Here is a 72,089-nt window from a genome sequence, read left to right as displayed (position 1 = left end):
TAACATATTGTTCATTTTCCATGTGATGTAGGATTTTTCCTTTCTTCTTTTATCATTGATTTCCAGTTTCATTCCATTATGATCAGATAAAATGCATGGTATTATCTCCACCCCTTTATATTTACTGAGGGTTGCCCTATGGCATAATATATGGTCTATTTTTGAGAAGGATCCATGTGCTGCTGAGAAAAAAGTATATCCACTTGATGATGGTTGATATATTCTATATATGTCAGTTAAGTCTAGGTTATTGATTGTGATATTGAGTTCTATAGTTTCTTTATTCAACTTTTGTTTGGAAGACCTGTCCAATGGTGAGAGAGGTGTGTTGAAGTCACCCATAATTATTGTGTTGTGGTCTATTTGATTCTTGAACTTGAGAAGAATTTGTTTTATGAACGTTGCAGCACCATTATTTGCAGTTTCACAGTTTTCTAAATACCTTCACAAGACTGTATCTTAAATTTGTAGGCTTCTTAATCAAACCCAAATTCCTCCTTCATTCTGGTCCCATCCAACCACCACAAAGCAAAAAAGAAAACAACCTACCAGCAAGCAGAAGAACATCTTCTCTCATTGTTTGCTAAAAGGTACCACCATTTACACTAGCAAGAAGATGGGTTTATTTTTGAAAATTCATTCTCTATTCTGCTTTTCAAACAAAACCTTGCTCTCTTAAATTTAGACCTACAAACAAAATCCTGAATTTTTTAAAGTACTTTAAAAAAAATTTATTCTTTTTAGTTATACATGACAGTATAATATATTTTGACACATTATACATACATGAAGTATAACTTCCCATTGTGGTTGTACATGATGTGGAGTTATACTGGTTGTGTATTCATATATAAATATGGGACAATTTATGTCCATAAAATCCTGAATTCTTCAGGCTGTTAGTTATTTTTCTATCCAACTGTTCAACCTCAAACCCCAGAAATGGGAAAGCCCATTTAGATAAATCTAAAGAGGGAGAAATACCAGCATTTTATGTCTGAACAGGGACTTAAACCCTGGATCCTCAGATTAAAAGTCTGATGCTCTACCAACTGAGCTACCCAGTCTTACCTTACTCCTAGTTCCCTGATAACTTAATAAAGCTGAACACATTTGTTCATTGTCATCTACTCCAAGGCAATATATGTATACTCCCATTCAATCATTTGGCTTCCTTGTTGTTTCTGGAAAGCCACCAATACCAGATGCTACTACATTTCAAACAAAAACTCAACCACACTGATGCCTTCTGAAGAACTTAGATATATGCAGACAACTCACAGACACCTTCAAAAGTTGACAGAGTTTGAGTAAAGAAAAGTGGAACCTTCCCACAGGACAAAACTTTTTTATCTTCTTTCCTTAAAGTTCTTAAAGATCCACATTTCAGCCCTCTTCTTCCCACTTTGCTAACCCCAACCTAGCCTTATCACTCTTACCAAGTGCTCATCACTTCCCTTTCATCTTGGGTTCACTCCACATCCTCTTGAGTAAAATCTTTTCAGTAATTCAACCAATGCCATCCAGGTTCCGGGTGTTTGACTTTATTGGCCGTGTTTCCCATATATGCCAGATTTTGAATCAAGGGAAGATTTTGAAATGATATAAATCACGATTCTTGTATGCAATGTGCTTTCAGTCTTCACTCAAAACTCCGGTAGCGGTTGACTATCACACAAAATAGTGGCAAAAGGAGAAAAGCATGGACCATTTTCACTCAGTGTTAAAGTTTGAGACATTCTCTAGGTATACAAAGTACTGGTTCATTTCATAGACCATCTTTTCCCTTGCCCTCTCCTTATTCCGCAGAGAATTCCATCTAAACGACTATGTATCCAACAGTTAATATTCTCCCTCCTCCCCACTGCCTTCAGGTTTTCAAATCTAAACTTCAGCAATAAACACACACACACACACACACACACACACACACACACACCTAGACTGGCTAAACGTATACTCTCACTTTACATGTTAGGTTTTGTGAATTCTTTCAGTTTCTCTCGCATGGACCTACATTTCCCCAGGCAGCTTTTAACTTGTCTTCTTTATATCTTTCTGTTTTACCTTTGTCATCTTTGGGGAAGGTTTGCAGGAAAAGGAAACTGGGGAAAAGAGGAAATCTGAAGACCCACCTAAGAAAATGCCCCAGTCCAGATAATTTCCTTGGTGATGGAATGAAAATGGGCTGTGGAACAGCCTTGGAGAATGCTGACAGGCCAGGAAGATTCCTAAAACAAAAACAAAGAATCTCAGAGTCCAAAATCAGTTGAAGGGCAAGCTATTATTTTGTTTTTCAGAAATACATATCAGTGACTCCTAATTCACCCAATTCTTGTGGATTCTTTTCAGTCTTTATGCTATTCTCACTTCAGACGCCTTCTCTATAGCCAAAAAAGGAAGTCCACACTGCTCAGAAAACTAAGAGAAAATTTCCATGAGCTATTTCTTTTCCTCTTCCTCTTTTTATATACACTCTTCCATGACATGCTAAATAAAACCCAATTTGAATAGGGTAGTGGTTATTCAGGCTCTTGCTTAAGAAGTCATAGATCCTGGTGGGGATGATTCCTACTTTGTCCTCTACCCTCTTTTGCTGATGCCCTGCCCTAGGATGTGCTAATCCTCAAGGAGTAGAAATGAGAGAGTGCTAAATCTAAACCACTAGACTTCCTTTTCTTGTGACTAAGGGAAATACAGGAAAGGGAATGAGAGAAAGGTGGCTGATAAAAATACTTCTTGGAGGTACCAGGAATTGAACCAGGGACCTTGTACATGCGAAGCACATGCTCTACCACTGAGCTATACCCCCTAACTGATAGGCACTTCCAATCTTTCTTAAAATGTCATTACTATTATATACTGTCCGGTGAGTTCATCAGAAGAATAACTGCCTTGTAGTTTAAATAGCACATTTCTGATTCTAGGACCTTCTCACACCTTAACTTGCTTCTAGGTCCACTTACCAGCAACTATATGAAAGTGCCTTGTCTCTATCAGGCAAAGATCCAGAAAAATCTCAGGTCTCCAACACATGTCATGGCAATACTGGTTCAGAATGAAGTGCTCCTTAGTCCAGAAGTAGCCTCCAACTTTAACCCAGCTGGCAAATTGAGCTTTACACAGCATTGCATCAGATGGAGAGCCAACATTCATTTTCCAGCTGACTCTCACAGCTGATCCAGGAATCTCACATACTAAGATCATCTTCCTTAGTTCTGATTCCACACTCCATCTTTATCTTCATTTGAGGATTATATCCACAAAACATTTTTTAAAAATATTTATTTTTTAGTTGTAGGTGGACATAATACCTTTATTTTATTTTTATAAATAAAATGGTGCTGAGGATTAAACCCAAGTGCCTCATGTGTGCTAGGTGAGCGCTCTACCATTGAGCCACAACCCTAGCTCCAAAGCATTTTTTTAACAACATCAAAACTCCATCAACTTTAAGTAATGTGACAATTCCCCCTCCCCACCTCTTTTATTTTTTTAATTTTTTATTTTTTTTGCCAGAATTAACAAGGCAAGGGCAGATGCAAGGTGGTGAGAAAAGTTGGAGGACCCAGCAAAAGCTGTCAAAATGCCTTCCCTCTGAGAACTCATTGACATAAGGAAAAGTCCTGCTCTACAGATATTTGAAAGAAGGAAGGAGAGGCCTGGAAATTTTCAAATGGTGCCTGCCATCTGTGAATTGGAAAATCCAAAGGTTCCTGAGTACTGCAAAGCAAATAGGATGGGATTGTCTGGGCAATGGCACAGATCATGGCTTTGGATCACTGGCTGCTTTCAGTTTGGCTTATATAATTAATACGGAGATTACTTCTTTCCTGAACCTTTCAAGATCCTTGCATAATTACGACAGAAGTATTTCAGGCAGGTTTTCATCTGAAAACTTAAAATTCTGAACAAAACTATTAATTGGTAAAGCCAAGGAACCTTGAAGGCATGCACTTTCCATGTTCCTGCTCTTAGCCCTCTGGAAGATTTCCTTGAGAAAACAAGTGCAGGCGTATGTTTGTGAATAAGTTATAGCTGCCAGAGGAGATTTTATTGTGTAAATTGTGGGACTTTCTATGTTGAAAAATAAAACCAGATCCCTATCACTCACCCTGCACAAAATTCAAATCAAAATACATTAAAGACTTAGGAATTAGACCAGAAAACTTGCAACTTCTAGAAGAAAATATTTCAACTTTCCATCATATTGATGCTGGCATAGATTTCCTTATTAAGAACCCCAAAGGGAAAGAAATAAAACCAAAAATCAATAAATGAAATGCCATCAAATTAAAAAGCTTCTAGATAGCAAAGGAAACCATTAAAAGCATGAAGAGAGAATAGGGGAATATAGAATGGGAAATAATATTTGCTAGCTACTTCACTGACAGGGGATTAATATCCAAAATATATAAAGAATGCAACAAACTTAACACCCCCTCCAAAATAAAAATAACCCAATCAATAAATGTTCTCAAAAGAAGAAACACAAATATATGAAAAAAATGCTCAACATCTCCAGCAACTGGGAAAATGTAGATAAAACTACACTAAGATTTCATCTCACTCCAGTTAGAATGGCAATTATCAAGAATACAAATAATAATAAATGTTAGCAAGGTTAGGGGTAGGGAAGGTACACTTATACATTGTTGGTGGGACTGCAGACTAGTACAACCACTTTGGAAAGCAGTGTGAAGATTCTTGAAAAAACTAGGAATGGAACCACCTTATGACCCAGCTATTCCACTCGTTGGCATTTTCCCAGAATAACTAAAATCAGCATATTATAGCAATATAGGCACCTTGATGTTGATAGAGGCATAATTCACAATAGCTAAAGTATGGAATCAACCCGATACCCATCAATAGATGAATGGATTAAGAAATTGTGATAGATAGAGTTCTACTTATCCATAAAGAAGAATAAAATTTTGGCATTTGCTGGTAAATGGATGTAAATGGAGAATATTGTACTAAGTGAAATAAACCAGACACAGAAACTTAAAGATCAATGTTTTTTCATATGTGGAAGGTAGACTAAGATAAATGAAAGGAGGAGAAAAGGATAGGATGTCATAAATATATAGGGAAGATCCTCAGTGTAGAAGAAGAAGTAGAATGGAGGGATGGAAAAGGCAAGGCAATGCAGAATTAATTCTTTTTTTAATATTTATTTTTTAGTTGTAGTTGGACACAATACCCTTATTTTATTCATTTATTTTTATGTGGTGCTGAGGATGGAACCCAGGGTCTCGAAGGTGCGAGGCAAGTGCTCTACCACCGAGCCACAACCCAAGCCCCCAGAAGGAGTTCTTAAAAATCATTATGTGCATATATAAATATAAACATGGAATTTAACCTTTATGTATAAATAAAAAGAACTAATCAAATATAAATAAATAGATGAGTGAAAGGAAGTTTAGTAGAGTAGAGAAAGGAGAACGGAAGAGAGAAGAGAGGACAGGAAACAAGAGGGGAATTGTGAACTGAAATCAAATTCCATGTGTGTATGATTTTGTCTGGATGAACCCAACTATGAGGTAAAACTATAATACTCTAATAAAAAATTTGGGCTTTTCAAATTTTGGGGAATTTCAGACTCTTAATCTAGGACTCTCCCAACTGAGTGAAAATATCTACAATTTTATGTTCACTGATGTGTGTGGAAAGCACTTCATTCTTTCAGAGCTCTTTCCCTTTATTCAGAAGTCGGAATAAATATCCTGCCATATTTGGTGATTGATTCAAATTACTGCCATCTGTGTGTGGAAGGAAAGTGAGGGCTTGAAAAATCAGTGGGTAGGTTTTATGCTTCTCAGCTTTCACATAGGCACAACTGGGAATACAAAAGGCTCTATTTACAAAGATCCCCAAGGGCCTCCTCCACTCCCCATACTTCTTTCATTTTTCTGTTCTTCAATTTACAGTGAAATAAACCCAAAGGAGTGTGAACTTACTCCTCAGTAATATACGGTGATGATATATGCAGACCTTGAATAGATTAGAATTCACATATATGATCAAATAATTTTCAACGTGGGGGGGAATAAAATTTTTTTTAATAAATGGTTCTGGGAAAACTGTATATACACATACTGAAGAATGCAGTTGGACCCTTACCTAATACTATACAAAAATATTAACTAAAAATGGATCACAACCTAAATGAAAGGCTTAAATTTATAAAATTCTTAGAAGAAAGCAGGGCAAAATCTTCACAGCAGTGAATTTGGCAATGATTTCTTAAATATGACATCAGATGTAGGCAACAAAGGAAAAAATGGACAGAATGAACTTCATGAAAAAAAATTAAAATTTATGCATTTGACAAAACACTATAAATAAAATGAAAAGGATATTCAAAGAATGGAAGAAAATATTTGCAAATCACATAGCTGATAAGAGTAAATATTCAGAATGTATATAAAGCTCCCCAAACTATCAACAACAAAAACAATTACATTTTTAAAACAAGCAAAGAACCAGAATATATATTTCTCCAAAAATAATAAACAGATGACCAATAAGCACATGAAAAGATACACAGCATTACTAATGATAAGGGAAACGTAAACCACAACTACACTGAGATACTACCTCACATTTATTAGGATAGCAAATAACAAGTGTTGATGAGAATGTGGAGGAATTGGAATCCTTGTACATTGCTGGTGAGAATGTAAAATGGTACAGCCAGTGTGAAAAAGTATGGAATGGTTTTAAAAAACAAAAATAAAACTACCACATGATCCAGCAAATTATGTATATAAAAAAAGGATAAAAAACAGTCTTGACATATATGTACCCCCATGTTCACAGCAGCATTATTCACAATAGCTAAAATATGGAAGTAACCCAACTTTCCATTGACAGATAAATGGATAAGCCAAACTGGTATATACATATAGTGGAATATTTTTCAGCCTTAAAAATGGAAAACAATTCCAGAATGTACTACAACATGGATAAAGCTGGAAGTGATTATGTTAAGTAAAACATTCCAGTCACAAAAAGACAAATATTTGTATGATTTTACTTTGAAAGGCACTTAAGAGTAGTCAAGTTACAAGCAGAAAATAGAATGGTGGATGCTAGTGTCTGGGAAAGGGGACAATGGGTAATTATGTGATGGGTTCAAAGTTCCAGTTTGCAAGTTGAAAAGAGTATTGGAGCTGGATGATTGGTTATGGTTGCACAAAAATATGAAATATACTATGCCACCAAACTATACTTAATGCCATTGAACTTAAAAATAGATGCTAACAAATTTCATGATATGCTTACTTTACCACTAAAAAAAAAAAAAAAAAAAAAAGTGAGGGGGGAAGAATGACCAAATGTGGAGAAGCCAGGAATAACTGAGGGCACTGAATTCTGTTTCTCACTGTGCCTTTCAGAAGTGAATGCAAGAAGGTATCTGTGAATTAATACAAATGACCTGAAAGCCAATAATTCATTTTGATCCAAACCAACAAACTTCCATAGGAAAGACTGGGAGCTAAATAGGCTCTACCAACTGAGGTGGGGATTTTTTTGTTGTTGTTTGTTTGTTTCTTTGTTTTGTTTTGTTTTGATTTAGCACACTGGAACATTTTTACAAATTATTTTCTCATCTGTCCAGTTTTCATGATTTAAGGATCCTTGAGAGTTCTTTCTTGGTATGTCCACCCACTCCCTAGACTAGTAAGAACTAGCGTCATAACTCTCCAGGACATGGATACAAATGACTTTTTACATGCCAGGCATAAATGGATGCATATGGAAGGAGAGTGAAGAGTAGGCAAAAGAGAAGAAAGTGAAGTCCTTGTCCTTCACAGTCTGTGTATTGAAATGGGCATGGGGAGGTAGAGGTACAGGGGTAAATCTAAAACAAATTGCCCAGGACTTACACAGCCTGCTCCCCTTTCTGTTGGTGTTTTTTTTTTTCTTTCTTTCTTTTTTTTTTTTCCTTTTTCTATCACAACTGAGTATTTAGTACTAATTCATTTTCATTCCAAGGGCCTCCATTCCTCCCAATTTGGAAGCTTCAACACAGTAGAAATATGCAGACATACCATCCCAAAGGAAAGAGAGTTAATTTTAATGTAGTTGTACTAAAGTAGGTAGATTGAGAGGAGTCAACTCCACCAGGTTAAAAAGTACCAAGAGTATACATGGAGATGCTAGGGATTGAACCCAGGGCCTGATAAATGCTAAGCATGCACTCTACCACTGAGCCACACCTGCTGTCTACATTCATTTCAACTCTTAAATACCTAGATACTGCAATTGTCTGCCTGTGTTCCCAGACATAAGCTAAAATGGCAGAATCTGTTTTTCAACTCTGCTGTCCCGGAAACCCTTAAATTTCATTCTGGATGGAAAGTTTCCATTAATCCTACTAGGATCTTTCATAACTGTAGAACCAAACCCTGCAAGGACTGTTTCTGGCAGTTACTGAGTGACAGCTTTTTTTCACTACCAAGGAGAGTCCCAGAATGGAATATTCTCTTAAAGCATCAACTTTCTTCTTTTCTATTTAAGAGCTGCCAGGAAAACATAAAAGGTAATGTTGGGGAGTACAAAAACCTGGATGTAGGTCCAGGTGGGGAGATACAAGTGAATTGGAATCAATTCACACTATCAGTGAAATGAAGAGAAAAGAATGTGTCATTCACAACTGTGGTAAACTGATATGTACAGCACTGTTGTCTGGAAAAATGAAAAAGCATTCTGCCCAAGATGCTTGCCCTAAGTTTGAGAGCCCTAGGGACTAAAGACCCCAGTGAAAGGATTAGAAAAGGCACTCTTGTTGATTTAGTGCCTCTTGCAGACAGAATCCTTTCTCCAGTGAAGCAAAAATGAAGGAAACAAGAGAAAGGAATTAGTTCTTTATAAAGCCTTCCTATATCTGGACAGGTCCTCAAACCCTATGTGTTCCTGGGGCACAAATGTAGACATTTCTGCCTTTATTCAAAATGTATAAAACTCTGAGATTCATACTAATTGATCTGAAGTTCTTAGAAAGCTCAAGTAAAACCAATTTCAAGTTACCAGCTTCCAGATGAGGTGATTAATAACTGACTTTTGCCCTCTGTCCACGTGGAGTCTTTACCTTATTCACAGGAATCTCATGGAGTCCTCTTTCATGTAAGGAACTTATTTATTCTTTAATATTTGGCATAACTACTCTCATATATGGCCTCAAATAGTCCTATCAGCAAGATAGAATTTGAGGATAAGAAAGAGGAAGCAATGGGTCTCATTAAGGAAAACATTACACAAATGTCCCACCCAAAGGTATATGGCAGAGATTTGTAAATTTATTCTGTAAAGAGCTAGGGTAACTAAGTTTTCAGGCTTTCAGGACTACAGTATTCCGTTGCAGTGCTCAATTCTGATGTTACAGCTGAAAAGTAGACAAAAGATGAATGAACATAACTGTGTTGTTGGACATTGAAAATTTAAATATCAGAATTTTATCATGTCATGAGATTTTCTTCTTTTGATTTTGTCAACCATCAAAAAAAAAATGCAAAAACCATCCCGAGTTAGTAGGTCTGCAAGAATAGGCAAATGATGGAATTTGGTATGCAAGTTATGGTTTTCCAATCCCTGCTTTAAAAAATCTGTAGGAGGATGGAAAAGTAGCTAAGTGGTAGAGTGCTAGTGCAGGTGGTCCTGGGTTTGATCCTCAGCTTTACAAAATAAAAGAAAAAAAATCTTGAAAGATCTCACCTAAAAACAGTCTTAAAAATTATATAAGAAAAATTTGTTGTTATTTTTAATTCTTAGGAATCTTTAGAACAATTAGACTACTTTGGTTAATTTAGGACTAGAAACCATTTGCTTTTCCCCTAACCATACAATGTGAAATGAGAAATATGACATTTTTTAATGGATATAAGATTTAAAATTTATTTACTCACTAACTCCTAATTTAAATGTTTTAAATTTTAATGGTTTTCAAGTTCACTTCTTTGCGAGGCCCTAGAATATGAGAAATAGAAAGAGGGAGAGGAGACAGAAAAGTCACCAGATTTTGATGTAGATCTGCTTTCTTTGAAGAAGAAAAAGAAGGAAGGGGAATTGGATAAGCAGGATCTCAGACTGCCAGACCAGTGGTAAATCTTCTACCAAAGTCACAGATTGGAGTAGTATGGCAAGAACAGGCCTGCCTTTTGTATTCCTTAACTGAGAACAGTGTGTGCAAAGTGTACTGTGGAACCAAAATGGTGGTAGATTCAGAAATAAATCCAGAGTGCAAGAACTGGGACCACTTGCCAATTAAACTGCTCTCAGTGAGATCTATGACTGGTGCATTTCTACTACACTGTCACCACAGAACAGATAGATATTTCATGGAAAGAAAACCTTATGTTATTAAATTCAGTGTTTAACTAAATTATATTATAATGACAGATGTGTATGAAAGGTTTTACCCTTTTCTTCTATATTCTAGCCTGCACTGTAAATTTTTTTTCTGTCTGGATTTTTAAAAATTTTAAATGTTATCTCTTTATATATTCCAGATAATAGGCCCTTTTGAATATGTGATTTGGAACTATTCTCTCACTCTTTACCTTATATTTTCATCTTATAAGAAAGGTCTTTCACAGAATAATAATTTTTCATTTTGATGTAGTCATATTTTTCCTTCTATGGTTTATATTTTTAGGAAATCTCAAGAGTTTTTGCATACCTCTCTAGATCCTGAAGACATTTTCCTAACTTTCTTCCTCTAAGGGTTTTATACTTTTCTTTATAATTTTTTGTAGTGTTGGGGAGTAAACCCAGGGACTTGTATATGTAAAGCAAGCACTCTACCAACTGAGCTATATCCCCAGCTATATACCCTAAATGATACTGGGAAAACTGGATACCCACCTGAAAAAAAATGAAGGTGGATCCTCACCTAAGGCCTCTGATTCTGTTTTTGACCAGAATGCTGTAGAAGAGTTGTTGTAGAGGAGCACGATTTCAATGTTCCCAGCATGGTGATGTCAGTTTGGTCATTGTGGGTAAAGTATTACCACTTGGGTTTCTTCAAGGTGAGGTTGCCATTTTCATAAGTAATCTGTTGGGAAATAACTTTGAAACTATATAAATGTCTTGTTCCTCATCAGACTTTCACCCATAACTTTAGCATTGCTTAATTAATTAATTTTGCCTGAATCAACCATTGCATTACTGTCATTCCTTCCACACTTATAACTTTGCAACTACTGTTAGAAAACCTTTCTCTTCTGCATGACCAATGTGATTCTGCAACCTGTACACTCAGAAAAATGAGAAATTATACCCCATCTGATTCAAATGTATGATATGTCAAGATCACTGTACTGTCATATGTAACTAATTAAAACAAATTTAAAAAAAAAAAAAGAAGAAAATCTTTCTCTTCTCTCCTTTCATCTTTCTCTTGTTCTTTCTTATCAGTATGAACTCAAGTATTCTTATTTTATTCAACAGATTATATTCCTTTATTGTTCAAAAAAAATTTTTTTTAAATCCTCAGTGTTTTAAAATCTATTAGGTCCTATGTCCTTTAGAGCATCTCATCATCTTTTGAACACCTTCTTACACAATAGCACATAAAGAAGTTCTAGGCCTATCTTGTACTTTCCCTGCTCCAGCCCTTTAAAATCTCATAGAAGCCTTGATTCCTTGTGGTGGAGATCTGTTTTAAGAAATAGAGGTATAAAACTAGTTCTGCTCCTTGCTACTACATGTAATGTTTTTGCACTGTTTTTTGCTTTTCTCTGTCCTAGTTTCCTGTACACCTTTGTCAGTGATTTAAAAACATTCAGAGCATTATTAAAAAACAAACAAACAAACAAAAACATACTTAGTAGAATTTAAGATTTGTTTGTAGTTCTATTCTATCCAGAATGCAGTTCTAAGAAGTCAAAGTACCGTGTAAAACTACACGGTTTTTTTTTTGTTTTGTTTTTTTTTGCTACAACTGGTCTTTATTCATTCACCAGGAGGACTCTTGCCATTTACCTAGACTGACCTAAAACTTGAGATCTTCTTGCTTCAACCACCTAAAAAGTTAGATTACAAGCATGCACAACGGTGTCCAGCGTTTGTTTGTTTCTTTCTTTCTTACTTCCTTTTTTTTTTTTTCCTACTTAGTGTTATCTTATTCTTTTGAGATCATTTTAGGTTTTTTTTTCTATTTGTACTCAAGTTTAAAGTACTTTTTCTTTATATTCTTGAATTGATTTTTAAGTTTGCCTATATAAAACATTAACACGATTCCAAAGAATTTCTACACAGTGTCACTCGAGAATTTTTCAAAATGCAAGAGATTACTGTATCTTGGGACGCCCTCATGTGGAGAAATGTGTTCTTCAGGCATCTTGGAAGCCGACTTTTGAGTAGGCTGACAAGAATGTGTAACTTCTCTGAACAGTGCCTTTCTGTCTAATATTGTTAACTTTTTCTTGATGTAGCTTTGAGACAGAGTGCAACATAGAGGGTTCAGAAGAAACTGAATTAAAAAAAAAAAAATCTTTGTACGTATTAAATTTCAGGCTCCGGTATGCAGGGGGCGGGGGAGTGCACAAGCGGATACATGCCACTAATATGTTTTTGAAGCAAAGTTAAACCAGCGGGGGTGTAGCTCAGTGGTAGAGCGCGTGCTTAGCATGCACGAGGCCCCGGGTTCAATCCCCGGCACCTCCAATTGGAGAACCGTCCCTTTTTGAAAAATTTCTGTCTGCAATTCTTAGTTTTTCTACATGGCAACAACATATTTTCTTAGCAAGTTTCTTAATCATTTTGGGATGCGCAAACTAACTTGTGTTTGTTTATGTTTTTTTTTTCATGAGCTATACATTTTATTTTTTAAAAAAACCATATTATTTAAGTTGACAAAATTGTGTGCACTGTGTACCTGTTCTGAAATAGATGTACATATATTAGAATAGCTAAATAGAGATAATCCATAAATTATATCTATGCCTTACCTCACACAATTTTGTGGTAACAACATTTCTTCCTTCCACCAGTCCTAAACTCAGACTCTCCGAGTAGTTGCGAGAAGGCAAATTCTTGAAAAGTCTGCAAAAATAGAAATGGACTTAGCATATATGGAAGCATCAAAGAAGTGTATCAGTACTCTGTCTATACTGATTTAGGAGAATTGTTTTATACTGGTGGGATGATTCAACTTTCTCTCCACAATAATGAAAGTGCACTTCCAGAACAAATTAAATTTTCTGTCGCAATTACTTGCTCGACAACACGATACACTCGAATATTTTTCACATTTTTATAAGCAATTAAACTTGTTCAAGTAAATTTTTTTCTGTTCTTTTTATAATTTTATCATCCCTAGTTATAATTTGGCTTAGCAATTTCACTTCAGGTTGTAATGAATTATTGCTTTTTCAACTTCTTAGAAAACACTCTCACTGTTGTTGTTCCATGTAGGTAAATGTGTTTATTTCTTCATTTTAAACTATTATTGACTTTTTGAATAAACAACGGATTAATATTGGTAACAGTAGACTCATATAGCACCAATGGAAAACACACAAAGTTATTTGCCTGTATTTTTAACAATTGATGCCACTCCCATTATCTTCAAGTCTTCTATCAACCATTTTCACAAGTTTATTTTCTCATGACAGATTTCTTTGGCTACTAAAATAGAAACACGGCTCATCATGGCAAATATTTCTTTCATGGCCATGCTTGGTTAGAGCCTGGGTTAAGGGATATTCTGAGGAACACAGGGGTTCCAACCATGATCTTCAGCATACCAGAAATATTATTCTGCCACTGTATTATGCCTACCTGTTCTCCCTCATCATTAAAAAAAAAAAAAAAAAGTTTTTATGAAGAAAAGCTGCTATGATGAGAAGTGCCATTTTTAATTTTCTAATTTTTCTTAGAATTATGTTCGTGTAAGTTGGAAGTACTGTGATGAGTGCTTTGTTAACATTCACATATATTCTCTTTGCAAAGTTACAGAATTATCAAGTTCCATTTCTTGATATCTTTAAAGATTATGAAAGACAAAAACAAAGAAAAAAGAAAAAAAATAAGGAACCCAGGAATTTTTTTTTCTTTAATTTCCTTAATTTTCTGAGCTGTGTCTGTGGAAGAGCAGAAAGACCTTTTTATTATTGGTTCATTATAATTATACTTAATGACTGGATTCATTGTGCCATATTTGAACTTGCACATAACAATTTGACCAAGCTCATTCCCCTTTACCTTCATGTTTCCCAATCCTCTTTCTTCCCCCTGGTCTGCTTGCTCTACTCTACTCATAATTATATCTAAAGTACTTCCCCATACCCCGCTCCCTGTCTCTCCCCTTTCTCTACTCTAGTGGTGAGATCTCAGAAAGGCTTTCTTTTAAATCCCTGTCCCCTCTTTTCTGTCTCCCTCCTCCATTTATCCACACCACTGTGCCAGGACTTTGATCCAAGCAGTTTGTGTGGGAGACAAGGATTGGGTCTGATTGAATTTAAGCAGAATCTGAACCAGTCTAAAAATCAAAGTTGAAAACAAAGTATTCGAAGTGAAGTGAAAGAAACCCGGTTTTTTCAAGCAGCCGAGATAGCTCAGTTGGGAGAGCGTTAGACTGAAGATCTAAAGGTCCCTGGTTCAATCCCGGGTCTCGGCAGGTCCATCCTTTTAATCAAACTCAACAAGGATGACTGAATGGTTTCTATATGAGTAAAGAATGTAATGATTCATTAGAGCACAATCTGACTGCCCTTATATTCTAGATACCACATAGTGGTGTTAACTAAGTAAAAGGATTGGTTTTAGTATAACTGAATAATTCTTGATACATTTGAAATTCAGTAAAGAAATGTGCTACAAAGACAACTTTTTTGTTTGACATAATGTGTATGATTAAAAAATTGTCCTGGTAGAGATGTGCATGACACTGAAAAGGTCGTGCAAATGTCACTGAGTCACTATGATTTGAGGGACACACAGTTGCAGTGTGAAGTAAAAGAAAGTCTTAAACTATTGCTACAGTGACAACACACAAATGAATGAGGGGTCTGTGTTGAAATAAAATTGTGTATGTAGCCATGGAAATTTGAAGTTCAGACAGATGTGGTGGGACATACCTGTAATTCCAGAGACTCTGGAGGCTGAAGCTGGAGGATCACAAATTTGAGGTCAGTCTCAGCAATTTAGCCATACCTTGTCTCAAAAAATAAAAAGGAGTGGGGATGTCACTTGGTGTTAAAGTGCCCCTGGGATCAATCCCCAGTACTCCCATCCACACACAAAAAAAGAAAGATATTGGAATTACTTACAAAATTTTGCATGTTAGGCAATACTAGTTATTTTTTTCAGTCTTTTAAAATGTAAAAACCCTTGCTCACTTTGACAGCATACATATTAAAGTTGGAATATACAGAGATTTGCCTGGCCCTGTACAATAATGACACAAAAATCATGAAGCATTCCATATATATTGTTTTTCTTTTAATGTAGAAAAATATTCTTAGATTGCAACCAATCTTTTACTCACCTGGGGCAGAGGACCCCATTGCAAATACCAAGATTAAGAGCAAGCACAATTTTGGTAGCCCTGTATGAGTTAGAACTGATTAGTAACAAAAGCAGAGGGATCTATCCTGTACAGAGAGCCTCAAAGCTTTGTTTCCTAACTTGGTGACTTAAGAGCTTACTAACTAAACTACATGAACTTAAAGACTTGGATGGAGCACATATATTCTCCTAATTCATTTGATAGCCCTTGTCCTAGTCTGTGAATCTCCTTTGTATTGTCTAAAAATTCCATTTTTTTTAAAAGAGACTACTATTGTTAACTCTCAAGAACCCAGTTTCTCTCTCTCCTCTCTTCCATATTTTTAGGGGTTCAATACCAGATCTGTGTTGTGCACTAGAAAAAGTCATTGGGTGGAACCCAGGGCCTAACACTTGCTGTATATGTGTCCTACCACTGAACTACACCCCAAAAAGCCACTGAGGGTATTAGTTTCTCCTTCATTACACATTTGTCTTCCTCTTCAAACTTGTGCAAATCATGTTAGGGAACAGACAAATGGGAGTGGTGGAAACAAGAAGTCAAGAGAATAATTGTTTAAAATGGGCCTATTATGCTGACCCCCATATGCTTTCTTTTCCAAGAATCAATTTACCTGCAAACCTGCCTGGCCTAAGTGGATAGGATATGTCACATTCCTCAGCCAATGATCTGTTAACTGCAGGAGAAATGCAGGCCCAAAATAATGCTAGTAAGAGGAGCCCCTGAAGGCGAAGACTTTTGGGACTAGATCCTGAAACTCTGGGACATCAGGATAGTTTCATAAAATCTGTAAGAATGTATGGTTAAGAATCCAGTTGAAACTGGTCAGCATGGGCCAAGGTGACCTCGAATTGCCAGGCAGTGGAGACTTGAAAGTCTGATGTCACCCAGCTGTCAATCAAAAGTCTGGAAACTTCTCTGGGATTCCCCCAATAAAACTGGAGTGCAGGAGAGGCACATTGTCCTTCTCCTCTTTGAAAAGACCCATTCTCTTCCTTGAGAGTTTCCCTTTTCCCTTTTCCTAGCCCTTCAATAAACTCATTACTATTACTCTGAGTGACATGTCTGAAATCTTTCTGACTTGGTCATAAGAATTGGGGTTTGAAAGGAGGGTCTTTGCACTGCCTCAGTTTCTTGTAAGGCCCCGGCTCTGTAACAATAGGAACTGCCTGAGCTCACTTCTGGAAATTGTAACCTAAAAAGAAAGAATTGGTGGGTCTTAAACCCCTGTCAGAGACTCAACATAAACAGGAAATCAGTTGCCTTATGCCGCAGCCCGGCTGGCTGGGCAAAATAACCGGGGGGTGACGAATAACTTGTGTACGTTGATGCAGCAGGAATAGGAGCCTTTTATTGTAGGATCTGAGAGATATTTATACATTTTACACAGCTTATCTAATTAGCATAAAATAGATACAGCAGTCAACCAATAAGGAATCTCCACACTTAATGGCTTGCTTTTGTTACTTTACAAACCACTCCCTCTGGCATTTGGCCAGGCGCCATCCAGACTTGTTTACAGACTTTAACATTTCTCTGGCAAAATAACAGGTGCCAATCTGACTTGTTTACAGACCTTAACAGCCTTAGACAGCCTGAAATGAAAATACCTGGAGCAAATACTTGATTTCCTTTCACTGCATTAAACCCTTGAGAAAGTTAAAGAAACTTTTCTGATCTCTGCTTTCCATAGAAATAAGAATACTCTCACACTGTGAGTTTCAGTAGTCTGATGGACAACAGATCTAATTACGAATCCAATGGTTAAATGTACAAATTCTTTTAGTATATTTCCCCTTTATCTACTATTTTGAATTTAGTCAAGTGGTAGGAGCTACAATGACTATATTAAAGGGTTGTGGTAAAGATCAAAGGAGATAATATCTGGAAGTGCACTGCCAGTATAAAATCTGTTTCCTAGTACACCAAATTTCAAATAAAGAAGAGATAAGGATCACCTCAATTGTAACCTGGACAAGGGGAGTAGAAATTTTACAGATATTTCAAGGAAGTATCAGAATCACAATGGCAAATACAAGTCACACAGAGTCCAAGAGTTAACAAGCTCATTCTTTTTTGTTGTTGTTGTTGTTGTTGTTGTTGTTTGTTTTTTTAGAGAGAGAATTTTTTAATATTTATTTTATAGTTTTTTTCCCCTCGGCAGATACAACATCTTTATTTTGGTGCTAAGGATGGAATCCAGGGCCACGTGCAGGCCAGGCAAGCGCGCTACCGCTTGAGCCACATCCCCAGCCCTCATTCTTTTGTTTTTAAAAAATACCCATCATGAGCTCTTAGTCTTTCAATTCTGATTGCTCAGTTCTCATTATACTAACATCCAGGGTCCCTTTTCTCCATAGCCATATGAAAAATCAGGTGTCAGATGGTGTAGCATACATTTTAATGAGACTCTCCTTCAGGCATCTTTCACCATATTCTAAACCCAATTCATCTCCTCTATCTAACCCCAGACCAAATTCCCAAATTGCATGCATGTGCCCCAAAACCAAGCAATAAGCAGAAAATTTCACTCTTCCTCGTCCCTTTACTGGTACTCTAAAAGGCACCACCATATCTACAGAAGCCAAATTAACATTATTTGACTGTCTTCCTCTGTGCATTGCTCCTTTTGCTTCCCCAACTCCTCAAGTATCTAATCCTACGCCTTTAAATTTTCTGACTCCATTTAGACTCCTCCTCTTCATCCTTAAAGCTGTTCTTGAATTCACTCATGGAACCACTCTAAGTGCTTCCCCGAGGTTAGTGGTCTCCCTTCTGTTAGGACATAGTAGAGTGATTTTTAGTCAGTGTTTCCACTGATGTGATTTAAAGACCTGACAAGAACAATTTTAAGGAGGATAAATTTATTTGGGGGCTCATGGTTTCAGAGATCTCAGTCCATAGGAGGACAGCTCCATTCCTTGGGGCTTAAGGTGAGACAGAACATCATGGTAAAAGGGTGTGGTGGAGGAAAGCAGCTAGCATGATGATCAGAAAGCAGAGAGAGAGAGACTTCACTCACTGGATACCAAATATATACCCCAAAGGCACGCCTACCTCCTCCTGCCTCGCACTACCTGCCTTTGCAGTTAATCCCCATCAATTCACTGATTGAGTTAAGGCCCTGATAACCCAATCACTTCATCTCTGAATGTTCTTGCATTGTTTCACACATGAGCTTTGGAGGGACACCTAATATCTAAACCATAACAGGTGGCTACATAATTAGTTTTGAATAATTTTTTGACAACTCTGGCTTTCCCCACTCACAATTCTATATTTCAGACTTGCGCTAAGAATAAGACACCTTTGCAATTGCCCAGAACTGCTTACTCAAGAAAACACAGGCTTTTAGTGGATTTCTTTCTAGAAGTTTAAGGTGGTAGTGGAGGGGACATAACCCTGAGCAAATTTGGAAGTTACACCCTCAAATTCAAAATCTGATCCTCTACCACCTGAGGTAAATAGGTACAGGGATTTACTTTTCTAAGAATCTACTCAAGGAAAATACAAACTTTGCTTTGCATTTCAACCAAAAAGCCTTTAAAAATCAACTGCTTTCACCTGTTAGTGATGCCCCAACTCAGAGCTGCTGGTTTATTCTTCTATTTTTTTTTTTTTAAACACACCGAATTTGCTTTCATCATAAGTGCATGATCAGGATAATCCAACTTTCCTGCGGCTCTTTGAGAGCCATCAAACTAATGCCTCCTGTAGGGAAAAACAAAAACAAAAACCTAAATCTCAAGAGCATCCTTAAAATGTTCAGCCTTTCTACTCAAAATAGAATGGTCACAACGATTTCAACTGAAAGGTCTCGGGGGAAAATCAAGCTAGATATGAGAGTAGGAAGAATCCTTTAGCCAACTTCTCTAGAGGTAAGGAGCATCTCTTTGCTTCCCATTTATTTAAAGGAAGGACAGGAACTTGAACATTCTAATACTAGATGTTTTGAAAAACATGCGCAAGTCCTTTTTCCTCAGACTGTTCCTCTTCTGGGTTGTTCTTCTCCCACCCTCAAAGCTTGCTGCCTAACTTCCTCAAGACTCCAGGCATTTTTTTATTCTGCCTGTTCCTCCACTTTCCAACTTCCTCTTCCTGGTGAAGTTTACCAGCATTTTACCTTATTCACGTTTACTCATTGAACTTCATAGGTGGTTCCTAAACCTGGCTGACCGGAATCATCGGAAAGGATTTTAAATGATTAAGATTCTTGCTCTCCCCACTTTATTTTTAATCAACTTAGGAGTTGAGTTCAGGAATCTTTATAATGTTCTCAGCCATTCCCTAGGTTTAGATATTATTGACATTCTTTTAAAACATTATGTGTCCACTACTCTGTGCCAAAAGTAAAGAGAAGTGTATCTTATGGGCTTCATGGCTCAGCTGGTAAAGCACCTGTCTAGTAAACTGGGGGCCCTAGGTTCGGATCTCTGTGGGGCTTTGGAGTTCTAATGTTGGATTTCAGTTCTTTTTCTACCATGGATGGCTCCCTTCCACCTCAGACTTGGGACAAAAGAGGTTCCAAAAGGCCTAGGGGAAAAAATTTGGAAACAATTTTGAAACATTCCCCCAAGGCAGAACTGTATAAAAAAAGAAAAGAGCAGGACAGAGATTAAAGTTTCCTTTCTACCCTATTTTGTTTTCCAAACCGAATCTACCATTGGGTTTTTGCTGTGTAGTATTATTTCAGGAATTCCAAACGAAGAACTAAGAACAACTAATTGGCATATAGACTGTGGATGTGGATTTTAATATGATACCTGCCATCAATCTAGAGATTAAAATTCAATTATATCACACCAAAAACAGATAAGGAGACGACAAGGAAACAAAACTACAGATACAGTTCATCCTTTATGAACTTAGATGCAAAAATCCTTAATTAAATATTAGCAAATCATGTTCAACATATTAAGATTGTACACCACAGGGCTGGGGTCGTGGCTGAGTTGTTAGAGCACTTGCCTATCATGTGTGAGGCACTGGGTTCAATTCTCAGCACTGCATATAAATTAGTGAATTTAAAAAAAGTTCATCAACATCTAAAAAAAAAAAGATAAAAAGATTGTACACCACAATCAAGTTGGTTTTATTTCAGAGATGCAAGGATGGTTTAATATATGCAAATCGATTAATGTAATTCATCACATAAATAGAATTAAGAGCAAAAATCATGTAGTTATCTCAATAGATGCAGAAAAGGCCTTCAAGAAAATCAAGCACCCATTCATGATAAAGACATTGAAGAAACTAGGGATAGGAGGAACCTACCTACCTCAACATCATAAAGGCTATATATGAAAAACCCAAAGCCAAACTCATAGTAAGTGGGGAAAAACTGAAAGCATTTCCTTTAAAATATGGGACAAGACAGGATGTCCATTCTCACCACTCACCAAATCAATTAAATAAAAAAAGGAAATAAAAGGGATAAAAATAGGAAACAAAGAAGTCAAATTACCACTGCTTGCAGGTTATTTGATCCTTTACCTAGAAGATCCAAACAAAACAAACAAACAAAACTCCACCGAACAACTACGAGAGCTAATAAACAAATTTGGCAAAGTAGCAGGTTACAAAAGCAACATACAAAAACCAATAGCTTTCCTACATACCAACAATGAATCTCTGAAAAAGAAATCAGGAAAACAATTCCATTCACAATAGCCTCAAATAAAATACCTAGAAATAAATCTAATCAAGGAAGTGAAAGACCTCTACAATGCAAACTATAAAATATTGAAGAAATAATTGAAATCCTCAGAAGATGGAAAGACCTCCCATGTTCATGGATATGCAGAATTAATCTTGCTAAAATGGTCATACTACCAAAAGTAATATACAGATTCAATGAAATCGTGGTGAAAATATCAATGACATTTTTCACAGAACTAAAAAAAAACTATTCTAAAATTCATTTGGAAGAATAAAAGATCTGGAATAGCAAAGAATTTCTAGACAAAGAAGAAGGAGGAGGAGGAGGAGGAGGAGGAGGAAAAGAAGAAAATAAATGAAAAAAAGCTATGCTGGATGCATCACAGTACCTGACTTCAGAGCTATAGTAACAAAAACTTCATGGTACTGGCATGAAAACAGACCCATAGACCAATCATACAGAATAGAAAACACAGAGACAAACCCACACAAATACAGTCATCTGATCCTTGACAAATGAGCCATAAACATACATTGGAGAAAAGACAGGCTTATAAACAAATGATGCTGAGAAAACTGGTTATCCACAGGTAAAAGAATGAAACTAGACCCTTATCTTTCACCCTGCACAAAAACCAACTCAAAGTGGATCAAACACCTAGAAATTATACTAGAAATTATACAACTATTAGAAGAAAACATAGGGTCAACACTACATAGGCACAGGCAACGCCTTTCACAATAGGACCTTTAAAGTTCAGGTAATAATGCCAAGAGTTAATAAATGGGATGGCATCAAATTAAAAAGCTTCTGCACAGCAAAGGAATGTGAAGAATCAATACGGAATGTGAAGAGAGAACCTATAGAATGGGAGAAAAATCTTTGCTAATTACTCTTCTGACAGATTAATATCTAGAATGTATAAAGAACTCAAAAAAACTTTACCCCAGAAAAATTAAATAACCCAATAAATAAGTGGGCCAATAAATTAAACAGATACTTCTCAAAAAAAGAAATGCAAATAGTCAACAAATATGAAAAAAATGCTCAACATCATTAGCAATTAGGGAAATGGAAATCAAACTGCACTGAGATTTCATCTCATATCAATCAGAATGGCAGTCATCAAGAATACAAATAATAATAAATGCTGGAGAGGATATGGAGAAAAAGGAATATTATTATACTATTGGTGGATTGTAAATTAGTACAACCACTATGGAAATCAGTGTGGAGATTTCTCAAAAGACTAGGCATGGAACCACCAAATGACCTTGGTATTTATCCTGAGGAATTAAAGTCTTCATACCACAGTGATACATGCATACCCATGTTTATAGCAACACAATCACAATATGAAACTATGGAACCAGCCGAGGTATCCATCAACAGATAAATGGATAAAGAATATGTGGTGTTTATATACACAATGGAGTTTTATTCAGCCATTAACAAAATAAAATTCTGTCATTTGCAGAAAAATGAATGGAACTGGAGATCATTGTGTTATGCAAAATAAGTCAAACTCAGAAGGTCAAGGGATGTATGTTTTCTCTCAGGTGTAGAGCTTGGGAGGAAAAAGAAAAGAAAGGTGGGGTTGAACCTCATGGTAATCAAAGGGAGATCTGTAGAGGAAAGGGATCAAGGGATGGAAGGCAGAGAGGGAGAGGGGAAATGCTGGGGAGTGATATTGGCCAAATTATATTGTTATATTGTCTGCATGTATGAATATGTAGCAACAAATCTCATCATTATGTACAACTACAATGCACTAATAAATATGTGAAACAAAAGGAATTAATAATAATTTTAAAAATTCAACTATAGGTGTGAAAAAAAGTTTCAGATGTCTTCAAAAAATTTGTGAAAGCATGCTATGAATGTCAATTTAATACTGATTAGGGCCTCCTACATAATGTACAGGCCCAGTGCAAAATGAAAATATGAGGTTCCCTAAGCAGAAAGCAAGGGAAAGGTGCCATTAAAGGTACTGAAATATACTGGATTTCCATTCTTTATCAGTTTATTTCTCTCTTCCTGGGCCTCTCCTGGTACCTTTAAATTTGCTATGAACTAAAATTGTTAATTCTCAACATATACTTAGGTCATCTTTATTTTGCACTCCAAAAACTTAGTTATTTTTGTTTTGCCACCAAAATTCATGGGATGTCAAGATCTCCCTGTGTGTATGGGAATGTAGACATAAACATCTTCTGTTCATTTCCTTTGTTAAGGTCCCATCACACTATGAAGCACAAATTCAAAGATAAAACTGATGATTAGATTTCAAGATAGTAGACTTGATAGGGTCGCTAGCTTTTCAGACAAAGTAAATGTTGAGACCCAGGATTGAACCTGGGACTTTCAGGTCTCCACTCTTCCACTCTCCCAACAGAGCTATCTCAGCCCCTCCCACTCAGCGGCTTCTTCCATTTCCTTTTCAATATTTTAATAGTTTTCAACTTTAGAAAGTTTCAGATTCTTAAAGGTTGCTTTTTGTCCAATGTACTTACCCATCCAGAAAAATTCGGAAATTTATTGTCTCCCATGCATATTGATAGGATTCAGTTCCTGCCAGCTGTGGGCCAGATCACTAGAAGAGGGAGACAAAATTGTGACACATTCAAAGAAGGCCTTTCTGTTTTTCCACATCCTGTGGTTGACCACACAGCTCAGGAAATTAAGAAAACTAAAGAAAAAAATTGGGAGCTCATTATTTTTTATTGCTCATCTTTTAGTTCTTTTAGTCTTTTATATTGTCAAAGAGCTGAGAAACAGAATCCAAAGTTAATTTCTGTGGGGCCAGAATTCTCTCCTACAGATGATCTTGAGTAAGTTGTTCTTTTATCCTCTTTCATCTACTCTTTACCCTAGTCTTTTGTCCTGGATGGTACAGAAATCTATGGAGCACAACTGAAGCAGCCCTAATGGAAGTCCATTGTATTATATGTTAGTAGAGAAATGTGAGAAAAGGAGATGGTGTTGTTGAATAGCTAAGGAACAGAGAAGGAGGATCAGGAAATGAAATGGAAAACACATACACTTTAAGTACACATTCTATTACCAAACAACACTCTCATAGGTAACTAAACTACATAATAGAGCTTAGAATACTGTAAGTATCTCTAGTTTAGAAAATCTAATAGTTGGTAGGAGAAAATCCACTGAAAAATAAATCTGAAATCACCAAACTGGACCCTGTATAATTGCTACACCAAGAGAGAAATTATTGAATTTCAGACCAATTGACAATGCTTGTGCTCCTAGGTCATTTTTAGTCCAATCTGAAAAGTGTACACCATCACTGAAACATAATTAACTCTAGAAAGTGCAAACTAATCTATAGTGACAGCAATTAGATCACTGGCTGCTTAGGAATGAATAGGCAGGAAGAAAGGGGAAAGGAGTTTAAATTATCAGCATGTTCTCTCTTTCACTCCCCTCTTTCTGGATTTGTCAATGTGAAGACATTTCTCAAGATATGAAATTGAGGGAAACAACTTGATTGGAAATAAGGAGATATGATTTTTGTTATAGAGTACATTTTGTACATAATGTGTCCCAGATTTTTCAGGGAACCAGGATATCTTGTTTTTTTCCTTGTAGATTGCTGGCAAGAAAAGCAATTTGGTCTAGAATTCCCTTACTCTCCAAGTATAACTGCAAAGGGGGAAAAAAAGAGAGAAAGGAAAGGAGGAGGGAAGGAAAGAGAAAGAAAAAGAACCAAAGACTTTATATATATATATATATATATATATATATATATATATATATATATATATATATATATATATATATATTTAGTGGACACAACATCTTTATTTTATTTGTATGTGGTGCTGAGGATAGAACCCAACACTCTGTACATGCCAGGGGAGCGCGCTACGGCTTGAGCCACATCCCCATCCCCCAAAAAACTTTTAAATACAGAAAATGTGCATCTTATTTCCTGATATAGGATTTTAAAAAAGAAAAGGTACTACATGTGTAGGAATGTAGCTCAGTGGTAGAGCTCATGATTTGCATGCATGAGGTCCTGGGTTTGATTCCCAGCATGCCCATAAGTGTGTATGTGGTTTTTTTGTTGTTTTGTTTTTTGTTTTTTAAATTTCTATGTCTTATTACCCAATACTTTTTTTTAAAAAATTGATACTTCTCAATTATACAAAATGATGGTTTTCATTGTGTTGACTTTTGTACAGGGTGATAGATAGAGATCTAGTTTCATTCTTCTAAATAAGAATATCTAGTTTCCCGAACACCATCTGTTGAAGAGTTGCTGGCATATATCAATTTACCATCAATCAGTACAAGTGTGAACCCAAGTGAGGGGAGAGCTATAGGAAGAATTGGAAATGCATGTCTTTAATTTTTCCTATCTTCACCCATCAACACTTATATTCAGTATTTTAAACCATTAAATTAAAACCTTGCTGGAATACTTCCATCAATATCATATCAAAGTTCCTGAAACAGAAGCACCATAAGACCTGGAACTGTTTATGGAGCTCATCTGCCATATACATAAAAGCCAAAAACATCCCCCATAAGAAAATAAGACTTTACTTCTGTTCTTCCCTGGTCATCCAAATCAATCCTTTCTGCTTTGTGTTTTCCAAGACTTTCTTGTGTTTTCCAGGACTTTCTTGCATTTTCGAATTCACTACTGGCAATCTTAGGAGATTTAGTCTTCCAATTATCTACTGTATGTATCCAGTAGGCTGTCTTTACTACTCTGCCTCATGTTTGCTGTTGCCCTGTTCATTTTCCCAGTCTGGAAAATATCAGTTATTCAAAGTTACTCCACCATATGGGAGGTTCACGCTTTGGTCCCCAGCACTGGGAAAAGGAAATTATTGAAATACGTGGGATCTTAGTGGATTCTTTTCTTGAAATCCTTTGTGAACATCCCTATACCTGAAGTGAGGGTTAGAGATAGTAGTGTGGAGCCAGAACTAAGAACAATTCCAGGTCTAGAGCTGTGGCTCAATGGTAGAGCATTTGCCTCCCATGTCTGAGGCCCTGGGTTCAATCCTTAGCACCACATAAAAATAAGTAAGAGGAAAAAAAGAAAAGTTTTTAAATTTTGTAATATGTGAATGAAGATTGAGAGTCAGCTGGAAAGTAGATGCTGGCTCTGCACTCAACTCAATGTGGTATGCAGTTCAACTCTCCAATTCAACTGAAGTGGGCAGTTGCCTCTGAGCTGAGAAACACTTTGTTCGAGTCAGTATTGCTGGAGATTTGTGTTGGACATTTTGTGTTTTTTCCTGGCAGAGGCAAGTAACTTACATGCAGTCAAGTAGACAGTGGAGCAGGCTAACAAATATGACAAAGTCCTAAGGTCAGAAACAATGTTATCCAAACCCAAATCTTACAGTGTTAGTAAAGCTACCAGATAGTACCAGGTTAGTAATTTCATCACCAGTAAAATTTAAGCCAGTGAACGTTTGCCAACAAAAACTGAAGACCACATCAACATTTTATAAATAATTTGCAAAAGAACTTGTGATTATGGGGTGTAGTTCAGTAGTAGAACATATGCTTCTCATGTACACGGTACTGGGTTCAAATTCTGGCTCCTCTACTTGTGGTTTTTCACATGTATCTCCTCATATTACTTTTAATATTTGAGGAGAGACCACAAATGTGGGACTCCACAGGGAAAAAAGAGTAAAGAGAAGAATCTAATCCATCTATCAGAATCTCCTCCCCAGGAGAGATTATCAAGTCTGAAGCCATAAATAGACTTTAGTTTCCTCTTGGCAGTATAACTAAGAAGCCAAGACAAGAAAAGAATGGAAAAAAATTAGCAGTCCCTTAAAATTTTCCTTGAGTCTCATTTTTGGGAGCATGGATCATGTTTGGCAAAGGAACAGAAAGGCTTACCACGAGTTTCCTAACACCTTTCTCCTCCAGGCTCACTCCTCCATCTCCTCAGCCTCAGAGAATTGGACATAAGCAACAGAAGTGCTGAGCATTAGGTCCAAGTTTTTCTGAGTAAGTCAACGCTGGCCAAATGGAAGGTGGCACTTTATTTTCTGTACAAATCATGTATTGAGTGTATGTACTGAACCAGTTCCATTTTTCTTTACCAAAGCCTTTGTTTGCATGCTGCCTTTTGTATTACCATCTTTTTGATTGTGAAGTCATTTTATTTAAAGGAAATTAAATTTCTTTGTTTTGGAGAAGCTAAAAGCATATTTCTTGGACTGGGAATGTGGCTCAAGCAGTAGTGTGCTCACCTGGCATGCACGGGGCGCTGGGTTTGATCCTCAGCACCACATAAAAATAAAATAAAAATGTTGTGTCCATGGAAAACTAAAAAATAAATATTAAAAAAAATTTTCTCTCTTTCTCTCTCTCTCAAAAAAAAAAAAGCATATTCCTTGAGAATCTGAAGAGGGAGCAGGAATCAATTACAAGGTTCCCTCTGGGACTGAAACTCAGAACTAAGCTTTAATCAGCTAAACCATGGAAACTTCTACCATGGCCATTTCTGAGCTATCCCTGTCAGGAATGTTGTGGTTGTGCTGCTGTTTAAATTATCTATGGGTAAAGACTAAGTGAATGAACTTTATTTCTTTTTGATTTTCATTTCTTTGGCTCTGAATAAGGAAGCAAAAAACAACCTGGACCATCTTCTATTTCACCAAGCACAGATGCCAAAGCATCTTTTCCCTCTCATCTTTACAATATCACTAATCCAGTGGAGAATCTCTCAGACAGCTGTCAAAAGCTGTGGAAGGTAAGAAGTTTCCATAAAGCAATAGAGCATTGGCCATTTTAACTCTCAAGGGAATCAATATTCTGAACACCTTTTTTCCCAAGAAAAGTGGAAAACCCTATGCCCTAGGACCTTGAACTCAGCCAGGGACATGCATAGACAATGATAATTCAAGGGGCCTCAGGTTGGAACACCAAATGTGCTTCTCCTTTGCCAGATAGACTCTGAGGTATCATGAATTTCCCATACCATGACCCATACCATTCACAACTTGGCTCTCAGCCCAGTGAGAAATGCTAGGAGGAGGGCAAAACAACAGAACCTGAAAAGTTGCTTTGAAAATTAGGTCTAGTTGGGTAAAGAAACACAGATTCCAAATTTAAAACATAAGTTAAAGCTGTCACAGTCACTCCTCTCAAAAAATTTCTGATGGAGCATCTTGGTCTTGAAACCAGGCAGTGACTTTGACTTGGGTATACTGAAGTTATGTTTTGTAGGTTTTTTATTATTTTTATTTTTTTGAGTGGGGGGGAGGTACCAGGGATTGAACTCAGGGGATCTCAACCACAGAGCCACATCCCCAGCCCAATTCCTCAACCACAGAGCCACATCCCAAGCCCAATTTTGTATTTTATTAGAGACAGGGTCTCACTGAGTTGCTTAGTGCCTCCCTGTTGCTGAAGCTGGCTTTGAACTCCTGATCCTCCTGTTTCAGCTTCTGGAACTGCTGGGATTACAGGCCTGCAACACTGCGCCTGGCTGCAGTTATGTTTCTAAGACTCACAAAGAAACTGAAAGTTTAAGGAATTTTGGAGGGAGAGCAAGAACTGCTAAGCAAAATACACTTTTATAATAACTTTCTCACTTCTACCCCATGGGCAAATTCTCTAACCTCTGCCATCACAGTGGCAAGAAGAGTAGATGCTTCCTCCTGTTGCCAAGATTTAGGGTGTCCAAATAAGTTCATATATGATTGATTGATGGTACTGGGATTGAACCCAGAATGCTTTACAACTGAGCTACATCACCAGCCTTTTTATTTTTTGAGACAGGATCTCCCTAAATTGCTTGAGGCCTCTCACTTATTATCCTTTTGTTTTAGCCTTCCGAGTCACTGGGATTACAGGTTTATGCCACAGGGCCTGGCTCACATGTGAGTTTTAGAGGGTCATTCTAAATCATTGTGTTGTTTCTTTTACTTGAAATATTCATTCTAATGTTTTTCTTACTTGTGCAAAAGTTCTATCTTCCTGAATACCAGAATAAACTAGGTATACATCAATTTTCTATTTCCTACTCAGTTCTAGTTGTCTCCCATTTTCACCCTGGAAAGACTGAGTGAAGCTGAATAGGCACTGGAAAATCGCTAAGAGGGACACTTAGAGGCCAAAGGATGCTTAAAAGTAATGTGGTGAATAAGATAGCCAGAAGCAGTTTTAGGTTGGAGTACATTGGTTCCTGAACCTGAGAACTGGGTTTCCACCTTATGGTTCCTCAGTGAACTGAGAATTACTCCATGGGCTGAAGGATGGGGACCTGTATAGTTGAAAAGTCTTCCCCCATTGTTTATCATCCAGGTTTAAGAAAGCTAGCCTGTGAAGCGGAGCTGCGGGAATTGGAGTGACCTGAGCTGCTGGGGAAATTTTAATTTGGAAGAAGCAGAGAAATGGAGACAAGGGAGTTCGTGAAGAAAACTGGGAAACTGGGGTGGTTGGGGTGGGTAGAAGAAAGCAAGTGATTGCCCAGGAGGAACAACAGGAGCAGGGGCGAAAGAGAGCTTGGTGCTAGGTCTTTTACCGGTAAGTACAATTTTGATGACCCCGAGGGCGCCCGCATTGTCTCATCTCCTTTGTTTGGTCTTCCATGCAGGAAGCCAGAAGGTCCCTTCCTCCTAAGGGAAGTTGACTACAAGCATTTGTCCTACAGGAAGGCGCAACACTTACTGCCCCGCTGGCATGGCTTTGAGACTGACCATCAGCTCTACCTCTGAAAATAATTTCCTCAACTTTGGCGGCCTCGGAGTTTCGCCACACGCGTCATTCCCTTGGACAGCGTCTTAACCAGGACTGGTTATCGGACCAACCTCTTGTCACCCACCAAGAGTCAGTGTGGTGGAAGTGTAGGAACGTTGGCGAAAGGAAAATTTTCCTCAGAGGTTGCCGTCTGTCCACTGACACAGGTCAACTGGGACAGGCAGAGGGAGGGAACTGAAGAAATTTTCCCCAAAGCCTTTTCCCCCTGTCTCTTTCCGTCTTTTTCTGACAGCAAAGGGGAACGAGTCTTCCATGGCTGGCATCCTTGTGGTTTTGCTTTCAGGAAATACTGAGTTAGCAGTTTCTTTTATTTCAGTAAAGGGTTTTATTATGCAAAAGCAGATTAGGAGACCCAAAGACGGTCAAGGTCCATTGAAATGGGTATCAGTTTACCATTGTTGTGAGTAGGAAAAGTACAAGGTTAGAGAAAAAGTTGAAACAAAGTCATCATTCTTTAAGTGCTGGCGTCAGGGGAAAACGTGAAAGAAAACACCTGAAGTGGAAGTGCTGGGGATTGAACCCAGGACCTCGTGCATGCTAAGCACGCGCTCTACCACTGAGCTACACCCCCAACATGCAATAGTCGCACGATTTCATATTATTGATTTATACTCTTATCTAAAGAGGCCATTCTAAGTCCTGGTAAGGTAAAGATTCCTTGATTTCTGTTTCCAAAATCCCTGAATTGGACCTGTTCTGAAAGCTGTCCTAGAAGGAGAAACGCTGGCTTCCTACATCTTGCCCTTACAAAGACTGCTTTTAGCTGTCGTTGTGTAAGTTCCAGTCCCCTTAAGGGGACTGCCTATGAAGATGCCAAAAGGACAAAAAGTACAGCGGGAGAACACAAAATTTTATATATAATTTTATGTAATTTAGATACAACAACAAGAAAAAATAAGAAAACAATATAAATCAGAATGCAGAAACATAGTTGCCTGTAGCTAAGTGTTGAGGGGTAGATCAACTGCCATGAGTGTTCTATTTGTCCTTATTGAAAGGTTTTATTGTAGTTATATGTTTATATGAATTCACTAAAGCTCATCCATTAAAATGTGTGCATTGCAGTATAAATTACACCTCAATAGGTGTATTTGAAAAGCAAGAAAACAAAAATTCTCAGAAAAAGCTGAAAATAATAAAGTAATTAAAAACAAACAAACAAACAACAACATGATCCAGAGTTCTTGCAAAAGGAAGCTGTTTCTCCTTTTCCTCCTTCCCTTGCCCACTGCTTCAATTATCTTGGCTAATGCTAAACCTGACCAAATAGAAATACAAGTAGGAGAGCATCAAAGGTAACCTGTTGGCTGGGTGTGGTTGTGCAGGCCTGTAATTACAGGGTCTTGGGAGGCTGAGACAGGTGGATTGTGAGTTCAAAGCCAACCTCAACATTTGGTGAAGCCCTAAACTCAGTGAGACCCTGTCTCTAAATAAAATGCAAAAAGGGGTTGATGATGTGGTTTAGTGGTTGAGTGCCCCTGGGTTCAATCCCTGATACTAAAAGGCTCCCTATTGGGTCATATTTTTACTTTATATGTGACCAAGAAATGGGGATGGAGCTGAGTCAGAATTCCTGGAGAAGTAGGTTTGAATCAGAAAAAAAGTAAAAACTAAAAATACAGAGAGTTAAAACAAGGGCTTCAAATAAAAAATCCAAACAAATAAGAACAGACCACATTCAAAAGAAAGATTATTGCAAAAGGGTGAATACTCCAATCTTAGAAACCTAAATTATCTCAAAATCAGACAAGACTTTCCTGTTATAGGGAGAGAGTGCTAGGCAAAAAATTTTGCTTTTAGTGTTTGCTTAGGCTTTCAGAAAAGCAGATTTGAAGAGCCTGAAGGCAGAAGAGTAGAAGGGAGGAACTCCAGGGACCTGACTAAAGTTTTGTCACAATAAAGCAAAGTATGAGAATTTAAAGGCGTGGTCACTACAAAGCTACATCTTCTCATTCATCTCTGGGATACCTCTAATTTTCTGAAGCTCTGATTTCTGCACATTTTGTTGGTAGTGTTAGATGTAAAAAAGTGAATCTAAGGGCTGTGGGGTGTGGCTCAGTGATAGAGCATTTGCCTAACATGTGTGAGGTCCTGGGTGCCATAACAGTAATGAAAAGAGACACATATATAAGTGGTGAGTCTATGGTTTCTTTTGTGTAGCAGCTTATAACAAGAGGAAAGTATTAGAAATAAGTATCAAATAATAACTGCATGCAATTTACATTGCAGTTCTAAGCAGCTAAATTGTTAAAGATTTAACCTTCCCTTAAGAGTGGTAAGAATCAAGTCTCCATTTGGGACTTTTCTGATTTTCACCAGATATATCTTACCTAAAATGCAAGGATATTAAAACCAACTTTTCCATGATTAACACACTTTTTTTGCTAACTGAACAGGACCTGGCAGGATTTGTTGATGAAAACTAGCATCAGAATAGAAATGAAATAATTTATTTAGTATTTTGTGATAAATTGTTAAGCAATTCATTTATCATTTTATTCTACTCTAAGCACAGTGGCAGTTTAGAAAGTTTGGTCAATACTACAGAGGATAAATGCTTCAGAAATGAAATACACAACAGTCTGAAGGATTGAAAGAATGAGAGAATTTTAAAAATGAGCCAGAAAGTAAATAAACACACAATTAGGGTAGAAAGCTATGTCTTGGATTATGATTTCTGACTGCCTCATGGCTGCGTTTGCACTGGGAACTTCCTGTGCAAAGATTCAGATCAAGATTGCTCAGTTGTAATGGTAATGCCTGACCTGAGGTGGCTCTGTGCAAGCAGGGAGCTATATCAGTCTGGACCTTGAGCTCACCATCTGCCAGGGGTAGAGAATTCTGGGCATAACAAAATAACCATGATGTCTCACAAGTTTCACTGTGAACTTCCCAAGTCTGTCTGCTTTGCAGAAACTTTCCCACAAATAACCTTTTGATGATAAAACCTATATAATAAATGTGCTAAGTTAGCTCTGAGTCATTGTTCCTCCATCAGAGGAGAATGTTCCACCTGCTCTCAGCTTTTCCTGTCTGTATTTGTCTTTTCTCAATTCTCCATCATCCCTCACCAGCCATGCAGCTCAGGGCAGTTCAGGAAGAAAGAATAAAATTTGGAGAAACATGAAGTATAATGAAGTTATTTAGCCTAAAGAAGAATCTAAAAGGAGATATAGCTCAATCTTCTGGAAGAAAGGGAAATTGAGGGCAGAGAAGATGAGTCTAGTTCTAGATATGTTGAATTTAAGATGTTTATGGAACATCTTACAGATGTCTAACAAAGACATACACACAGAAGTCAGTAGAGTGTGATGGCCAGGAGACTTGAAATAGTGAGTAATCATTAGGCTCATATTAGGAGGGAATGGACTGAGTGAGGAACGGAAGTCAAATTTGGAAATTAGGATCTCTTTAATGACATTTGTGGAAAATAAAGAATTGAGTTCATGGCTAGAGTGTTCTCGAGCCCTGAAGTTTACACTGGCTAGTGTTATGCTTCTTGAAACTTTGATGAAGACAAAGAGAAATTCTATTTAATGGTACCACATTTCTAGTGGTTATTTATCCTTTCTACTTTGCTTTACTCTCACATTCATTTATGGAAAATACCACTGAGCCCATTATTTAACTTATGGAAACAAACTATTCTGACAGAATTTCTCTCAGTTGACTTATACAAATGGGCAAATAGAATAATAGGAAAGAGAAAAGAGATGAGCTTACAGAAGTGGAAATTAGAGAATTGTCATACACAAAGATCAAGTTCTATTGTATGAGTAGAATGTATATGTATGTGGCAAAATGCTGCTGAGGAAGGAAAAGTGTACTTAGATGTTTGATCATATAAAAGTACAACAAGGAAAGTTTCCAGAGTTGCTGAGTGAACATTTCTTGGTGCTGCATCTGAGAGAAACTGGATGTTTCTTAGATTCATGAACATTTGTATTAAAGTGTTGGTTTAGAACTTCTTTCTTTCCTTCTTCTTTTTTCTTTTTTTGCCTGCCTTATACCACAGAATTATTTATTAAATATCTGTCACAATAGGTATAGTATCTAACTATACTAATGTTGAACCATCCATCCTGTTGTGCTGAAGGCATAGGATAGTTTCTTTAATAGAGAATCTTCTAGTGATTTAAAGATTATACTCAGTATATAGAACACATTCGTGTCCTATTATACTCAATTTAAAATAATCTGCAATATATCAGTTGGATGTTTAACATTTCTAGAATCTGAAAAAGATGGTATGTGATTAGATACTGTCTTGGATTTGTCAGAACCAGAATGTTTGGGTCATGTTTTTTCTCTAGGTTTGACAGTAATTAGCTTTTATGTTATTCTTTGCAGTTTCCCAAATGTATTTATGTGTATATCTATCTTTGCAACATACCGTTTTACTTAAACATTGTTGGCCTTTATTTGGAGAAGATAGTTTATTTATGTTTTGGTTGCATTTGGAGAAGATAGTTTATTTATGTTTTAGGAATTTCTCTATTTTCCATTAAGTCAGAAAGTGAGAAGGTTCTGAAATTTTACCCTACTAGAAAGTCATCAAGTTTGCCTGCCTTACTTTTGACAGAAAAATATAAGACTAGTGAACCAGAAACAGACAGTATGTTACAGGAGAAGAAGAAGAGGGGTGGGGGAGGGAAGAAGAAGAAGAGGAGGAGGAAGAGGAGGAGGAGGAGAAAGAGGAAGAGGAGGAGAAGAGAGGGAGGGGGAGAGAGGGATGAAAGGAAGAAAGGAAGAGAGAAGAAAGAAAAAAAGGAAACAACTTCCCAGAGGAATATTTGTGCTGGTTCCTCTTGTCCCAATGTCTGCAGGGCAACATGAATTATCTATATATGTACTTTTGCATTCAGGAGTTTACATAATAGGAGAGGAACCCTTATTTCAGGAGACTGAGGTTTTTTTTATTGTTGTTCTTTTTAGATATACATGACAGTAGAGTGTATTTTGACATATAAACATGAAGTATAACTTATTCTAATTAGGATCTCATTCCCATTCTTGTGGTTACTTGCGATCTTATCAAGAGCAACTACCAAAGAAGAAGATCTAGGAGCAACCAGGAATCTTCATACTACTTTCCAGAGTGGTTGCACCAATTTGCACTCCCACCAGCTATGTACAAGTGAGCCTTTTTCCTCACATCCTTGCCAACATTTATTGTTCCTTGTATTCTTGATCATTGCATTCTGACTGGAGATGGAATCTCAGTGTAGTTTTAATTTGCATTTGTCTAATTACTAGAGATGTTAAACATTTTTTAATATGTTTGTTGTCTGATCATATTTCTTCTTCTGTAAAGTGTCTGTTCAGTTTCTTTGCCCATTTATTGATTGGGTTTGTGTGTGTGTGTGTATGTGTGTTACATTTTTTGAGTTCTTTGTATATCCTGGAGTTTAATTCTCTGAGGTGCAGGTGGCAAAAATTTAGGAAACTGAGTTTTTTAGGCTGGGGTTGTGGCTCAGTGTGGAGTGCTTACCTCAAACACATGAGGCACTGGGTTCAATTCTCAGCACCGAATATTAATAAACAAAGCAACTAAATATATATTTATATATATAAAAACTGAGTTTTTATCACGTTTGCTTGTGACTTCATTAAAAAGAAAATACTAGGAGCAACCAGATTCTGAGTTCGAGACAAAGTTGCTAGCTGCTCCAATTGCTTCTACTAGCTCAGAATTCAAGTTCATTGCGTGAGAAAATATAGGATAGAGCAGCACATCTTTGAAGCAAATGTGTACCAAACCTCAGAGATGCTTCCATCTCTTCAGCTCATACTTGACTACAAACATTACTTACCGATCGTCTAAGAAAATAAAAGGAAAAGACAAAAAAAAAAAATTAAAAAGGAAGAGAAGGAAAATGCTACTTTCTCTCTTTGGTAAACGGAGGGTTTACCTCTGAGTGAAGCGATTAAAAAAGGAAGTCTTCACAGTATTTGGAACAAAATTAAGACCCATGATGTGAATGGCTGCCAGTCAAGACCATCATCAATACTTGGGCCAGCACGTGTGGTAGCCAAACACGGCACTAATTTCATCTTGACAACCCTATGGCTCTAGTTCTGAGACTCCAAGAAATGAAAGATAGGTTAAACGAACTCGTTGTTTGCCAAGTTATTTCCTTAGACGCCGTTTTCTCTGTGTGAAAAGGGCTTCCCAAGTTCAGCCAATCCTCAGGTACTACCTTGAGAGAAAATATTAAATCATCTCTGCTGGAGCGAGCCAAGAATCGGTACTGTTTAACCGCCCCGTTCCCCAACACCTCCCCCGCCCCCCAGTCTTTGCTTCACTCTCACATTGATTCTGCATTATCAATCAGATTTGACAAAAATCTTAGAGACTGGCACGTGACCGAGCTGACTTACTTAGGAATTTCAATAATAGGAGAGTAGTTGGTTGTGATGCGGCTTGTTGTACTGAGAGGGAATCTGAAACAAGGTAGTGCACGTGATTGCGGCCACCGAGTAAAAGAGGGATAAAGAAGTGGGAGAGAAAAATCAGTCTTGGGCAAGATTTGGATAGGCAAGAAGGCTGGGAACATCCCCAGTGCCCACCTCCGCAGCACTTCCTCTGTCCGTGATCAGCAAGAGAGGTCTTTTCCGGTAAAAGAAGTAAACTGAAATCGCTTTCCCGCAAGAATATCCACCTTTGTTTCCAAGGCCATTAAGGCTTTAAGGGAGGCTTGACATTGTTTTCGGCGCTAAGGCCTTGGGAGCACGCATATGGTTGAGTTCTTGTTTTCTATACTTGCAGGTGGTATTGATGGCTACCAAAGGAAAACCACTTTTTTTCTGATCCCCACCTGGTTGTGTAAGGGTCCAGCGAAGCCTCGAAGGGAGAGACCACAAGAGACCGGCTTCATGCAATTGGCAGAAGGGGTTTTATTGATTCAGCATGCTGAGGCTCCAGGCTCACTCAGGAAGATAGAGCAGCCCAGAGCCCAGAGCAGAGGTTAAGCAGAGCTTAAGTACACTTTTTGGAGAGGGCAGGGGGCTTTGCATACATCAGAACAAATCATCATGAGGCTCGGGAAAATTGAACAACAACTCTGAGACCTGATTAGTACATTCATTGGCCGGAACAGATTGGACGGGGGTGATTAGCCACTTCTAAGTGGGGTACACATTCAAACTGATTGTTTTGGGGCTTGGATGCCTATGTGCTGGGCTACTCAGAGTCCCAAGTTATTAGACAACCAGAGGAGTCAGTGAGAATATTTACTGGGCAGTTCGGGTATTGTCCTAACAGCTACAGGGATTACAGGTTTTGTGGGTAGCAGAGGAACTTAACAATACTTGGTCTTTTACTTTTTAACCCAAGCCCTGCAGTTTAGAAACTTTATAGTGTCCGGTCTTTTACACTTTAACTCAGGCTCTGCCGCTTAGAATCAGCTTAGAAATTTTACCTTTACAGTTGTAAAAGAGAAAGTGTTGAACGTAGAAGCTATGCACTCCTGTGCCTGCATCTTTGATAGGATAAAGTTTTTTAGCCTGTTAAGCTTGGAATACAAGACACACATGCACGCGCAGTAAGTTGGTCAATTAAACACTATATTTAACTTAAAATGGTTTTCAGAAGTGCTTTGTTTCTAAGTAGATGAGTGTAAGGCTTTCAACCTACAAGGCTGAGTCAGACCTCTGAATTTAATCTTAACCTTTCCTTCACTTAAGTAAGACTCCGAATTTCTTTGTAGAGAATCTCACCTGCACTTTTGCAGTAGATTTCTATATTGTCCACATCCAACTCTTGGAAGCATGAAAAGCAAGAAAAGTCAAGAAGGCCCTTACATGAGTTAATTGGAAGTAAAGCAATGGGTAAGATGTGAGATTTTTTTCCCAAGGAGGGAAAGGAATAGTCTGTTAACGATAAAGACGTTTCTTTCCATGGCAAAAGTCTGACAATACTGGGAAGATGTTGCCATTACACTTCACACACAGTGTAGATTTTAACAATATGATCTTGAGACCAATTAGACTGGACCAATTAGAGAGGCAGCTGGGGTTGGAATCTCAATCATGAGGATGGAGAGAGTGATTCAACTCTGTCATAGGGCTTGGAATCTTCCAAGTGTGTATTTTGTAGTAGAAGCTTCAAATAGCTCGACAAGGCCACAGGTATTTTTGCTAGAATGAATCTCCTGGTGTCTATTTCCTGGTGCCCACAGGAAAATGAAGGCCTCTTTTGGGTGACCTCCAAAGTCACCTAAAATATTGAGGATCTGAAAGAAATGAAAAACCCATGGCCATCCCTGATATGAAGCAAATACAGGTTTCTCTTTCCTCTGGTGGTTTGAGTCCTTGATTTTTTAAAAAAAAAAATTTTGTTAAGAGAGAGAACTTTTTAATATTTATTTTTTAGTTTTCGGCAGACACAACACCTTTGTTTTTGTATGTGGTGCTGAGGATCATAAAGTGCCTGGACAGAACAAATGCATACTAGAAAAACAACAGCAACAATGACACACAGAATGTCTGCCTTATCTCCCTTCAAAAAGAAAAATATTCTGAATTGCCCCCAGGGAACACAACCAATCCATACCAAGTAGGTTTCACCAGTGTCCCTCCTAAATATGGTTATGTTGTCTTTTCAGTGGAAAAGGGAATCATGAAGTAAGAACATCCATGACAAAGAGTATTGGACTGGTAGACTGGGACAAATACTGGCTTCCATTCCCTCCCAAAGATTCAACAGGAAATAGGTACACAGATAATAGTAATTTTGAAAAGATAAAGTATTGGAAATCCTTAAAAGATACCAGCAATGGATGAGAAATCTCTAGGAATTCCCTAGTTATTAAAGCAGGTGTAATTGGATTGTTTTTACCAACAAAAGTGCAGAAGACTTGCCTAGCACATGTGAGGCACTGGGTTTAATCCTCAGTACCACATAAAAATAAATAAAGGTACTGTGTCCACTTAAATTTAAAAATTAAATAAATAAATAAAAGTGCACAAGACACCTGTGATGAGTGTGACCTATTCACCTTTTACTCTGCATCTGTTTTCCACTGTGACAGATGACCTCTTCCCCTGCTTCTTTATATACGGAGTTCCTTTTGATATTAACAGACATTTCCAGACAATGTTTTAAGATTTAGAACAATGAGGAAAAAGGAGTGACCGAGGAAATATAGAAAAATGAATGTTATGTCAATTGGAATGTGTTGATATGTATTTATTTCTTCTACTTTATTGTTGGAAGCCCTCTAATACCCTGACCATCTTCGTTCTACTGCCAAGCTTCCACATTTCATGGAGCTCTCTACGAAGGCTGATTGAGAGAGGTTGATTGAGAGAGGTCGGTGGAAAAATCAATGGCATTGTGCTTTCTGCTTTTGCTCTGTTCTTTGATTCAGAAAACAAAAACTAAAGGAAAACTCCCTAGATAGTTTCTCCTCACCCACCCCTTCTCCTTTGTCTTTTGATGTCTTTAATAATAGCACAAAAACAGCCTGTTGGAGGATGGGGTTGCAGCTCAGTGATAGAGCGCTTGCCTAGCATGTGTGAGGCTCTGGGTTTCATCCCTAGCACTACATAAAACTAAATAAACAAAATGAAGATATTGTGTCCATCTACAGCTAAAGATTATATATATATATATATATATATATATATATATATATATATATATATATATAAAATATATATTATTTATTTATTTATTTATTTTTTAATTAACTGGCTGTAAATGTATACACTTTGGCGTTATAGGGACCCTGATGGAATTGCGTTTTGTCCTGCCCTTTTCCTTTTGGGTCTTCTGTCGTCGCAATCGCCTTAGGTGACATCGAGTTTCACAGCATAAAGATAGGAGAGAATTCAAGGCAATCCATTAAGTTTTGTTATTACTACGTGCAGTGCTTGGAACAGACAAAAGTTAGGTGAGCTAACGGTTTATTATCTGAGAAATAAATTAGAACGGGTTGGGCAGAGCAAAAGCTTATTACTGGAGGTGCCGGGGATCGAACCCGGGACCTCATACATGCAAAGCATGCGCTCTACCACTGAGCTACACCCCCTTCCCGGCTCCCTTGCCCTTTAGTATCTAACTAGAAATAAGTTTATTTTTCTGAGGGTTTTTGTTTTTGTTGTTGTTTCCCCCAGTTCCTGAGGGTCATGGTGGTAGCAGTTAGTCTCAAGGAAATTCACGGAGTGTGCTTTGGGCAGAAGACACTCAGGAACCAGAGGGGTGTACAGATTATTTAGTGTATAGGACTTGAGACGGAAGGCAAAAGATTAGAAACCAGTGTTAGATAAGTACAAGTAGTTTCAATTATGGCTTTGAGGGGCTGGGGATGTGGCTCAAGCGGTAGCGTGCTTGCCTGGCATGCATGCGGCCCGGGTTCGATCCTCAGCACCACATACAAACAAAGATGTTGTGACTGCCGAAAACTAAAAATAAATAAATATTAAAAAAAAAAATCGACCAAAAAAAAAAATTATGGCTTTGAGTTGTTCATCTCCAGTTCTTGGCAAGAAATCAAGTTCCGGATTCTTTTGATTTCTTCCAGAGACACAAGGCTATTGAAATGTCACTTTTTCCTAGAACGTTTCATAATTGTGGTGTGCTCAACCAAATATTAGGGGCTGGATTTGACGAAAGAAAACTACCGTCAGAAGACAACCCGAAAGTGATGCGTTCAGCATTTCATGGGTAAGGGTCTTTTCTAACCTAGGCACCAGATTAAGTTATCTAATTTAGGAGACTCTGCCAATAGTACTAAAAATAAATTCATAAGGCATGAGTTAAGTAATAGCTTCAGGGATAGAGAGAAAGTTTGAATTACGAGAGCGAGACCGAAAAACAAATACCGGACTGAAGGCGGGGAAGTGGTGGAATCATGACATAGAAAAACAGGCCCCGGATGCCGACGGTGGCCGGGGTTCCGGGCGCCAGCTCTCAGGCTTCTCTTGACCGTTAATATCTAACGAGCTGGGAGGAAAGAAAAGCGTTGCTGCGGCGCGGGCTGCTGGGGACTGGAGACCGGAGACCGAGAGGTTATGTAGCTGACACTCTGGCGTCTGGCCGGGAAGCCAACGCCCTCTTTCCGCCGGGGCTCTCCAGCAGGCTGCAGCTCCCAGTTAGCGCCGGAAAACTAAAGCTGCGCGCGCACCCTAGTCAGCTAGCGTGGGACTTCCTCCGGCTGGGCTGTGCTCCTGCCCAGTCAGGGTCAGCCTACTTGGCTGTCTTCTCTGCTGAGTCCCAAGGAAAATGGCGAAGGGCTGATTTGCGCTGGGACGGCGGGGAGAAAAATCGTTTCTTGGCAAAGGAGTGGCGCATTCTGTCACTCAGCAGAAACCCAGCAAGCCGACAGAGTGCTCAACAAACTAGAAACTTCCTGCCGAAACCTCCAGCTGCTGTTCTGATCCACTGACTCCCAGGGATCTCTCTACCAGGAGGCGAGCGGACGCAATACCCCTCACAACCTGTAGGAGGCAGGAATCCACTCTGCCCTACGTTTCTCTCCTCCTCATTCTCCTTCCTCCAATAATGTTGGTTATTGTTTCTGTTATGTATACAAACCTCTTCCACCAAACACGAGGATTATCGACCTCACAAACTTCTGGTGGCTCGACCCCTAGAGTATTCACCTCATACCAACAGCTGTTGTGGGTGCACTTCCTAAGACAGTTGACTTCAATTATGAGTAGTAGGACTCTTGCTTGGATTTTTTGGTGCAATGTGAATCAAGGAAAAGAAAAACCTATCCCCCAGAAACCACACACACACACACACACACACACACACAAAAAAAATGGTTTCAGTTCCGTTCATGGTGATGCCAACAAAGATCAATGACACTCCGGGTTTGTTGAACACCAACAGCCTAGACCTCGGCTCTTGATGTAATTCTTGAGTAAGATTTAGCTACAGGGAAAGTGTATCAAAAACAAACCATAGAGAGCCTATGAGCGAAACATCTGGGGCCAGCACTTAAATGACAACTGTTGCCTGGGATCTGGCCAGTTACCAAATTTATAACCCCCGGGATGTTACTGAGGTTTCTCTTAAATTTTTATATAGCCTTTACTGGAATGTAAAGACATTTCTGGAAACCCGGGGACCTTGTAAATGTTATGCTTTTTCATTTTAAGAGTATTAGTGTAAGGGGAATTTTTCTAAATGCCAAAGTTTAAGGCAATTTTCAATGACCTATGAGAACGATAAGCTTCTGGATCATGTCTGTTTCTCCTTTTGTCCCTTGTGTTTAATAAATATTTGTCCCTTGTGTTTAATAAATATTTATGGGATACCAAGAACTTTATGCTCTGAGACATTACGACTCTAAATGATGGCTTCACCAAAGAAGGGCAAGCTGAATTTCAGCCTGTCCTTCCATTCCATTTTTGGCCTGATGTCCATTGCACAGCTGTACCTGATGGGATTTTTGACTCAGAATAATGGAAATTATGTGTGTTTGTGATGTGTTTCTTAGCAGGTATAAAAGTGGAGAACTGTGTTGTACAGGAATTGTGAAAGTGATTTTTTAAAGTGTTAAAACAATATTAATGAGGTTTTAAAGATTACTAGTAAATGAAAAAAACAAGATGATAGTCCCTATTAAAACTCTGATTTGCCAGGGGGCGATGCTGCAGGCCTGTAATTCCAGTGATTTGGTAGTCTGAAGCAGAAGAATCACAAGTTTGAGGCCAGCCTTAAGAGTCCTACTTCCACACTGGAGGGAGAGAGTGAACCCACATTTGTTTATTTTTATATGGGGGATACACAAAGGCTTTTCCATAGAATATTCATCACCAAAGAAAGCATGGAGTGGGCTGTCCATGCCCAAAGGGTAACACCCAACTCTGGATCTACAGAGCACCCTCCATAACTGAGGGAAGACTGAGGTCATGTGCTTTGCATAATAAGCCACAAAATGATTTGCAATGCCAGACCAAATCTCCTTGGCTTCAAGGCCTAGTAGAGGCAATGCAAATAGCTTAGAGGTAACCCCCCATAAAAGCACCTGTTTCAAATTAAACATCAGCATTCAGCTTGCAAAATAGTTTCTTGATAATTAAGCAAATTGCAGCAGAAGACCCATATCAGTTGCTGTTTTCTTCATGAAGAAGTCAGCAGGATAACTGAATTCTAAGGCTTCTTTCTGTGTTCAATCTAAAAAGTGGAACCAAAGAAAAGCAGTCTTTTTCATTCCAAACCATGAAGATAATGTGAAGAAAGGTATCCATATTTCAGTAGGGGAATTGGCTTGATAAAAGAAGCAGGACTACCCACTCTACAAGACAACATAGAAATACTTGCCATGTCCTGAATTCAGAATTTTATTTTGAGATAAATATAAAAGCACCTAAATGTCAGGAAAGTGTTTGTCTTGTGTGATAAAGATTCTGGCATTATCCAACAGATGAAATCAGCTTCCCAAGGGTCAGAGACCAAACAGCCACATAGCCAAGGTGCTCCTCACGCTGCCATCTTTGCTTCTCACATCTGCCAACCCTCTCTCCTTTGATCTTTACAACAGCCTTTTCTACATAGTCATCATTGTCCTCACTTTTCAGATACTGAATGAGAGAATAATCAAATTTGAAAACTATCCTAGGCCTCTGACCTCAACAGAATGTAAAGATATTATTGCTGTATCAGGCAATAAAATACTCAATAACATTGTCTGTGTAATCAGTAATTTCTAATTCAAAGTTATTTTACTTTTATTATGATTTTTGTAGTGCTGGGAATTGGACCTAGGGTCTTGTGCATGCTAGGCAAGTGCTCTACCATTGGGCTATACTCCTTCAATAATGTCTTTCTTTTTTCTTTTTACTGGTTTCAATAATTTCTTAATAAAATAAAACCAGCTTCTGAACTGAAAAAGTTGAAGTTGCTTGATGGATAATATCTGATTCCCAGTTCCTACATAATCGAAGACCCTATCTTGATATTGCTTTTTATTTTCTACTAATTTTTTTTAAAGAGAGAGAATTTTTAATATTTATTTCTTAGTTTTCGGGGGACACAACGTTTGCTTGTATGTGGGCCTCACGCATGCCAGGCGAGGGCACTACTGCTTGAGCCACATCCCCAGCCCCTACTAATTTTTTTTAAATAATTTGATGCAGTTCTGATGTTGAAGTATTGTAGATTGTTGCCTCTTTGCACAGTATCCAAGAGTTGTCAGTGGAAAACAGACACTGTGAAACTGAAACAGAAATTTAAAAGAAGAAAACAAAGTTTAAAATGATATATACACAAAGGACTTTCTCTCCCCAAAGTAGAACTTGAAGAGAACTGAAGAAAAAGGGGGAAAATGGGTATATGAACTTGAATCTTGATTTTATTGGCCATTTGCTTTCAGTTTTCAGTGTTATATGGGTCTCCGTATGAATATTTGACAGAATAATTCATATAGCAATGCTTATTTTTGTTCTTTCTTGGATACCAAAACCAATAACTTATGACTTGAAATTTCTAGACAAACAAGCAAGTCTGAAGAAAATGCAAGATTTTTTGGTAATTGTTTAATAGCTTTATGATGTTCAACAATTTTCCACATTCTAGTAGTTTAACAATGGAATTGATGCAAAATGCAAATGCAGATTATTTTGATTGCAGATTTTTAATTGTGTTAAGGTCTGTAAACAAGTCAGATTGGCACCTGTTATTTTGCCAGAGAAATGTTAGAGTCTGTATTCAAGTCTGCACTGTGCCTGGCAAAATGCCAGAGGGAGTGGTTTGTGAAGTAACAAAAGCGAGCCATTAAGTGTGGAGATTCCTTATTGGTTGACTGCTGTATCTATTTTATGCTAATTAGATAGGCTGTGTAAAATGTATAAATACCGCTCTTATTCTACAATAAACGGCTCCCATTCCTGCTGTATCAAGGTACACAAGTCATTCGTCACCCCCCTGGCTATTTTGCTGCAGCCGGACTGCGGCATCTGCGGCATAATTGCAAATACCACACACACACACACACACACACATATATATATATATACTCATAGCATAAATCTTTTTCTGCACTTTTTTTCCTTCACATTTCTTGTGATTAAAACTCCTTCCATACACACATCTTCAAAACAAACAAATTGTAGGTGCAACAGGGTGTTTGCGTTGTTTTTTGTTTCAATGCTACTGAACTACACACTCAGCACTTATTGTGTGGGGTGCTGGGGATTGAACTGAGCTATAGCCCCAGCCTCTCTCTTTTTGAGGCAATTTCACTAAATTACTGAGGTTGGCCTCAGAATCTGTGATCTTTCTACCTCTGCCTCCTGATTAGCTGGGATTACAGAGGTGAGCCAATTTTCACTTCATGGAAGACCTCAGTGGAACATGCAAAGGACAAAGAGGCACATGAGTGCAAGCGAGATACCACCTTGATGAGATTTGCAAACCATGCAAAAATAGAATTATTGAAACCCGGGATCAAACTAGGGACCTTTAGATCTTCAGTCTAACACTATCCCAGATGAGCTATTTCTGCCAACTTGTTACCTTTTCTTTTTTCATAGCTATTCTTTTAAAATATTAAGATTTTCATTTGTGTGTGTGGAGGGTTAGTGTATTGTTTAATTTTGTTGTTGTTGTTGTTTTTAAATATCACTTCTTACCCTTTCACATCTTCCCCCATCCTCAATATGAACTCTCTGTTACCTATATCTGAAAACAGAATCCATTTATAAAGATAGTGGATGTGTTGGTAGATGAGGGAGAAAGAAAAGGGAAATAGGTAAAAACAGGAAAACTTTCACTGTTCTTTTTCTGCTTGTTTGTTTCTGATTGTTCCATGACCCAACACTCCCATCACTGCTCAGGAAATTAATGACATAACTCAGTGGTAGGATGCATACCTAGTTATTTTTAAAAACCTAGGTTTGATTCTTAGCATAAGAAAAGAATCATAAGAGAAAAGTAAGTTCAAAGGTTATCTTTTATTTTTTTCTGTCTTTTTAATTGCACAGCAAAAAGGAACAGATGGTTATTGGGTACATTATTATGGCAGCTTGCTTCTTGCTCAGATTGAAGAAATCCTTAGCAAGTGAATTCTCTTTACTATTATCTTCCTTTTACATGTCTTCCTTGTGCTGATACTTTCACTCCAGATGATGAAGAGACCCAAAACTGGAAGTATAATATGTACGTTTCTGTGTAACCATGCAAAACATTTTAAAAGTAGAACATTACAGGATTGTTGGGAATTGTGAAAAGCAAATGAATGTGTATGTTTTCAAACGTTCTTACAGGAAAGGACACACAACCATCAAGCCACATCTCTCTTACAAAAGAAACATCTTAAAGGTCCTTCTTGAAATATCAATCATACTTTTGAGGGATCTTCAAAAATACAATAGTTGGCCAGTTAGAAAATCCATTGTCATAATGCCACTATTTCTTAAACCTCCAAACTATATCATTTTAAAGCTACTACACTGGAAGAAATTAAAGAGAATCACAAACCAAACAACACCATTTCTGCTCCTAGAATATTTCACCTCATTATTCTGTTCTGAAGTTCCCCGTTCAGCAAACTGTGTGAGGGCAATTTCCCCCCAAACACCAAGAAAAATGTCCAGACAGAACTTGCTCCTATGTCTTCAATCTCTCCCCATCTTTTCACTTTCCTCTACTTAAAAGTTTTTGAAGCCTCCTCCTTCTCCTTAAAAAGAAAAGAGGAACCCCAGTCTGGAAGAAGATATTTAAAAATGTATATTTGAAGGATTCTTTTCTGGAATTATGTTTATAAGTCCTACAAAACACTAAGAAAAAGACTAAAAACTCAATAAGAAATAGCAAATTAACATACATATCATGAAAGAACATGCCCAAAACAGCTATATAGAAAGTGCTCAACATCATATTTTATCAGGGAAATGCAAATTAAAAGGATAGTGAAAAAAAAAGCACTCTTCACCAGAATTGCTTAACCTAAAAGAACTGATAATGTGTTGCTAAGTATGTGGAACAACAGGAACACTCATAAGTTGGTAACTACACTGTACATCTATAGTTCTTAATATGGAACTTTAAGTGTAAATGGGTCTAGGTGTGCACTGAACTACTATGAAAACTTCATTCTGAGTAAACTGGGGGAAAGATGGAGGAGAGATAGGAGTGCCAGCTGGCCTGGAAATGGAAGGAGCAGGGAAGAAAAGGAGGAACAATTAAAGAGAGTGAGGGAGGGTGGGGGGAAACAGTCCAGGAAAAGCCTCCAGAAGATCATTAGGATTTGGGTGGGTGAGTGGTGGAGTGAGTCTAAGAACCACATCTCTCCTTCGATTCTTCCAGATGTGAAGAAGGTGGATTCATTTTTGTCCCTAGGGAGATGGGCTTGTCCCAGAAGATCATCTGGCTCATTTTGCCCAGTTGTCATGCTCTTTCTGTCGCTAGACAGGCTGAGCTCTTTGGCCACACACAGGAGGTTGGTTTTTTGTTTGCCACCCAGGAACTGCTGATATTGGTAGCTTCTCAGCTAGCTGCTGGGATTTCTCAATTTCCCGCATGCCAGTGTTGAGTAGAAGTGATGTATCTTCTGGCAGCTTTCAGACTACACATGTTGGAGACTGTGGAAATGTCTAATTTTATTAGGTTTCTCTTGAAAAAAATGAGAAAGTAAGTTCTCATTGGTTTGCTCCACTTAGATCTAATGTTTAGAAAATAAGCCTATTAAACTCAACTTTCCCCTGAAGAATTCTTTATGGTATTTGCAACCAGCTCCTTTACTCCTTGAATCCTGCTTATGGTTCAAAATGACACTGAAGAGAAGTTGGGATTGTGGCTCAGCAGCCTAGTGCTTGCCTAGCACATGCAAGGCACTGGATTTGATCTTCAGTACCACACAAAATAAGTGACATAAAGGTATTGTGTTCAACTACAGCTAAAAAAAAAAAAAAAAAAAAAAAAAAAAAAACTTTTTTAAAACAAATGACCATGAAGAACCTCCCAGAGGACGGGGGGGGGGGGGGGGGGGGTGAGGCAGGGTCACTGTATAATCGGTGTTAGCAACATGTGCAGGATGTGCAGGGTTCTCTCCTTGGCCTTAGTGAAGGCACAGAGGCAATGTAGTTCAGTTCCTCTCAAGTCCAGTGACTTTTGACTTTGCAGTTGGCTTTGAACCCACTTGGTAGACAGCAGATAGTTAAAACTCTTGGAGAATGAGAAAAAGAGAGGAGAAATTCTGAAAGACTTCTGGAAGAAAATTGCTTGACTTCTGCAGATGGTAAACTACTTTTCTGACGGATGTGGATGATCAAGTGACTTGTTTTACTCCCTTCAACAGCATAAAATAGTGCTGAAAATAAAAGTAGATTTAAAAAAAAACAAGATAGTATTAAGATGGTTGTAGATGATCCTCGTATGGAATTTTGCTTAGCAATGTGATATTAGAATCTGAAACATGCCAGGAGATAAGTAGAAAAGTAGAGTATGGTTGATAAGGAGCCCATTGTGACTGAGAGACGAAGAATTCATTGTTTGTTTTCATGAAAAACAAAGTTTTCATAAAAGTTTTATGAAAACTGCAGATTCCCTTAGGAAAATAGAAGTACCATTTCCCCACCAGCTGCTCTATTCCTCTTTTGTCATAAGTTTGTAGTTGATTTTTAGTGTGACACCAAAAATGTGACTAGGATAGTCAAAAGTGAAGGTACTGGGGATCGAACCCAGGACCTCGTGCATGCTAAGCACGCGCTCTACCACTGAGCTATACCCCCAGCACACTTGCTTGTTTGTTACTGTATCTGAGGACCACCTTTGTCTGAGGCTTTACAACTTTGTTTTCCATTCCGCTGTTTCTAAATTCTATATAACCTGCAGTAACTTTTAGACACTACTACACAAGAGAAAGTACCTAAATGGTAGAAAAAAGATACTGTTCCTAATCTGTGGTCAGCCCATGAACAACCCGCCCCAAGGTCTGCTCCCCATCATATTAAATTGCCTGGAGTTGCTTCGTTCTATCACTTGAGGGTGACTTGGCATAAAACACTCCCTTGCAGTTTTTCTGATTATAACTTTCTGTATTCATTTGACTCTTGGAAACAAGTTAATGTTTTACATAGTTTAAAAAAAAAAACTGACTCAAGTGTGTATGAAAATACCCTCAAATTGAATACAAGTACAAGCAGATCTAACTGCATTTCAAAAGAAAAACAAAACCACACTGAAGAGAAAAAGAACAAATCAATCTAAGAAAATTTGTTCTAATTGTTAAGACAAAAAGAGCAGCAAACTCTATGTAGCAGGTTTGTGTGTGTGTGTGTGTGTGTGTGTGTGTGATTTTAGGAATGTAGTAATCTGTTACTTTGTATGAATTTTAGGATTGGGAAAGTGGTGTGTGTGTGTGTGTGTGTGTGTGTGTGTGTGTGTGTGTGTACTGAATGGGTTTGAAACTATAAATTGACAGAACTCCCTTCCCTCTTTATTGTTCATGCAAAGAGAGAGAGAGAGAGAGAGAGAGAGAGAGAGAGAGAGAGAGAGAGAGAGAGAAATGGGTTTGAAACTATAACATCCTGGAAGTTCTTTAATAAGCCATGATCCTACCAGAAATGTTGATCATTGTCAGGAAAATACAAAGTAGAAGTGATTGGATGAACAGGAGACAGCAAATGAAATGGCCATTCTTTCACAATAGTGAAAATGTTATAGACTTCTGTGTGAAATGTTTTTCTCCTCCTCCTCCTTCTTCCCTTTCTCCTCCTCCTCCTTCCTGGTCTTCTTATTTGCATCAAACAATTTCCATTCTGACACATAAATTGAAAAATATTTTTCTTCCATTTCATCATGTTATAGTGATATTGCAATAAACCACAGAATCAATCTTAAAGCAGGAGACGGAAACATCTTTATTCACCATTGGTGGACCAAGGGGCAACCTGCAAGTCTACACCCTTTGACCCCTTCCAAGGGTTCGAGTACACTGTTATAGTCCAAAACCACATTAATCATAAATGACTGTTGCTATGATTCAAAACCATAAACATCATGAGATCTAAAATCATAAGCAGAAGGGTAAGTGGGTCAGAATGACCCTAGTTGAGTACAAGTTAAAGAATGGTTACTAATGTCTACACGACATTCTCTGACAGAATACATTTGTTCAAGAAAAATGGAGACCAAAAAGAGAATAATTTTATATTGTATAAGAAGAATAGAAACATTTGCTTTCCTAAGCAGGGTGTGCTAAGCAGGATCAGGATGGCAGAGGTGGAGTTTTCTCAATTCTTACATGATATGGAGTCTCAAGGTAAAATAGAGTCTGTTTGTTGTCATTGCCCTGATGTATAGCCTGGCCCATAAAAATCATAGTAACATGTTTGATGTTAACTGACATTTCCAAGACATGGTTTTATTTTATTATTATTTGGTACTGGGGGTCAAATTCAGGATATGGGGGATATTGAGTCTACCATTGAATCACACTCCCCCCAGCACCATCAGGCATGATTTTATTTGGAGATTTTGAAAGAAAGAAAATTGAGATTAGTAATAAAATGAAATTGGATAGGACAAAAAAGCATTTGGCTCATGTAAGCTAATCACTTAGAGCAGATTCCTTTTCTTTCTTTCTCTTTCATTCATTCTTTTTTTTTTCTCTCTTTCATTGTTCATGTTTGGCAGTGCTCTAGCTCCTTGACAAACATCATTTTGTGGAGTCATAAACCACTCACTCACATAGTATTCATACACCCTCTGATTTGTTGTTGGACCAAACTTTTGGCAATGAAGAGAGGAGTAGAGAAAACTGTAGGAGGACTTACAGTTCTTCATCCTAAGAAATTCTCAGAAAACTAGCAATTTTTTCTTGGGTCTGGCTTTTTCCTTTTTTAAAAAAATATTTTTCCTTTATTCAATAATGGTGGAAAATAAAAGTAAACATGACAAGTTTGTTATTGTGGTGGGCACATTTTGTTGTTTTTGAATATAGGGAATCTTCTGTGTAACAGACTCCTAAGAATGTCAGGTCTCCATCCCTGGAACCTGCAAATGTTACTACCTTAATTGAAAAAAGTATCTTTGCAGATGTGATTATGTTAAAGACCTTGAGAAGGGGAGATCACCCTTATTATCCTGATACGTCCAATGTAACCATAGTGGTTTCATAAGAAATAGGCAGGAGACTTCACAGTGTGACCACGATGGCAGAGACTGGAATGATGCAGCCACAAGTCAAGAAACATTGACAAAGTTCAAACTGGAAACTGTAAAAAGCAAGGACCAAGTTTTCCCTGGCGCCTTCATAGTGACCACAGTCCAGCTAACATCTAATAATATTCTTTTCAGACTTATGGTTTCCAGAAAATGTGAAAAAAAAAAATTCTGTTGTTTTCAGTCACCAAATTTGTGGTTATCTGTTATACCAGCCATAGGAAACTAGTAGAGTATGTAAGCCGCTTCTCTCTGCCAGTCACTTTAAATGGTTTTGTGGATCGTGAAATCTAAATGTTATATTTCAGCATTAAAATGAATGTCTTGGGTCGCTTGTTTACTTCTTTTTTGAGCAGGCAATAAAAAGAAGTAGGATAGGGCTGTGGCTCTGTGGTAGATTGCTCTCCTAGCACACATGAGGCACTGGGTTCAATCCTCCGCATGACATAAAAATAAAATAAAGGTATTGTGTTCACCTACAACTAAAAATATATATATTAAAAGAAGTAGGACATTGAGTATGTGTTTCCCTGAGGAGGGCATTGGGGATGTCAGGAGTTGAACCTGGGGCCTGTACTCTATCACTGCGCCACACCTCATACCCCAAGAGCATTTTTTTTTTTTTTTTTTTTTGGTTCCAGGGATTGAACTCAGGGGCACTTAAGCACTGAGCCACATCCCCCAGCTCTTAAGCACTACTTTATGTAATGACCTAATGGATAACATATGCTTCCACATTACCACTCAGTCAATAATTGTGTCCAAAAGCCACCTATCACACATTCACAAAGGGTCTCACATATAGCCATGCAATCCTTCTTCTCAGATTTTCTTAATCTTTATTTTTTCCTAGAGAAAGCTCAATAAAAGATGAGTTTTTGTTGCTAGGCTGGTAGCCCATATCTGTAATCCCATCGGTGGCACAGACTGTAACCCTAGCAATCTGGGAGACGGAGGTAGGAAGATGACAAATTCTAGGCCAGCCTCTGCAGCTCTGTCTCAAAAAAAAAAGGGGGGAGGTGGGGTGGGGGTGGGGATGGGGATTGCTGGGGATATAGAAAAATGAGCTTGTTGAAGGATAGGATCTCAAAATAAAATACAGAAAATTTCAGAATTTGTCTACAATGTACATTAAAAGGAGTCACTATTAACATGGGTCATAGTTAAGCACTGCTTATTTTTACATAAGCATTTCAGTTTGTCAAGTTATTTGTTTATATTGGCATATAAATTTTGAATTATTTTTATCATCCTCTATTTCCTTTGGCTTTCTCAGACCAAGTTCCTAGATTTTTGCATCCCTATCCTATTCTTCCTTAAATTTCAGTGAAGAGCTTCCTTAGATAAATCTACAGTTGGAAGGATAAAATATATTTCCATTTATGCCTGAACCCTACAATAATACAGAAAAGCAATGTTAATCATTCATGGTATTCTTTCTCATGCTTTGACTATATTCCTTCTGCAAAATGACAAATATCCTTGGTGGGAGCCAGTCAGTAATTTTCTCCTGACACAGTGGGTATAAGTGGCAAACAGACATTGTTCAACTGTATTTTCAAGATAAGAAAGAAGAAAGGAAATATATCAACAGAACAGAAATTTCTCCCATCAAAGAGAGTCTGGTTTCTCAGTATTAGCTTTGTATCTTTCTTTGGAACATTGAATCTCAAAGCCAAGACACCTTAATCTGAGGAAGAAAGTCTTTGAGAATTTATTTTCTTAAAAAAAAAAAAAAAAAAAAAAAAAGCCCTAATAACTTGACTGGAAAGGAAGTGATCTGATATTATCCATACTGGGAACTAGGGATTTCCTAACTCTAGTTGTATCCTTTAGTTTACAACATCATTATAGTTGCAGAAGATTTTGAATCTTGAAAATCAATCACTGTTTAAAACACAAAAAGCAGTGTTAATAACAAAAGTTCCTGAAAATTTGGTGCTAAGTGGTGGGGAGGAAGCAGTTCTGATATCTGAAATGAATAAAAGATCTTATTTCAAATATTGTAGAGACAAAAATATAGACTTTCCAGGTCACATTATAAGTTAGCACAATCTTTACTTCGAAAATTTGAAATAAAAAAAATGTTTTGAAGTTGTAAATGGACAGAATACCTTTATTTATTTTTATGTGGTGCAGAAGCTCTAACCCAGTGCCTCATACACTACAGCCCAAGCCCAAAACTTTGAATTTTTCATTAAAAAGAAAATGGATTTTTCATTTTCAATCATACACAGTGACTTAAAAATTATTAATGAATATCATGTTATCACAGAGGGGAAAACAGGCTGGAATTGTGGCTCAGCGGTAAAGTGTTCACCTAGCACGTGTGAGGCCTTGGGTTCAATCCTCAGCACCACATAAAAATAAACAAATAAAACAAAGGTTTAAAAGATGGTTTAGCAATAGAAATATTTTTACAATTTTTTTTTCTACATTAGACTAGGAACTCAGAAAAAAATAAAATACAACTACTATATTTATTGTATACTCCCTTTTAACCCACGTCTTGGCATTCAAACGAGTGTTTCTTAAATTTTAATGTGGGATGATTCAGTTGGGGATCCTGTTCGAATGCTGATTCTAGTTCAATAGTTCTGAGGTGGAGATAAGATTCTGCATTTCCAGCAAACTCTCGGGTACCACCATTCTTAAGATCCAAGGACCATTCCTTTCCAATAGAGGGCGCAGCGGTCTTAGATAAAATTATTTCTGTCAATCTAGGAAGTCTGTACCTCTTGGTAAAGAGTTAAGGTCGAACAAAACTGGAAACCGATCTGTGAACGTTGAGATCTCAAGCCTAATGTTCTTCCCAGGAAAGCTATTTTTCGGCAGAAGCGTGACGCCTCTACTTTCATTGATGAAAATGACTCAATTTCCCAGTTTAAACGGCTCCATGTTTTTCCTTGCTTAGTTCGCAGTCTGATCGGGACAACCACGACTCAGAAAACCAAAGAAAAATTAAGGAAAATGCCAAGTATGTATGATATGTCAAAATACATTTACTGTTATGTATATCTAAAAAAGAACAAATAAAAAATAAACACACACACACAAAAGAAATGAAGGGAAATGGAGAGCTCGTGGTTTTCTTTTGTTGAATCTTTCCATTCTTATCTTTTCTTTCTTGCTTTTGAAACAATACCAATTGGAACCAAACGTGAACGGGTTTGTCACTTTGGACACGGCGCGGGCAGTTTCGGAATCGCGATCTGCCAAGTCTTCTCCACGTTTTTCTCATTTTGCTTATGAAGCCACCCTAGGTGCAAGTGCCAAGCCTGAACAGAAATGCGGCGGGCTAATTTTAATGGCCAACCATTGTGAAACTGGTTTACTTTGTTTGAGCAAGGGTCAGAAAAGCAGTGAAGAAAAAGATACCCGGGAAAACCCTGGAGGTGCCGGGGATTGAACCCGGGGCCTCGTGCATGCTAAGCACGCGCTCTACCACTGAGCTACACCCCCTTTGAACCCAGTCGCTTTCTGGAATATATTCAAGATAAAACACTGCCTTTTGATAACGTTTTAAGAAAACAGGAGCAAGGCGTTCACTCTACCTAATTTCGCTCTTTCAGAAATCTACATCTAATTTTTGTGTTCCGCCTCACTGAGAGACCTGTAAACTGCATTCTAGACCAAAAGCCTCTTTTCTCGGTCGTGGGACCTTTCCACTCCTGCCACATTTCTGCCGCCACTCTGAGCCCAGAGTAAAACATTTTTTTTTTTTTTTTTCTCGTGACTTCACTTTCCCGGCTCTTTCCCCGCTGCTGTAAAGGGCTGTAGAAAGTCACAGAGCGTGGGACACAAAAATATAGACCAGATCCTGATGAGGACGGGAGACAGGATAAATGCTGAGCGGTTCCTGTCGGTCGCCGCCAAGGCTCTATCCGCCTCGGTGCGGGCTCCAGAACAGGGTGCCGAGATCTTTGGAGGCTAGGATTGGGAAGAGAAGGCAGAAGGGGACCTGCCAGCTGTGGTGGCGCCCACGTTGGGACTGAACCCTCTCCCTGGCCCCGAGATCTCTGCGAGGGCGATGTCAGGGAGGGGGCTACACTCACGACATGAATTAAAGCCCTCCTCTCTTTTGGTCTGGTTCACTTACCTAGTTCTTTGAGGCTCTGGGCCTCTCTTTTTCAGTCCACAAAACCACAGCCCCTCAGCAAACTTTGGGAAGTCGCTTCTATGGGGAGAAATATATAGGTGATTTGGTAAATAATGGGTTTCTCCACTCCAATTATTCTCCAATCAAAAATTAAAAGAATGTCAATTATGCATGAATAAATCCTCTAAACCAGTCTTCGAGGGTCACATACAACAGAAAAAAAAATTGTAATTTTTCGGATCCCTTGGAAATTGTCTAGGGAAGAGAGGGTATTATGTTTGGGCTCAGTGGGGACCCCACTACCACCACTCCTACCACCATTCCTTTGTAGTACTTATGAATCTCACTAAAATAAAAACTAGAAATAATGCAAACAGTATTCTCTGATCATCATGGGATAAAACTAGAACTTAAAAACAAAGTTTAAAAACAAAATCCTTCCCACAAGTGAAATGTTAAAAACGTGCTATAAAATAATTCTTGGGTCAAAAAGCAAATATTAATTTTAATTGCAGAATTTCTTGCAAAGGACAAAAGGAACAATTCAGAAAATGAAGGGATCTAAAGAGATTTTCCTGTGTTTTTTACTCTTCGCTAATAATGAGAAAAACAATCTGTATTACTGGAGTTATTGATTTGGAATTTTGCTTGTTTTTCAGGTTCTGGAATTCCGAGCGAATGGGTATTCTACCACTGGTTTCTTCTTGTTTCTCACCTGTTGACGCAGCCACCCAGGTGGTGCCAAGGTCTTAGAACAGAAAGGAGTCGATATTAAAAGCAAAAGAGAGTCGATTTGTTTTGTTCTCCTCGTGAATTAGAAGAACTAAAGTGTCCTAAAGCGAAGCGAGCAGCGGACACCTTCTTACCGAAGTTGTGGGGGGGGGAAAAAAAATGGAGGTGCCGGGGATTGAACCCGGGGCCTCGTGCATGCTAAGCACGCGCTCTACCACTGAGCTACACCCCCTCACGCTTAGCTTGTTCGCAAAATACTTCTATGACCTGTTACTGTCGTTTTCGATAGTGGTGAGAGATTCCATTTTGTCTGTTTCAAAATTCGAGCCCTTTTCATTCCGATACTGTCTCGTAGCTACCAAACGAAAATTGCAAGAAGGAAAACTGAATGTTATGCTGAAAATCCCCGTTTTGGTTCAGGGATCTCCCACTGCCGGATCGGCAGCCACTGCAGGAAGGATAAGGGACGTCCTGCCTGGCCACCCCTAGGGAAAGGGCTGGGATGGTGATCTCAGATTTAAAAGGCTGCCCTACAATCGTGGTTATAATGTTGGAAAATAAAAAGAAGAGATTTAGCGTTGCCATGGGGATTTAGGTCCAGGTGTAGAGAAGACAGGAGGAAATTTAAGGTCCGTTTGCATCGGTCAGCAGTTAAGGCTCCCTAAGGCTGCCATGCTCAGTCCAAGCAGGATGCGTTTCGGAAACTCTGAAGCTGGGTAGTGAGAACCCCCGAGACGCGTACAAGAAGAAAGGAACTTCAAGGTCTCACCAGTGTTTATGGCGACCCCTTCCAGGAGGAATCCTCCACGAAAAAGAAGGTTCACCAAGGAAAGGCATTTTAAAAAATGGACTACATCTGCTAAAGGAATTAAATGTGTAAACCTCCGTGCTACTGAAAACCATCGAGTCCTTAGGTACCTCCACTCCTCGGCGCAAACACCAGGCACTTCCGCGGTCTGCCATCCTTGGCACAATTTTCTACCCATAAATGAGTTTGGGGAGCAAATTTTAAATCCTTTTCTAAGTTTTCTTTCGATTATTTCTCATGCCTGTGAAGGAAGTTCCTGTCTCTCCTTTGGTTGTTTCCCAGCTCTGCCGGTCCATGCCAGTCAGTCCGGGTTGAGACCCCGCTGGGATGGCTGCCCTGCACCAGCTTGCCAAGGAGTGAACAGACAGAAAATGGCATATAAAAATGCGTGGACCACACAGGCTGTCCTCGCACCCAGAGGACGCCAACGTCCTTTGACTGGATTTGGAATACACAACTACAAAATATGGCAATTTAGCATTTGAGAAAACACCAAAAACCACAAGGTCTCTCTGACATTCTTTGGTGCCTTCTCCCCTGAAGTGGGCCATGAAACTTAGAGGATCATCCCGTGAAAGTAGGTCATAAGACCCTCATTTTTGACGAGGTCTTTTCTATACAAGGAGAAAAGGGATGAAGACATAAGAGGCCAAGAAGAATCTGAACAGGCTTTATTAAGTTCCCCTCAGTTTATTACCATTCAATCATATGTTCTATGTCCAAATCTAGAAATAAAAATACAGGTTTTCCAGTTTCCTTTGATATTCATTTCTGAAGGTTCCGGTGTCTTGTAAAAATAAATAAATTATTTAATTAATTAAATAAATGCGTATGACGTTCTCTGTCGTTAATCTGCCTTTTGTTAGGAGGCTTCAGTTATGAACCTAGCAATTTGTGAAAAAAGTTTTTCTCCCTTACAACTTCCTTATAAGTGCTTTCCAGACAACAATGCAGAAGTCTCCAAAGGAAAATACAGGGGGTGGGGGGGGTCGATTAATAAAAACATAAGCTTTCCAGGCAAATTTCACACTGAAGAAACTGAGTGCTTTTGGAATTTCCGGCAGAGGGACTGGAAATTTGGGGTTATTTAAATCTTTTCCAGTTGAATTTGATGACCAGGAGGTTTGGGGAACCACTAGGCCTAGCTCCCTTAGTAATGAGAACTGAAATTAATTAGGATCCCAGAGAAAGTTTAGAATAGGGAAGGAAAGAGAGATATGAGAGCAGGAGGCAGAAGAGGTAGGAGGAGGACTTCTGGGGGAGTTGGTCTCTTTTAAAGAGATAAAGATTTGGCCAGCTCCATGACCCTGCAAGCCTGTAATCCCAACAGCTGGGAGGCTGAGGTATGAGCATCAAAGCCAGCCTCAGCAATTTAGTGGAGCCCTAAGCAATTTAGTGAGACCTTGCCTCAAAATAAAAAGGACTGAGGATGTTTCTCAGTAGATAAGTTCACCTGGGTTCAGTCTCTGGTACCAAAAACAAAAAGGATTTGGATGCACAGATCTCAACATGTGCCAGCTCTTTGTTGCTCATGTGCTTTCTCCAGGTAGTACAGAAGAAAAAAAAGACCCGTTTCTGTAAAGTATGGAAGCAGAAGTCACTGATTCTTTTTTTTCTTTTTTAAATTTTTTTTTAAAAATATCTTTATTTTATGTTTATATGGTGCTGAGAATCAAACCCAGTGCCTCACACACGCTAGGTAAGCACGCTACCACTTGAGCCACATCTCCAGCCCAGTCATTGATTCTTCTAGTCAAGTTTTCCACAAAGTTTAGGTGCATCAAAATCATCAGGACAGCCTGTTGAAAAATAAATTGGGGACATGATCCCCAGATTTTCTTATTCATTTGGTCCAGGTGGACCCTAAAAATTTACAGTTTTAACAGATTTCTAATGATTAGAGCTGAAGATGCCCTAAATTATGTTACAGATCAGAGTATGGAGAAAAGAAAGAAATAATAGAAGGTAATTTTTACTGATGGTTTCAAGCCAAAACAACAAAGAAAAGAAAAACTGCTTGTCATTCCTTTCCTATATGTTAAAGACTATCCATCAAGGTGTCATCACATTCTGATTTTAGTACCAACCAACCAAGAAGCAGCAAAAAATTCTCTTTATTGACCATCCTCTTATCTCGAACCTTTGCCTATCCTTCCCCCTCTTATCTTTACCCAATATAGGTTCAATGTAAACAATTTATATTTTCTTCTTCCATATTTTCATTATAAAATACCCAGGTTCCTTAGATCTAATAGAGTTGCTATCTGGCTATGCTGCTGGTAGCTTAAGGGATTAACCCCAGGACCAACACATTTATTTTTGGCTAGCATCTGAAACAGCTTAATAAACCCTTATTTCAGAAACTTTTTGGTCTTCAAAGTTTGATTTAACACTAGATTATGCTGATAATCCTGGGGCCAAATTTCAGAACCTCTGCATAAGAGACCCAGTTCCTTGGGCTGGGGATATACCTCAGTTGATACAGTGCTTGCCTTGCTTGGATAAGGCCCTGGGTTCGATCCCAAGCACCACCAAAGGGGAAAGAAAAAAGAGAGAGAGAGAGAGAGATCCAGTTCCTTTTGGCTGAGACTATCATGACTTTGAGAGTAGTAGTATATCATTGCTCACAGAGTCACTAGATGGGCTCTGCATTCCTCAGATACATCTGCTAAAGCATATGTTTGAAATTCTTTAGTCATGTATAGCTGCATTTTGAAAGTATCCACAAGAAAATCAGCCTGTGTGATTATGAAGGAGCAGTATTAGGTGTGTCAAAGTGGGACATGGGTCTGCTAAGGCTTATGCAGCTCCAGCTGCAGTAGGAAACACCAACTTTTAGCATATACAGTTGGGAACCCAAGGCAAAGAATAAGGAAAAAAAAACACAGACTGCAAATATTTATAATTTACAATATTATAATTTACAATATTCAGGAAAAAATGAATTTTCTTAGAATTAAGCATCTAAGAAGACTTTTATTTCCAGCACCTGAGGTTTAAATGTCAATACATATGTACACAAATTAATGTTTTTCTTCTCCAAGTAAAAAGATATTAAAACCCACTTGCTTCTGGGATGCTCTTCATAGCATTTATAGCTGGTTCTTCTGCTCTTCACACACTGCTATTGATTAAAAAGAAGTCTCAAGAACAAAACGGTGAAAAAGCTAGGGTTAGCATACAATCGGAGAGTTGTTAATCATAAACCCTGTTCTCTGTTCTGCTCTAAGGAAAGTCCAATGAGTTGCTTCTGTAATTGTTCAACAGAACAATGCTAAAGTTTTAAAGTAGCAGAGGTTTTAAGGATATAAAGGAAAGATCCTATATGAGCCAGAGAAGGATTTACAGACTTGCTGTTGCACTCAGATAATACATTGCTGTACACACTCTTGAGTAATATGAATGTTATCATCCACAATAATAAGAAGAGGAAGACCATGATTTTTGCTAGTTTGGTGTTTATTTGCAAGAAGTGGGATGGTATCCAGAGGGGATGAAAATATGTTTGTTATAGGATAAGAATTTAAGATACTTATGGGACAGCCTCATGGAAATGTTTAATAAGTATTATGATGTTTGGGTCTGAAAATCTGTGGAGAACTCTTATCTTTGCTTTTATGTATCTATGAAATAGAATGCCCATGAATAAAAACAGTTAGAGGACCAAAAAAATGACCTTTGAGATTTGGGGATGAAAATTCATTAATGAGGGCTGGGGATGTGGCTCAAGCGGTAGCGCGCTCGCCTGGCATGCGTGCGGCCCAATCCTCAGCACCACATACAGACAAAGATGTTGTGTCTGCCAAATACTAAAAAAAAAAATAAATATTGAAATTCTCTCTCTCTCTCCCTCTTTCTCACTCTCTCTCACTCTTTCTTTAAAAAAAAAAAAAGAAAATTCATTAATGAAATTCATGGAAAACTAACAAAGATTCTTTGTTTAATCAAATAGTAGTCAGGTTTCTAAAACTTCTCCTAGGCCCATCTGTGTGCTTCCTTATAAAATCCAGTTTTATCAAAGAAACCTGATAAGTCAGTTTAGGAAGAAGTCCCCTCTCTCCCTATATGATCATCTTCTATGTCTGATTGAGTTCCCTATCCTCTGGATAAGCTTTTGCGTGTATGAGCACATTTGCTGTTGAACTACCTGGAATTATCCTCTAATTTTACTAACTTTCCACTTATTTATCTTTTCCTTGCATTCTCATAGATTTCCTCAGCATTTGAGTGTGGAGATCAGTGAGAGTGATTGAGAGTCCAGTGTCTGAGATTGGGGTCCCTGATGACTTCATTCCTAGGAGCTGTGTGCCTGAGAGCAAGGTGAAACCAATAAGACTCTAACATAGAGCCTCCCATGGAGAGATTGCCATAGGATCCTGCACCTTTGCACAGAAACTTTCCCAGGCACCAAGCATGCCACAGCCATGAAGTCATCTGGGACCCCAACCTCAGACACTGGTCTCCCAATCACTGTAACTGCTTTCCACATTAGAGAGTCATCACCACATGAAACTTCCCACGGAAATCTCTTTTCAAAGATCTGAAGGAGGAAAATATAAGGTACAATTGCCGCAGTCTGGCTGCAGCAAAATAACCCGGGGGGTGGGGGTGGGGGGGGTGACGAGCAACTTGTGTACCTTGATACAGCAGGAGTAGGAGCCCTTAATTGTAGGACCTGAGTGATATTTATACATTCCACACAGCTTATCTTAATTAGCATAAACTAGATACAGCAGTCAACCAATAAGGAATCTCCACACTTAATGGCTCGCTGGCCTCACTTCACAAACCACTCCCTCTGGCATTTTGCCAGGCACCATCCAGACTTGTTTACAGACTCTAATATACAATGATCCCATCCTCTTTGTTAAAGGAAAAGAGAAGGGAATTCCTAAAAATCCCTATCCAGATAATTGGGCATGTTTACCTTTTACTATATAATCCTTAAAGGAGGACAGTAAAACTCTATGTCCCTCAATGTCCCCAAGCCAAAAATCCTCCCAAGTTAAGGCAAGAATGAGAGCAAGCCTGGGCTAGAAAGTCCAGATACATATTATCCCAAGGATCCCCTTCCCCTTTGTTTCTCAGCTTCCTGCTGCCATGAACTGAGTAACTTTCCTCCCCTGCACCCTTCAGCCATGATGCCCTACCTCACCTCAGGTCCCAAACAATGGGTATGTTAGTCAGCTTTTCCTCACCATGACCAAGTACTCAACAAGTGCAACTTAGAGGAGGAGGAAAAGTTTATTTTGGCTCACAGTTTCAGAGACTCAGTCTATGGTCAGCCAATTCCAATTGCTCTGGGCCCATTGTGAGGCTGAACATGGGGGTAGAGGAGGAGCACTGCTCAGCTCATGGCAGCCAGGAAACAGAAGAAAAGAGGTTGCAGCAGGGATAAACTGTTCCAGGGCATGCCCCCAGTGACCCACCTCCTCTAGCCATGTTCTATGTTACCACCCAGTACAGCAGTCTTTTCAGATTATTATTTCATCAATTGGATTAATCCAATGATTAGGTTATAGCTCTGATAATCTAATTATTTCAACTCTGAACATTTCCACATTATCAGGAGATTTGGGGGGAACCTCATATTCAAACCATAACAAATGGAGTCAGTAGATCACAGACTGAGACCTCTGAAAGAGTAAGCCCAAATAAATTCCTTCCTTTAAACTGTTAATGTCAGATATTTGGGTCACAGTAACAAAAACCTAACTAACACAATGAGACACTGACTTAATTTCTCTTAACTCTTTTTTTGCATTTGTAAATGTAATCGGCAAGTACTGAAGATACTTAGGGGATTCAAATCATCCTAGAGCCTCCCATGTAACTTATCTAGTTTCCTTATTGCGTAACCTGCATAGAGTCAAGAATTATGTACTGACCGGAGTACATACTTTCATTCTGTGACCTCCCTTACTTGCCTGAAGTTCTTTTTCACTCCCAGATTCAATGAATTTGGGGAAGCAAAGGATGGAGAAAAAGTAAACGAGAACAGGAAATCTTGGAGCAGGGAGGTTGGCAGCTTTGCACAAAGTCTTCTCATCCAAGGACCCATGGAAATGACTGAAAAAAAGTATTTGGAAGAATAAAAATATTAACAGTCCTTTAAAAGGAAAAAGGTTTTAGATAAAATGAACCAGACATATAAAAAATAATGACATAATTTAAACCAATCTTTCAAAAAGGGAAAGGGACTCTAATAATTGGCATTCCTTATATTTTTGTTGCATTCAACACACATATAGAATGTGTCACCTACAGATTCCAGTTTCCATTTACAGTGAGCCCTTGGTATCCATGGGTTGGTAATTAGTGGATTCAACCAACTGTCCATTGAAAATATTCTGGAAAAAAAATTCCAGAAAGATTCAAAAAAAAAAAAAAGCTTGAATTTGTGGCGAAGTGCTGCACTAAATTCTCATGAATGAAGTGATGTATAGGCATGGTATTAGGTATTGATAAGTAATATAGAGATGATTTAAGGCATATGAGAGAATGTATGTAAGTTATATGCAATGTACATAAGTTATATGCAAAGACTACTTGCATTTTACACAACGGACTTGAACATCCATGGATTTTGTTATCTACAGGGATCATAGAATCAACCCTCTCCCATACTGAGGGCCCCTGCATTTAAAGCAAGTGAGAATTTTAAGATGTTTTGAATTTGACAGGAGAATCCTCTTCACTTTTTGCACTTCATATTTGTTCATGGTGATACTGTGTTTTATTAATAATTGCTGCATCTTTATACAATCTTTTCAGCTTTTAGGGTAAAGGTAAGTACCTTCCTATATGAATTGGGGCATTTTTGGCCCCTTTTGTGTTCTGCAACAATTTATATAACCCTAAATGACAGGAAAGTGCACATATTATTATTCTAAAACTTTTTCTTATAATACCTGTGTAAAGGTCGGGTGAACGTCAGAGGAAAAGACTACCAAGAGACTGTCTCATGCAACTGCAAAGGGTTTATTGGGGGTCCAGCATGCTGGGGCTCAGAGCTCACTTCAGAGGAGCAGAGAACAAAGAGCCCCGAGAACAGCTTGAGCAGAGCTTATATACATTTTTTGGAAAGGGCAGGGACTTCACATACAGCATAACAAATCATCACACACCTCGGGAAATTCAAACAACAACTCTTAACCATGATTAGTACATTCATTGGTGGGAACAGGTTGGGTAGGGGTGATTGGTCAGTACAAAGAAGGGTATTCTTTGAACTGATTGGTTTAAGCCAAGAGGGGTGTACTGCTGAACTACATGGTTTCCCAATATGTTATCCACCACCATAAACTACTGGGAGGGTCATCTGGCATCCCAGGTATTTCCCTGACTCATGCTGATTGGTGGTTGCTAGGGGGCTGCTATAGGTCCCCACCTAGCCTGACTGAGTCAGGGACACCTGGTGCAGCAGATCTCTCTGTTATTTGTAGATAAATAACTTAGCAGGGTGGGAATGTGCTTAGGAGTGCTCTGTGGGTTTTTCCAAGGACAAAGGCCATGTCCCTTCCTTGGGCAGGCTTTGCTCTGAGATAGAGGCTGGTTTTTCACCTGCTCCCACCCCGACTCCATGGTCAATGTTCCTAGGTGTGAGCGCTGAGCTACTTCTAGCTCAAAGTAGACTCTCTAAAAATGTTGACTAAATGATTCTACAATAATTTGAGTTTGGTCTTATCCCCAAAAGATGACACTTTATATGAAAACAGTAGGGGAAAAAAAGGAGAAACTGTTGGGGAAAACTTTTTGTGGGAGAGTATAACATTGAGGAAAGGAAAAGTTTTGCTTTTATTTATTTTATTTAAAATAACTCATTATTTTCAAGGAACCAAAACTATGACATAAATGGGTAGACAGATCTTATTGCTTTACTTCTAGTGTGGAATGTTTCTCATCTTTTATCCACCCACACTTTTGGAGACTGTGGGGGCTCACCCCCAAGACTCTATTGCTCAGTGGGTTAGCCCACAAGTGAGTTAATCTTGACAACTCGTCAAAACAAAGTTAAATTTGAGAAGTCTTTGAGGTGTCAAGCTGGAAGTCATCTAGGCTCCAGAAAAACACCACCCTGATCAGCAGCCGTTGCCTACATTCCTATAAAACCAATAGTGTTAATTAAATGAGTGACCTATTTTTTTTCCCCAGCCTTAAGCCAATCTTGCAATTCCACAGCAAAACCCCATTTTCCAATGTCACCATCACTGTTCTCAGACTACCAATCTCCATAGGTGTCCTGTGTGCGCGCTCTCTCGCTCCTCCTCACTGTTTTCGTAAGGATAACAACTGCAGTATCAGACCCGGTTGAAATTTCTTCCTCTTTACCGTATCCTTCCATCATCATTAATCAAAGACTGAGTTCACACTGAAGAACCATCTAACTACCTGCTCTTTCATTGTTCCTGGGATCCAATTTTTAGAAGGTTTTGTAAATTGTTAATTGTTAGTGAATTTTAATTTCAAATAAGGAAAAATTTTTTTTAATAATTCACAGATGATGTTTTTTTTTTAAAGAGAGAGAGAGATTTTTTTAATATTTATTTTTTAGTTTTTGGCAGACACAACATCTTAAGGACCGAACCCGGGCTGCACGCATGCCAGGCCAGCGCGCCACCGCTTGAGCCACATCCCCAGCCCAAATAAGGAAATTTTAATCCAGGGATCCTTACCGTTAGAAAAGCACCCTTCCCCCAACTCCTTATATTGTCTTTGGCTATTACGTGAGTAAGCCTTTCTGTCAGTTGGCCGCGTGGCCTAATGGATAAGGCGTCTGATTCCGGATCAGAAGATTGAGGGTTCGAGTCCCTTCGTGGTCGGAGTTTTTCCTTTCCCCCTCTTCTAGCACTACTGAAGAATTAAGGGTGGAAAATGCTCAGTGAGATTAATTTGCGTTGCTGCAGTATTTTCCCTCTTGTCACTGTCACCTCAACTGATTGCTGCACTCATGGTTCTTATGGAGTGTTTGCTGTGATAAGTGGTTTACAAAGGTAGAAGTAAGAAAGGACGTCCTCCACAAAGGTAAGAAAAAGAACAAAACAGCTTCAAGTTCTACGAAGAAAATAGGCAAGGAGGTCGGTCTCAACGTTTTAAACAAAATTTTGTTGTTTATGAAAGCATGATGCAGGGATTTTATTGTTTGTTTTGAGGCATAAAATAATATAAACAGTGCATTTCAATTATTTTAAGTGTAAAATTCAGTGGCATTAATTACCTTCAAAAAGTTGAACAACTATCAATGAAAACTATTTCCAAAATGTAATAACTTCCAATTCTCTACTTTGCCCCAGCCCTTGGTCACCTCTAGTATAATTTCTCTCTTTATGAAATTGGCTATTCTAGATATTTCATAAAAGTAGAATTATACAATATTTGTTTTTTTGTTTTTGTGTGTGTCCTGTTTCACTTAGTAAATGTTTTCAAGATTCATCCTGCTGTACCATATATCATAGCATATATCAGAATTTTATTCCTTAACCATGCTTGGCAGCACACATGCAACTTCAAGGCCAGCTTTGAAAGGCCCTGTCTCAAAATGAATAAAAAGGGTTGGGAGTATAGTTCAGTGGTAGAGATGCTTGCCTAGAATGTACTGGGTTAAATACCCAATACTGGGGGTGGGGGGTGGAGTGTATGATTGAATAATCTATAACAACATCAAAACAGAATTTGTGATAATGCATTTTTTAAAATTTTTATTGTTTTTAGATAAGAGAGTTACTTGTTCTTAGACAAACTAGGGATTTTTTAGTATACACGCCACACCATTAAACTGTGTTGTGAGGCAAGGGTATCTCTTCTCATCACTCCTAATCAACATTGTACTGAAAGCCCTAGTTAATGCACTAAGTCATGAAAAAGAAAGAAAAGATACATAGATTGGGAGAAAAGAAAACGCTTGCTCACAGAAGACATAATTGTCTATGTAGAAATTCCCTCCAAATTTTTTTTTTTTTTTTTTTTTTTTAATGAGGAATGGAGCAGGAATCATCCAAGATGAACCTAGAGCATCTTGTAGTGCCAGGAAGATGGCACTTCATATTTCTTCATATTTTTAAAATGAAGAAGTAAGAAAGACATTCCCAGATAAGCAAAAACCCAGAGAATTCATTGCTAGAAGGCCTGCTTTACAAGAAACAGTAAAGGAAGTTCTTCAGGCTGAAAACAAGTGACACTAGACAGTAATTCAGAATTCACATTTTTTAAAAAAAGGTAATTAGGTAATTACAAAAGATAATAATAAATTGTATAATTATTTTCTTAACTCATTTTTAACTGATTTAAATAACAAACTGATAGAATAATACATATGTATTAGGGGGTCTATAACATAAAAATGTAATATATTTGACAGTAACAGTAAAAGAAAGCAGGATGAAACAAACTGTAATTGAGTAAAAAAGTAACAGCAGATGGTAACTCAAATCCACAGGAAGAAATGGAGAAAAACACTAGCTGGGGGAAAAAAAAATATCCGCCAAGAGGAGGAAGAGAAGAAGAAGGTTAACACAACAAAAAATATCTGTGAACAAACTTCATCTTTCAGTTTTAGTTTGTTTGTTTTCTTTTGTTGTTATTGTTGTTTGACACAACAATAAATTGTTTAGGGCCTGGCTAAATTGCTGAGGCTGGCTTTAAACTCACAATCCTCTTTGCCTCAGCCTTCTGAGCCACTGGGATTACACTAGCTCTTTTCAGTTTTTGAAACCTTTCTTTACACCTTTTAAAAAGTTGACTCTAGTTGGTAGAGTGGTTGCTTCACATGCACAAGGCCCTGGCTTCAATCCCCAGAACTAAAAAAAGAAAAAAAAGAAAGAAAGAAAAGAAAAAGTTAACTCTAAATGTGTCATAAACTTAAATGTAAAAGCTAAAAGTATAAAACTCTTAAAGAAGACATAGGAGTAAATTTTTATGACATTCAGCTAGGCAAAGATTTCTTAGATATGATACCAAAGTACAAGTGTAAAAGAAAAAAATAAATTCGACTTCACAAATTAAAAAATTTTGTGTTTTTAAAAATACCATCAAAAAAGTAAAATAAAATCCACAGGGTAAGAGAAAATATTTGCAAACCATATATTTGATAAGAGAACTGAATGCAGAATATATAAAAGATCCTTATAAATCAATGGTGAAAAAATAACCCAATTAAAAACTAAACAACAGGAGGTTCTGGGGATATAGCTCGGTTGATAGAGTGCTTGCCTCACATACTCAAAACCCGGAGCTCGATCCCCAGCACCACCACCACCCAGCACCACCACCCAGCACCACCACCACCCTGGAAGTGAAATACATTTCCCTGAGAATATGAAATGTTGTAACTACTTTGCAAAACAGTTTGTCATAGACTTACCAAGTGTAATTATAATTTCCTTTTAGATATAGGTCCAAGAGAAAAGAAAACAAATATCCACATGAAAACTCGGTCAAGAGTGTTCATATCGGCATTATTCATTTTAGCCAAAAAGTAGAAACCCAACAAATGTGATGAATGGAAAAATAAAATGTGGTTTATCCACACAACAGAATGTTATTCAGCCATAAAAGAAACAAAGTATTAATACATACTACAATATGAACTTTGAAAATGTTATTTTAATATTAAAGAAACCAGACATGAAAGATCACATATTCTATGATGGTCTTTATATGAAATGTCCAGAACAGGCAAATGTGCAGGGACAGAAAGTAAATTAGTTATCTGGTAGTTGTCTGGGCTGGAGAATGCAAATGAGGTAAAGTGAAGACTAGAGGACTAGAAGATGCAGGGTTTCTTCTTGAAGTGATGAAAATATTGCAAAATTATTGTGCTGATAATTACATAACTCTGAATATACTATAAACTTTTGAACAATATACTTGAAATGGGTGAAATGGGTAAAGCTCGTTTTTAATATTTATTTTTTAGTTATACACAATACCTTTATTTTGTTTTATTTTTATGTGGTGCTTAGGAGCGAACCCAGGGCCTCACATGTGCTAGGCAAGCGCTCTACCACTGAGCCCTAAATCTCTTTTCAATAAGTTAAAAGGGCTAGGGATATTGCTCACTCAGTAGAAATTAAAAGCAGAATACCATTTAATTATCACCAAGAAAATGGAATGCTTAGACATAAGTTTTTTATTTTAAATTTAACAGATACATAAAACATAAAAATTGCATATATTTATTGGAGAATTGTGTGATATTTTGATACATATATGCACTATGTACTATCATTTTAAAAAACATGTATGTATGTATGTATGTAAAGTCAGGGTGAAGCCTAGGGCCTATGCATGCTAGCCAAGCACTGTACCAGGGAGCTGCACCTCTGCCCTTTAATATCATTTTAAGCTTGCCTATCTCCTCAAATACTTATCTTTTTATGATTAAAAAAAAAATTTCCTTCCTCTAGCTTTTTGAAATATATGGTACATTATTGTTATCATTTAATCCTAACAAAACTTCATGAAGTATGTACTATTTTATTCCCATTTTGTAGATGAGCCTCTAGAGGTAGAGTTCTAGAAGCACTAAAAAAGAATGAGTTATTCTGATTGTTGCCTAAAGATCAAATTTATGCTTCAGTTTGCAAAAACACTGAATCAAGTAGCTGAAAGCTTGGGATTCCTCCGCAAAAAAAGGGGTTGCTAGACTGACTGGTGACAGAAACCAAGATCGAAGAAAAGAACATGAAATTTGGGTTGGATGGAAGTGGGAACAATCTGTTACTAAGACTGGCAAAATCCTCTCGGTTTAGATGGCTGAGGAGTTTGCTTTCATCCATCTTAACCTCATCAACCAAATCCGGTGTACAATGCGTAGTGGGAGTGGGGGTGAAGGGGACGATCAATTAAACAAGGAAACACATCAGAATTACAGGATGTTTCTCAAAGTGCGACCCCCACCAGTCGCACTGGCAGAAAATTTGTTAGAAATCCCAATTATTGGCCCCATTCCAGACCTTCTGAATCTGAAATTCAGGGTGGGCCAGGTAATCTGAATTTTGGTTGCCACTGCAGGGGATTATAATGCACGCTACCATTTCAGAACTGTTGGTTAGAGAGAAGAATTGCTAGAAGAGGTAAAAGATTATATCAGAAGTAAACGTAAAGAAACAGTGTACCTTCATTCCCAGAGGCTGCTGTGACTGTTTGCCCCGCCAGGACAAGCAGCAAGGGACCTAAACTGAGTTCGAAGCCAAGAGGCAGGTGGAAAGGGGATTACCCCACTCTCCAATAATCCGGAGGGAATCTCTGTAGTTGGTATTTTTGCTTGCTCCGGAACAGCGATCTCTTCCTCCCCTCTAGCCACAATCCGCTTTCCACCACCTTTATTGTCTTCTCTATTCCCATCAGAATGTAATCTCCATGAAGGCACAGATTTTTGCCTGTTTTATTCATTACTAGCACACAGTGGACACTACAATGTTTGCCAAATGAATGCATTTAAATTATATTCATTCTTGAAAATGCACAAAATCTGAAAGATTGAAGACAAAGCCCAATATGGAACCAAATTGGCTGTTATCACAGAAACCTTGGGGGAAATTGGCTAGAAAGGAACAGAACGAAGAGAAACATTTAACTTTTTGCATATTAGACTTCATGTATTTTTTTTTTTTTTTTTTTAATGGAGGGCAGTGAAGCCTATTGATGGATACGCTGGTGACTATCTTTGGCAAAATGGCTTTCCTGCTACTGAGTAAGAACGACAGAACTACTAAAAACTCGGATTAGACTATTTGCAAACTTCTAAATTGTTCCCAGTGTCGACTCAGTCCTGGTCAGTGCTAAATGAGTGTCAACTAGATTAGTTACCTTATCAACCACATTTCAGAATTCCTCTTTGAAACGAACTTTCTGATGTAAGTAACAACTTGAACATTAATTAAATGCTTTTCCATACGTGTCACATTTAAAAGCGTTCCGGTTAGAATGAATTAGCAAATGTTGGATAAGATTGACAGACGAAACTGAGCTAGCAGATGGCTCACCACTGTAATCCGAGCAACTAGGGAGGCGGAGGCAGAGGATCACGAGTTCAAAGCCAGCCTCAGCAATTTAGCAAGGCACTAAACAACTCAGTGAGACCCTGTCTCTAATAAAATACAAAGAGGGCTGGGGATGTGGCTCAGTGGTCCAGTGACTCTGAGTTCAAGCCATTACAAAATAAATAAACAAATAAATAAAAATACAAAATAAATAAACAAATAAATTAAAAGACGGACACATTTCCCACAGTCATTATATTTATATGGTTTCTCCCCATGTGTGTCATCTGTTGTTGAACAACATATGGCTTGCTTCTGAAAGCTTTCCCACATTTATAAAAGGACATCTCCTGAGTGAATTCCATGATGGTAAATTGAGTTGGACTGACCAAAAAAAAAAAAAAAAAAAAAAGGTTTCATCACATTTTTCACATTTGTGGTCTTTCTTCAGTGTGGATTCTTCGATGTAGAATAAGGTGAAAACTTTGACAAAAGGTTTTTCCACAGTCATTGTAATTTAAGGTTTGTCTCCACAGTGGATTCTCTGGTGTATTTTTAGGTTGAAGTTCACATAAAAGGCTTTTTCCACACTTGCTACACACATATGTCTTCTCTTCAGTGTCAATCTGCTGATGGCTAATACAGTAGAGTTATGTGAATTGTTTCCTTGAGTTTTCAGAGCTGCCCTTGTGTTTGTCGGCTTCTCTACCATCAGGAAGCAAGCACCTCTGAATCTTTCAAGTATCTTCACTTGTGATTTTATTTATTCAGAAATGTTTTGTGTAAGATCAGTTCCCTGTTGTCGATCCTGGCCTACCATCTGAAAAAAAATATATAAACATGCAAATTATCTCTTTTATTTCACTGTCTGGAAGTTTTAAAAATGATAGAAATAATACTAAAGAGGCAAAGCATATAATTCAGGCAGTGGAAATCATTCCTGAGTAATTTTTAGTTTTTGGTATTTTTTGTATTGTTCATTTTTAGAAAAATATAAAGAGTTTGTTTAGTGAAATGGAAGTATTGCTCCAAGATGTGTGGAGTGGTCTGCCTCTCAGAGAGAAAACAGCCTTTCTGGGTAGTCTTTAGAATGACTGAACTTGTTGAAAAGTAGGGGTATGAAAAATAGGACTTTTATTATTCCTTTATCTTATTTACTTATTTAACTGTAATATCTTATTTAGTGCTACTCAAAATTGCCAGATGACATTATACTAACACCACATATAAACAAATAAATGAATAAAGGTCCAACAATAATAATTTTTTTAAAAAAAAATGCAATCAATATACACTCTCCTCATTGACAGCCTTATTGCCAAAAAAGTCAGCTGAAATAAACTGTATTTAGTGATGTATTGATTTAGCACCTACTGCAAATTTATGAGACCAGTGAACCAAACTTTGA

At 38.0% G+C, this 72,089-nt stretch overlaps 10 non-coding genes across 10 annotated transcripts; 3 read left to right on the top strand and 7 right to left on the bottom strand.

Moving 5' to 3' along the window:
* Nucleotides 1–994: 994 nt before the first annotated feature.
* Trnak-uuu (transfer RNA lysine (anticodon UUU)) lies at nucleotides 995–1,067 on the bottom strand. Its single transcript has one exon. It is a non-coding gene; the product is annotated as a tRNA-Lys (tRNA).
* Nucleotides 1,068–2,740: 1,673 nt separating this feature from the next.
* Nucleotides 2,741–2,812, bottom strand: Trnaa-cgc (transfer RNA alanine (anticodon CGC)). The gene has a single exon. It is a non-coding gene; the product is annotated as a tRNA-Ala (tRNA).
* A 9,791-nt stretch (nucleotides 2,813–12,603) lies between these two features.
* On the top strand, nucleotides 12,604–12,675 carry Trnaa-agc (transfer RNA alanine (anticodon AGC)). The gene has a single exon. It is a non-coding gene; the product is annotated as a tRNA-Ala (tRNA).
* A 1,881-nt stretch (nucleotides 12,676–14,556) lies between these two features.
* Trnaf-gaa (transfer RNA phenylalanine (anticodon GAA)) lies at nucleotides 14,557–14,629 on the top strand. The gene has a single exon. It is a non-coding gene; the product is annotated as a tRNA-Phe (tRNA).
* Nucleotides 14,630–30,438: 15,809 nt separating this feature from the next.
* Nucleotides 30,439–30,510, bottom strand: Trnaa-agc (transfer RNA alanine (anticodon AGC)). The gene has a single exon. It is a non-coding gene; the product is annotated as a tRNA-Ala (tRNA).
* Nucleotides 30,511–39,901: 9,391 nt separating this feature from the next.
* On the bottom strand, nucleotides 39,902–39,973 carry Trnaa-ugc (transfer RNA alanine (anticodon UGC)). The gene has a single exon. It is a non-coding gene; the product is annotated as a tRNA-Ala (tRNA).
* Nucleotides 39,974–48,554: 8,581 nt separating this feature from the next.
* Trnaa-agc (transfer RNA alanine (anticodon AGC)) lies at nucleotides 48,555–48,626 on the bottom strand. The gene has a single exon. It is a non-coding gene; the product is annotated as a tRNA-Ala (tRNA).
* Nucleotides 48,627–54,450: 5,824 nt separating this feature from the next.
* Trnaa-agc (transfer RNA alanine (anticodon AGC)) lies at nucleotides 54,451–54,522 on the bottom strand. The gene has a single exon. It is a non-coding gene; the product is annotated as a tRNA-Ala (tRNA).
* Nucleotides 54,523–56,051: 1,529 nt separating this feature from the next.
* On the bottom strand, nucleotides 56,052–56,123 carry Trnaa-agc (transfer RNA alanine (anticodon AGC)). The gene has a single exon. It is a non-coding gene; the product is annotated as a tRNA-Ala (tRNA).
* Nucleotides 56,124–65,448: 9,325 nt separating this feature from the next.
* Trnar-ccg (transfer RNA arginine (anticodon CCG)) lies at nucleotides 65,449–65,521 on the top strand. The gene has a single exon. It is a non-coding gene; the product is annotated as a tRNA-Arg (tRNA).
* The last annotated feature ends 6,568 nt before the right edge of the window (nucleotides 65,522–72,089 follow it).

This window comes from Callospermophilus lateralis, chromosome 6 (assembly GCF_048772815.1).
Source record: "Callospermophilus lateralis isolate mCalLat2 chromosome 6, mCalLat2.hap1, whole genome shotgun sequence".
In the NCBI taxonomy this organism is placed as follows: Eukaryota; Metazoa; Chordata; class Mammalia; order Rodentia; family Sciuridae; genus Callospermophilus; species Callospermophilus lateralis.
The sequence above is the reverse complement of the archived record's forward strand: the minus strand, read 5'-3'. Positions and strand labels throughout refer to the sequence as shown.